This window comes from Peromyscus californicus, unplaced genomic scaffold (genome assembly GCF_007827085.1).
Source record: "Peromyscus californicus insignis strain IS unplaced genomic scaffold, ASM782708v3 Scaffold_7__1_contigs__length_154581171, whole genome shotgun sequence".
NCBI classification, from domain to species: domain Eukaryota; kingdom Metazoa; phylum Chordata; class Mammalia; order Rodentia; family Cricetidae; genus Peromyscus; species Peromyscus californicus.
In genome coordinates, this window is record NW_026294595.1 from 139091027 (window position 1) to 139161329 (window position 70303).

The following is a 70303-nucleotide window of genomic DNA, read 5'->3' on the forward strand; positions in this document are numbered from 1 at the left end:
GGGAGAAAACACATCTCAAGGGCAAAACTCCACCCTTTGGAGACTCTAATCTTCAAAAGATCCAAATTGATTTAAAGGAGAATAGCCCAAGAACAAACAGATTCTTGCTCCTCCAAGGCAACTGCCTAAAAAAGAGTTTGCTGAGGTCCAGCACCCCAAAACTGATCCAAGGATGTCAGTCTACATTTCAAGCTGGTGGCAAAGCTTGGCAGGATTGTCCACATGGTATTGGTTTTGAAGACACTAAAGAGGCAAGATTGAGGAGCCATAGAATCCTGCTCAATCATTCAGAGAGAAGGTGGATCAGGCAATGTGTTGCAGGGCTGGAGGCCCTGAGTTGCCATTGTTTGCAGTGGAAGCCTAAGGTACAACGGAAACCCTAGGATATTGAAGATACCTGGATCATGGAACATCTGTCAAGTAGAGCTGTGGGCATGGAGTTGAGCCAACCCAAGAGACAGTCTAGTGTGTTACCAGTGGCAGAGCTGGTGGGTAGGGTTATCCAAAACCTTTGGAGCCTACCCAATTTCATCATGAGTTCCAGATGTTAGACTGGGCAGGGTTTAGTCTTCTCCATGATGGATTTGGGGTTTGCTTTGGTCTAGTTGTTCTTTGCCATCCCCAAGTTCTTCCATTTTGGAATGGAGATGTTTCTTCTGTGCCATTAAATGGTGGAAGTCTGTAATTTGTTTTTTATTTTATAGGTGCTCACAGTTAAGAGACTTGGACTTTTAAATTGTTGGAATGGTTGATGAATATAAGGACTTTGTATATTTGACTGAAAGCATTTTTCATGAGCTTATGAAATCCAGAGGTGGAGAATTATGGTTTAAAAGTGGTGTGTTTTGTTGTCAAGTTGACAAGAACTCCAGTGATACCAGTGATAATTTGACAGGATCAGGACTTGCTCCCTGCACACCTGGAAGGGATTATTTGGCCTCTGGGCATATATATCAGGGATTATCTTGATTAGGTTAATTGATTTGGGAAGACCTGACTTAAATGTGGGTGGGGCCATTGCCTGGGTGATGTACTGTATATGATGGAGAAAGTGAGTAAAAAATCTCCATTACCTCGTTTCTTGACTATGGATGTAACCTGATCAGCTGCTTCCAACTTCTACTGCCTTGATTTCCAACATGAGGGATGAAACATCGAACTGTGAGCCAAAATGAACCTTTTCTCTTTTTAGTTGCTTCTATTGGAACACTTTATCTCAACAGGAAAAGTGACCAAGACATCCCTCTGTTCTTTCCATTCACATGCTAAGGAAGGTAGGCCACAAATCCCACTACCTCTCTCTCTCATATTTATTTCCTCATCCTCTTGTCCTCTACATCCCAGATCATATGCAACAAAGTCATAGACAACATGAATTCTACTTCATGTCAATAAAGTTGATGTGATGCAAGATTGGCCACTAAGAAAGAAAGACATTGGTGGGTGTAAAAAGCACTTTCTAGACAACCTCTGGAAAGACTTTAGGATGCAAGTCTCAGCTTGGCTCTATGCATCAATCCCATATCCATTCCCAAGGTACTTGGTATGTCAGCAATCTGGTACTGGACCCAAGTCTGATTGAAAGCCAGTACTTAGGAGATGAGTAGGAAACGTAGGAAAGAAATCACTTTATTCAAGGATCAGCACCCTGAGAGATGGAGGAGGGTTGTTGTCACCAGAGCAAGACTGTGTTAGAGAGCTCAGAAATATGAACAAGTTGTTATCGATAGAAAAGGAGGTTGTGGGTCAATGGGCAGAAAGGCTACATGCTGGCCAGGGTTTTCATTTTCTTCTCATTGCCTAAAATACACTTGAAATGATTCATAGGCAATGCCCATGATTCTTTAGACAAACATATTATTTCCCTGAAAGCTAAGCATCATTCTAGTTTTAAGTAAAGAGCTGGATTAGCAAATACTTGCCGTGTGCCTTGATATTATCTGAAGATCATTATATGTACCAGATAGAGAAAAACTAAAAAGATTACAACTTAGAGACATTGTAGGACCAGTGTTTATTTAGTTTGGCTCCAGCAATTATTGTCTGAGTCACTCACTCCAAAGTTTTGTTCAGAACTTACAACATTGGGCAAGGGGAGAAAAAAAAGAATGAATTAATAACTTTACACGTGGCAACTTGTAATGGAGGACCCGTCAAAACTAGAGATGTGTAAGACACTGTTTTACAATATTGTAAATATTTTTAAATACTTTACAATATTGTAAATATTATTTTACAATATTATCATTACTGCTGTCACAAGACTGTAACTGCAGTGAAAAGCAGAGATTGAGGCAGAATTCATAAATCAATTCACAAAATATCCATTTCAACGCTTCTCTAGAGCCCAGAGACAAGGACATTAAAAACAGCACAGCCCAGACCCCTTGGAGCTCGGGGGACTGTGATTTGGGCTTTCCTGCTAAATTACACTCGCACAGTCTCGGGCCAAAGCAAAGACAGAAGGAAACAGAGTGAAGGCTCATTGGCAGCTGCACACCATGGCAGAGGTGGCAGAGCTCTGCTGCCAGCAACTCCCTGAATTAAGGCCAAGGCACAAGACTCTGGTGTAAGAAAAATTTACAGCACTGTTGACACTTTCCTCTTCTAGCCCTTTGAACAATCTTATACAATACTTAATCCTGATAATAAACCACCTTTTTATTCTAACTGAGCCATTTTTGCCAGCCACCATGGTGCACACTTTTAATCCCAGCACTCAAGATAGAGAGGCAGACAGATCTCTGTGAATCCTAGGCCAGCCTGGTCTACATAGGGGGTTCCAAGCTTGTCTAAGATCAATTAGCCAGTTGATGGCAGAGATGAATGAAGTTCAAACCCAATATTCTTTAGGATGTGGCCTCCTGCTCCCCAATTCCAGTAGCCTCCTCCCTCAGGACCCTGACCACAGGGAATGTCAAACAAAATCCTATGTGTTTCTGTTTTCACTCTGTCGGTGAAAGAGTTGTTTCCACATGAAACTGTAACGATGACCTGTGACACCCAACACTGTACAGTTGAGTCCAACAGTCGATACTGAGGACTCACAAATGTTCAAAGCCTGGGGATGAGACACCAAGGCCACACAAGGCCTGTACTTGGGAACAGAGCAAACAACTGTGGCTGCAGGAAGCAGTGTTCACAATTTCAAGTGTGGAACAGCCTAGTGTGGTGGCACACTCCTTTTATCCCAGCACTCTGAAGGCAGACTCAGGAGGGTCTCTGTTGTGGGATGTCCTTCTGTTCATTGTGAATATGTGTTGCTCCCATTGGTTACTAAATAAAGCTGCTTTGGTCTATGGCAAGGCAGGATAAGAGCCAGGCAGGAAATCCAAGCAGAGATACAGGAGACGAGGGTGGAGTTGAAGGAGACGCCATCCAGCCACCCAAGGAACAAGATGCCAGCAGACTGGTAACACCACAGCTATGTGTCAAAATATAGATTAATAGAAATGGGTTAAGTTAAGATGTAATAGCTAGCTAGCAATAAGCCTGACTCATAGACCAAACAGTTTGTAATTAATATTAAGCCTCTGAGTGATTATTTTATAAAAATGACTGTTACCCCGGCGGGACCAAGAAACTTCAGTCTACAGATCTCTGTGAATTTGGGGCCAGCTTGGTCTACATAGCAAGCTCCAGGACATCCAGGACTATATAGAGAGACCCTGTGCCAGAGAGAGAGAGGGAGGAGAGAGAGAGAGAGAGAGAGAGAGAGAGAGAGAGAGAGAGAGAGAGAGAGAGAGATGCTCCCTAGTGCCCATGGGAGAATGTGATTGACTTCTCTGAATAATTTCCCCAGGTGTCAGGGATAACTGGAAACCAGACCTGGCCCTTTGATCAGCAGGCTATTTACCTGGGGGTACAGGGACATTGTCTATGAGAGTGTGGTGGAAAGGAAAAGAAATTTTGAGATTAGAAAAGTCAGATCTAGAGGTTAATAGCACTGACTTCTCTTCCAAAGGACCTGGGTTCCATGTCCAGCACCCACATGGCAGCTCACAACCATCTGTAACCCCATCTGGTGCACAGACATACATGCAAGCGAAACACTCATACACACAAAACAAATTTTTAAAAAAGAAAGAAAAGTCCAGGTCCCCCCGACCTTATCAGATGTCAAGTCAATGTATAATATTGAATCTGAATTTTATGTGTTGTACTATTAGAGAAATAATCGGCCTTCCCAGTGAGAAATCACTCTGCACACTTAGCAACTAATCAAGGGGGAAGCTGTCTGGTAACAGTGCACGTCCACCTCTGGCTAATGCCCGAGGAAGAGCCGGCCACAAATAGAAGCCTTGACTAACTTACATACACCTTGGGCTTATGTATTCCACATGCACTGTCATCCTTACATTTCTTTCAGGTCCTGGGCCCGGTTCACACTTTAAACAACTAAAACAGAGACAGGAGTCTCAAGTCTGGCTGCTTGGGCAGACAGGAGACTTACTCAGCAAGTTATTGTCAGAACTGTTTCTTCAGTACAGCAGTGCTGTTCTTGTTGAATAGTTGTTACCGAGGGTCATCTTGCCCACCTGGCAGAACTACATTTATTCTAAGAGCACAGGGGACTTGATAGCAGACTAGGACTGGATGGTTGTGACTCTGTGTTGCCCCCTTGAGCTGTCCTTTAGAGACATGTTCTTTGATGTGAGGATGAAACTAATGACTGGTTGTGAGTCAGGATTGTCTCCTTCTGTTATGGGAATGGAGCCTCACTGGAGGTCAATCTTGATGAATAAACAGTAGCAGAAGCTTTCTTAGCAACTCTAAACTTTAATTATGGCACAAATGTATCTTTCCCACAGTTTCTAACTACCCTGGTTGGTACACCACCTATCTCCCACTCACATTGGTGGCAATACTCCTTTAACCAAATTCTTTGGGTAACTTAATATTTCCTATGCAAGTTTTTTAGTGAATTCTTTATAACATCAGTTTTGATACTTCAAGATTCTCTGCATCAGTACCAAGGCATATTGGGAAAAACATGAGATGATGGGAGTTGGCTCAGCAGTTAGGAGCACCTGTTCCTCTTGGAGAAGACTCTGGTTCAATTCCCAGCACCCATAGGGTAATTAACAACAATCTGTAACTCCAGCCCCGAGGAATCTGATGCCCTCTTCTGACCTCCCAAGGGCAAAATTCTCATACACATTTTAAAGATGATAAATCTTGTTTAATTTTTTTTAAAGAAGAGATGATGAGAGGCTGGAGAGATGGCTCAACAGTTAAGAGCACTGGCTGCTCTTCCAGAGGTCCTGAGTTCAATTCCCAGCAACCACATGGTGGCTCACAACCATCTATAGTGGGATCTGATACCCTCTTCTGGTATAAAGTTGTCCATGCAGACAGAGCACTCATATACATAAAATAAATTTAAAAATCTTTAAAAAAAAAAAAGAGAGAGAGAGATGATGAAAGAAATAGTTAAAAACAGAAGTGTCATCTGGGCAGTGGTGGCCCATGCCTTCGATCCCAGCACTTGGGAGGCAGAGACAGAAGGATCTCTGTGAGTTCAAGGCCAGCCTGGTCTACAGAGCAAGATCCAGAACAGGCACCAAAACTACACAGAGAAACTCTGTCTCAGGGGAAAAAAAAAAAAATAGAAGTGTCAGGCAGATTTCTCCCCAGTGTGAATAGGCAGGTGACTTCCTACTGATTACCAGGCCACCAGAGGTGGGGGTGAGTTGCGTGAAGTCAGCCACTCCGGGACTCTTCACAGTAGAAACACATGCCTTTCCTTACATGGCCTCCAAGTACTGGAAGTCACTTTGGCAATGGCCCTTCTTCTCCTGTTTATTTAGGGGTTTGGCATCACAAACTGCCCTCTGGTGCTTCCGGGTCCTCAATAACAAAAGGCCACCGAGCATCCTCAGCGCTGTGCTCTTGCCCCACCACTTCCTCCTGGTCCTCAATAACAAAAGGCCACCGAGCATCCTCAGCGCTGTGCTCTTGCCCCACCACTTCCTCCTGTTGATGTAACGCAGCTTGAGGATTGCCATCAAGAAAAAGCAATCTCCTCATTAGCCAATGTTGAGCTTCCCCTGGTAATGCAACCCACAACTGTGGTCATTTTCTGGCTTCTTGCTTCTAGGCAATGCCATCGACTTATAACCAGTGCCAAATATCTTGGTGTATAGGTGACAAGTTATTTGTTTTGCTCCACGCTTAATCTGGGGGTTTGATGCAATCACTCACATCTTTTCCCCATCATTTCTATAAACATTCCTCCTTCTAGAAGTCTAGATTTGCATCCTCTTATTTTTCCCACATTCACCTGTTCTTGATTCATACCCACTTGGTTTATGGTATGACCTCTTATTCCTTTTTTGTGGAGTTAGTCCTTCTAGCCCCTTAAGTGTTGTAAAATTACTATGATTTTTTTACAGTTAGGCTGTTAGCAACTTGTCTTGAGTCTCCTCGTTGTTAAAGTTTATTGGCTGTCCTCTCAAGTGCTTAATCTAAATGTCTTTTCTAAGTCTGGACACTCCTAATCCTCACTTACCTCTATTGACTTAAAAACTTAAAGTAGTAGTATAACAATTACTCAAGTTATACTGAGGTCCACATGCATTTTCAGAAACATAAATCTCCCATGTCACAACAAACAGAACAGATTACCATGGGAACCACTCATGCCAGCTGGCTTTTTAAAGCTATGAGGTGTGTCAGTGTGTGAGAAGTGTGTGCCGATAGAACTGCCTCGGGGAGAACAGTGATATGAAAACCGGTCTCACCACAGCTGATCACTTGTGCATCTTTCTCAAAACTAAAACTTTCTCAAAAAATAAAGCTACTAGGGGCTGGAGAGATGGCTCAGTGGCTCAAGCATTGGCTGCTCTTCCAGAAGACCAGGGTTCAGTTCCCCACACCCACATAGTGATTTACAACCATCTGTAATTCTAACCCCCTGGAATCCAACACCCTCTCTTGATTGGCATCTCAGAGATCTGAACACTAGGGACCTTGTCGTCTTATCCAGGTATTACTCCATTCTGAGCCTCAACGTCCCTATATAAACAAAGACTGCTGTTGACTTAGCCAAGGACGACACCTCTCCCAGCACTGACATCCCTGGGCACTCCTGGGAATGCTTTCTGTGCTCCCTAAGCCAGTCAGGGCTGCCAACCTGCCAGTGATCCCTGGTCTGTACCACCCAGCTCCAGGCACGCTTCTTGGAGGACAGGAAGGCTTCTTCTGAAATAGGGCCATTATAGCCATCTTTGGTCCCTCTTGGCTCTAAGGTCCTGTCCCTCTGCCAGAGCTTCTGTTTTTAGGATATACTTTTACTTTTAATATGTGTGCATCTGTGTGAGATATGGGCACATGAGAGTGCAGTGCCTGTAGAGTCCAGAAGAGGGTGTCAACCCCTAGAATGGGGTTGCAGGCAATTGTGGGTCACCCAATATGGGTGCTGGGAACCAAGCCTTGATCCTCTGCAAAAGCAGTTCAGTCTTAACTGCTGAGCCATCTCTAAAGATGCCCTAAAATTAGGAGCTTTATCAATTTTTCCCTCTGTATTCCCAACAACCTAGTACACACCAGTGTGCAGTACTTACTCAGTGACTGAGGATGTGAGTTCCCAGGAATACAAAGGCCCACTCAGGTTTGGTTCTTTGTTGTTGTTATTGTTCCTTAGCTACAAGAGACAGGACTGACACCCAGTATTCAATAAACATTAAAGGTAGAAAATGTGTGGGACGAATAGATGGTGAGAGGATGAACGCACCCAGAGAAGAGCCATCCCTCCTCTCCGTCTCTGCTCATCCCTGGAGCCACTAGATTCTGTCCCAAAGTTTACGGCTTTCCTAGTTCTTGATTAGAGAGAGTCTTTTTTAAATGCCAACTTGGGGGCTGGAGAGATGGCTCAGCGGTTGTTCTTAAAGAGGAGCTAGGTTTGATTCCCAGCACCCACATGGGAGCTCACAACCATTCATAACTCCAGTTCCATGGAATCCAGTGCCTTCTTCTGACCTCCTTGGACACCAGGCACAGACATGAGGTGTGAGCAAAACATGCATACACATAAAATAAATTAAAATAATTAAATCTTTTTTTATTTCAGTGGCAACCTATGAGAGGAGGGAAGGGATCAGCAGGAGTGGGATTGGACATGAGAAGGTCATCGAAGGCAAATATGAGCAAAATGTATTTTATATAAATGTATGAACTGTCATGATGGAATCATTTTGGTGTTTAATTAATACACGCTAATAAAACATTAATGCTATTTTGCACTAAGTTGGGCTGTGAGATTGGTAGATTCCTCCAACTGAAGTCAAAAGTTAATGACAAGGATCATTGAGATGCTTCAGTGGGTAAAGGCACTTAATGCCAAGCCTGATGACTTGCATTTGATCCCTGGGTGATGGCCACAGTGAAAACACTTCTGCTAAGCCCAGTGAGAAAGATAATAAGGAGGTGGGGCAAGCAGTGAAAACCAGAAAGATCAGGTCATTTTGACTCTTTCCACAGAGAAGATACTTTGTGGCCAGCCACTCCCTGTGGGTTTTCCCCTGATTAGGCCATTACTGGTTTTACGTTTTTTGCTTTTGTCCTGCTGCTCAGACTTCCCAGGATATGATCTCTGCAGGCTGGTAAAGGCATGCTTCTCTTCCAAAATGGAATGTCCGCAGTGGTGCTTAAGGTCTCAGAGTGATGGAAACCAGAACCTTGGACAGAGGCAGACAAGGTCCACTTCTATGGGAGAAGATGGGGAACCCATACTCGGAGATCTCAAATGTCTCCCCACCAACAGCCACTCCAGAAACAGTCTGGGATGAAATATACCCGGGCTTTTCCAGAAATCCCTCAAGGTCTTGGGGAAACGTTTCATTTACTAGTCTTTAATGGAGGGAGCCCAAGCCTTTCACAGGAAGCTGATTTTTGGAAGTCCTAGAAGAAGCCTCACTGGAGAGCAAACATCTGGCAGTTAGAGCCAAATTCTGCCCTCATAGAAGACTAGGGACAAGGCAGGGATTCTCTGAAGCATTCAACAGAGAACAAATCATGTTCAATGCTTTGGTAAGAATGATGGGCCTCAACAAAATGCACAGATTAAAATGTACTATTGGATAAGTGTTGACAAGCATATGCACACATACACTCATTGTCCCAACAAAATACAGAGTATTTCCATTCCCTCGTGTCATTTCCCTCTGTGTTCCCTTGTAATCAGTTTTATGGTCCCAGTCCTAGCATTGGCTTGCTTTTTTCCTCTATAGATTCATTTTGTCGCTTCTAAAATTTCAGATACATAGAATCACATTTTATATAAACTTTTATATGCAGTTCCTTTACTCAACATGTCATTGAGCCTAATTCATGTTGCCTGTATTGAAAGAATGTTAATTTTAGTCAAAAGAATGTTCCTTTTAATCCTAAGTAATATTCTACCATGTATATATACCATTCTTCATTGAAGAACACATGAATTGTTCCTGCTTTGGATATTCTGAAAAGAGATTTAATAAAAATCTGTCTATGTCCTTGACCACATAAACCTAAGAGATGAGTTGCTGGCCATAGAGTAGGCACATATTTAACTTTATTATAAACTATCAAATGTTTCCAAAGTAATTGTACAATATTGCACCATATGCATAGTATGGTGACCGTATTGTATCAGCTGTGTGGAAGAGTTCCAGGAATTGGACATGGTGGCACTGATAATTCCAGCACTAGAGAGGCTGAGACAGGAGGATCATGAGTTTAAGGCCATCCTACTACATACCAAGGCTCGCTTGCAGGGCTCAGGAAACGCCTCCGTTTACTTGCCTCACATGTGTAAGGCTCTGGATTTCATCTCCACAACTACATAGAAAGAAATGCTCACTTTTCCACATTCTCAAAAGCATTTCATATTGTTACATCTTAAACACTCTAGTGGGTATGGAGTGATAGCTTGTTGTGTATTAAATTTATGTTTTCTGGTGATTAATGATATTGAGTATCTTCTCTTGTAGTTATTGACCTTTCCTAGATGGTCCTTGGCCAATTTTGAGGTAGGTGTGTGTGTGTCTGTCTGTGTCTTGTCTTCATATGATTGATTTGTAGGCGTTCTTCATATATTGTTACTGTAAGTACATACTTTGTCAGACACAAGCAGCCACTGTCACATGCACGTACTATGAACGTTTTCTCCAGGACCCAGGGTCGGACTTTCACTTTCTCACCAGCTTATTTGAGGTACGGAAGTTTTAAACCTAGAATTGTTTTCAAAGCACCATTGCAGCTTGAAAAACATCAGCTTCTGGCTCTGTCCCTCTCTCTGGTACAGAAAGGACAGGCTCTGTCACCATGCCAAGTTGGGGTCCAGTTCTGGATGTCTTCATCACATTTGGTCCTCACAGTATGCTTACAAACTAGGTCTTGTTAAGGTTCATTTCATAGATGAGAAAAGGGATGCAGGGATATGTCTGAGACCATAATCCAGAGGAGAGGTAACTCAGACCTGGAGGACAGGCAAAGGCTCTGCATCTACCTCTAGTGTCAAAGGGAAGGACACTGGGAAGGTATGCCTGTGGTCTCCCTGGGGCAGATAACAGAGGACTGCACCTGCACTGGTTGCCCAATAAAACACCAGTGAAAACAGTGTGCATCCAAGCCTGGTCCTGCTCTGAGAAGTCTCAAAGGTCTTCAGATCATTGTGAGACTCCAGGGGAAACAACAGACTGCTCATCAGTGAGCATATGGTATACAACATCAGTCTTCATTTAATTTAGAAAAAAAAGTGAGTGGAAACCCTTTCATACCCAGATACGAGAGAGAGAGAAAACTTCCATATTGCTCTGCTTGAGTATTTCCCGAAGTTATTTTGAGCTACTGTGCAGTGATGCGCCATCCAGTGAAAGTGTGGCCTCAGCCCTCTCGGCCAGTCTCTCACTACTGAGTGGCTACACCACCTCCAGTCTTCCCTGCTGTGAGCAATGCTGATGTGAATATTCTCCCCACCACACACAAATATTTTCTGTGTTGTATGTATTCCATTAGCCTTTATTTCCTGAGGCAGATGTATTCAGAAATGAAGAGATTGAAGTTTATTTTTTTATTTTTGGGTTTTTTTGTTTGTTTGTTGTTGTTGTTATTGTTCGTTTTTCATGACAAGGTTTCTCTGTGTAGCCCTGGCTGTCCTGGAACTTGCTCTATAGACCAGGCTGGCCTTGAACTCAGAGATCCACCTGCCTCTGCTTCTGGGAATTAAATGCATTCTTAACGCTTATGGCAAAGAAAATACAGTAATAAGAACTCTCTCATCTGTATGTCTGAAAAAGACTTAGCATCATTCTCAATGACTAACTGGATTTTCTGTGTACATTTATGGCAGGAAGGGCAGAGGACAGGCTCCAGGCCTCATACCTGAGGTTGAGAACACTGGCCAAGTAGCTACTCCCTAAATAAGTTCTTAGATGTACATGACACATTTAGCTGTCTCTCCAGTGGTGGTGAGAACACTGGGCTTGATCTACACCGGCCTTGAGTCCAGGTCCTACTCTGTCCCTTGCCAGTTGTGTCCCATTTTCCCACCTCCCTTTCATGCATCTGCAGATTAGAGACAACCATGCCTGTAGACATTCTTTTTTTTTTTTTTTTTTTTTTTTGGTTTTTCAAGACAGGGTTTCTCTGTGTAGCTTTGCGCCTTTCCTGGGACTCACTTGGTAGCCCAGGCTGGCCTCGAACTCACAGAGATCCACCTGGCTCTGCCTCCTGAGTGCTGGGATTAAAGGCGTGCGCCACCACCTCCCGGCTGCGCCACCACTGCCCGGCACCTGTGGACATTCTTATCATCCGTGAAGACAGAATGACACCTCGGTTTGTCCTTGCTATTTTAGAACTGCACACTCCTGCTTAACGGTTGTGTTCTCTGTGCTCAGTTGGTGAACTTGGTTCCTAGAATGTAAACCCCCGAGGAAGCCGAGAAGTGGAAAACTCAACTCTATACCCAGAGCTGATGCCAACAAGGGCTCAACAGTGCCTGCTCCAAGAACAGACATTTCACAAGCCCGAGCTTAACTCTTCGACTCTTTCTTTCCTTGGTCGGCAGAGCTCAGAGCCCAGCCCTCTCCCACACCACCTGGGATGCCCCTCCCGTAGAGTAAGTATTCCCGTGGTATTAGAAGGAGTCTTGTACTGGACCTCAAACTCCTCCTAATATTTGTTCCTTAACCCCAGTACCATCTACCTCAAGTTTTCCAGTTACCTCTTGTAATGGCACTTTCACCACCCTGGTCTGCCTCTCAAAATCCTAAAACCCCCTTTCAAGCATGAAAAACACTATATGAACCTCATATAATGAATTGCCTAGAAAACACCTGACTTATACTCCCCAAAATTATCAAAGTCAGGCCAGAGAGGTAGCTCGGTGAATGAAGACTTGATGACTTAACTGGCGTGGTGATGCATACCTTTAATCCTAGAACTCAGGAGGCAGAGGCTAGTGGATCTCTGTGAATTTGAGGCCAGCCTGACCTATAGCGTCAGTTCCAGGACAGGCAGGGTTACATAGAGAGGCCTTGTCCCAAACAAACAAACAAAGACTTGATGACTTGTGTTTAATCCCTGGAACTCACACAATGGATGGAGAGAATGGATCCAATGGATTCCTAAAAATTGTCCTCTGGCCTCTACCTGTGCACCCTGGCATATAAATCCCCTCACAGACACACACAATAAGTAAGTAAATGTAATTTTTTTAATTTTTTAATGAGCAAGGCTATCAGAAAAAAAAGAAGGTCTTAGAACAGTCTGGAAGAGTCTAAGGCGACTTGAGGAGAAGCCCTGGGGAGTATTGTGTGATATTTTAATTGTGTTCTGACAAATAAAGCTTGCTTGGAGTCAGAGGGCAGAGCTAGCCTCTAGCTGACCATGAGGTTTGTTGACAGAGAGGAAACAGGAAGTAGTAAGGCGGGGCTGAGAGAGGATCTCGGCCCTTTTAGAGGAAGGAACACTAGCAGTAGGAAGTGACTGGTGGCTGCTCCCTGCTTCTCTGATCTTTCAGGTTCTTACCCCACTATTTGGCTCCCAATTTTCTTATTGTTGAAGATTAACTAGATTAATGCTTCAGGGTAGACTTGCATGATATCGGGGGGGAAAAATAGGGAAATGTGAAAGAAATGTGGACTGGGGCAGTAACAATGCGTCCGTGTGGCACATACGTCGTGGTGAACGCACACAAAGAGAGAGGCGCAGACAAGGACAAAGCGCTGACTCATTCCACATCTCCAAAAGCATTCTGTACATCCAAAACTATTCCTTAACAACAAAATGTTTAATTAATGTGTGTGCGTGTCTGTCTGCATGTGTGTCTGTGCACTGTATACATGCAGTGCTGGAGGCAGCCAGAAGAGGGCATCAGATCAGGAACTACTGGAACTGGAGTTACAGCTGGTTGTGAGCTGCCATGCGGGTGCTGGGAACGGAACTCTAGGCTTCCGGAAGAGCAGCCGGTGCTCTTACCTGCTGAGCTGTCTCTCCAGTTCCCTAACACATTTTCAAGTTTATCTCTACAGTTCAATGTCCTAGCCAGGGGCAGGGAGGGTGTTACTTGTTTACAGCAAAACTGCCCCCCAGAGGTACAAGAGAGGGGTTGGCAGGAGGGAAGGGGGAAATGGTGAAATTATATAATAGTCTCGACAAATAAACAATTATTAAAAAACAACACCACCCATGCTCACCAAGCATGGGGGTTAATCCCAGCATTCACGAGGCAGACGCAGTTGGATCTCTGTAAGCCAGGGCTCAGTCTAGTCTGCAAAGGAGTTCCAGGTCAAGTGGAGCTAAAAATTGAGACTCTGTCTCATAAAAACCTCCTCTCTGTATATATATTATAGCTCTCCATATATTGCATATATCATATAAAACTATATATCACATATACCCTCCCCATATAAAATATCATATATGTCACATACAATATATTATATATTATCTCTGTCTATACTGTATGTGATATATATAATCATGCTTTATGTATTTATACACACACACACACTCACAAACACACACATACACACACACATGCACGTATATACTCTCTAATCTTACCCTCCCACCCTCTCTCTTTCTTTTCTTTTTTTTTTTTTTTTTTTTTAGGTTTTTCGAGACAGGGTTTCTCTGTGTAGCTTTGCGCCTTTCCTGGAACTCACTCTGTAGCCCAGGCTGGCCTCGAACTCACAGAGATCCGCTTGCCTCTGCCTCCCGAGTGCTGGGATTAAAGGCGTGCGCCACCGCCGCCCGGCCCTCTCTCTTTCTTATGCCTATTCCAATCAGCTCATAGAACTACCAACTTCACATCACTCCACTATGTCCTTGTCAAAATTACTACTGACTTCCAGGTTGCTGAATACAACTCTCAGTTGCCCTCATTAGTCACCCACTCTTCCTTGATCTAGTTCCTTCACAGTTGTTGCTAGGACACCATAATGTCATGGTTTGACCCCTTCCTCTCCAATCTCCAGTTGCTCTTCAGATTTTTCTCCCTAAGTTCTCTTCTCCTCCCCAGCCTCTGAATCCAGGTGAGTAAGGAAGACTAGCCTAGGTTTGCGCCTTCCTGAGCCACACGCATTTCCTTCCGTTCTGATCTCATCCAGTATCGGGGTTCTCTGCATCAGCAACACAGTGGTGGTTTGCTTGTTTCTCTGGTCTCTCTCCTAACTTCCAGCTCACAAATCCAACTGACTTCTGATTTCTCAAGTTTAATGCTTCCTACATGCCTCCAGCTTAGTATTTCTAAAACTGAATTCCTGGTCTCACCTGCCCAAACTGCTTTACCTATTCCTGTCTCCAGTGATGACATCATCCTTGAGTCATTCAGACCAAAATCTTGACGTCATCTGACTCATTGCCTTTCAAATACCATGTGTAATCCACTGGGAACCCCAAATTAGAGTACCCTTAAATGTGACTGTGAAATTGAATTTGAAGCACCTGTAATTTCCCAAATTAAATGATTTGCCAAATGGAGGTGAGAACTTCTGCCTTCACATCCATTTCTTTTTTTGTTTGTTTGTTTGGTTGGTTGGTTGGTTGGTTTTTGGTTTTTGTTTTTCGAAACAGGGTTTCTCTGTGTAGCTTTGCGCCTTTCCTGGAACTCACTCTGTAGCCCAGGCTGGCCTTGAACTCACAAAGATCTGCCTGCTTCTGCCTCCCGACTGCTGGGATTAAAGGCTTGTGCCACCACTGCCCGGTCACATCCATTTCTTAATATTAACATCCAGCACAGCCTGGCCCACAGCCCTTTCCAGGCACATGTGCAGACCATTATTCTCGAACCCACTGGACTTCCAGCTCCCTGCCACCTAACTCCTACTTCCTATACTCATTCACTTAAGATCTCCTCTCCCACTGCCACCAGGGCACATCTTTAATCCCAGCACTTGAGGCAGAGGCAGGTGGATCTCTGTGACTTTGAGGCCAGCCTGGTCTACAGAGAGAGTTCCGGGACAGCCAGGGCTACACAGAGAAACCCTGTCTCAAAAAAACAAAAAAGATCCTTCTTCCTTGCTGTGATTTCCTCCCCACTCACAAAATGTACCTCTTCTAATTTACTTTGTCTCTGAATCAGGAGGTGCATCCAGCTTCCTCCTTTGTCCCAGATTGCATGTTAAAGCTGGTCAAGTTTTTTCGACTCTTTCCCAGGTCTCAGGAAATCTCCCTGTAAGACTCCATAAAGCTGGGGAAAGTGGTGCTTGCTTGTCTGTGATCCCAGCACTCAGGATACAGAGACAGAAGGAGGGCAAGCTCCAACTGAGCCAGAGCAAAACCTTGTCAGAAAGAAAGTCTAAGCCCTGGGACTCACACGGTGGAAGGAAAGCATGGATTCAATGCATTCCCACAAATTATCCCTCTACCTGTGCGCCCTGGCATACATGTGCTCACACAATCCCTTCCTTCCTCCCCTCCTTCCTTCCTTTCTTTCTTTCCTTTCTCCCTTTCTTTCTTTCTTTCCTTTCGGACAGAGGCCCCTCAAGTTCCTGGCCTCTTTTCTAGTCTGCTGCCATCACTGGCACAGCACGAAGTGATGAGTTCAGTGCTAACTTTATCCCTTCTCAGATGTGCAATGCGGGGATGTTGTAACATCTACTCTGTGAGCCAATTTTGAGATTATCGACGATGACGGATGTCAAGGGCCTGGCACACAGCAAGCACGCAAGTGATTGTTGCTGTCATCCCTGTTATTACTCCCATCCTGTGGACAGGGCTCCGCATGCATGCTCTAATTGAATCCCTGCATTCAGGCTTGAGATGTGCAAAGGGGACGTGCCGTCATTGTCTTACAGAGAAGTTAAAGTTCAAAGGGATCGCGAGTCGTTTCTTTTTTCCTAACATCATACAGCTAAAAGAAAAAAGTGGCGGGGAAGTGATGCAAACTCGGGCAGTTCTGGCCTTCAGACTTGTTCATGTTGTGAGACATGTGTCCTCCTTGAAATTACTTAAAACACAAGTTGGGAAAACATACAGCAGACACAAGGCCTCTAGAGAGTAATATAGAAATGCAATAAAATCTTATAAAATGTCTTCATAAAATGGTTGGAATTAGAGCCGGGCGGTGGTGGCACACGCCTTTAATCCCAGCACTCGGGAGGCAGAGCCAAGCGGATCTCTGTGAGTTCGAGGCCAGCCTGGGCTACAGAGTGAGTTCCAGGACAGCCTCCAAAACTACACAGAGAAACCTTGTCTCGAAAAATTTTTAAAAAAGGTTGGAATTATGAAGATTGAAATAGTATTATGTATCCTTGGACTATAAAAATACAGATAGTGTTTCTTGTTAATTTTACAAGTTTTATTTCTGTGGTCTGGAGACCACCTCTTTCCAGATTGCAGAACATAAGAAAGTGCAATGGGTATATAAAACATCGGAAGTCAGATCAGTGAGCCTGTGATTCCTCTGTTTCCCTCCAGGAGACATGGGGGTCCGTTAGGGTAAATGTGACATTTCCTGGAGGAGGAGGGATGTGAATAGTCTCTGCTGGAGAACGAAATTGGGGTCTTGATCGGTTTTTATTGATCAGTGTTGGTGTCCAATTCACCTCGTGTATTGAAAGGGTGACATCTGTTAATATCTGTCATTTCCTTTCTGCCTTGTCACTTGACATGTGACTCGAGATCACGGGGGTTCTATTTCTCCAGGTACTCACATCCAGAGCCCAGGTGCAGGGTCTTTAAGAGCAACACAAGTATGTTCTGGATAGTAGGTTTTTTAATTGCTAAGTGTTTTTAATGTGAGCATTACTGGTTAAAGATGGCAAAATTGCCAATAATAGCCCTCCCCTCCATGTCTTTCCCTGAAAGCCACAGCACGCTAATGAAAGTTAGAAAGAAATTTCAACCCTGAATCACAAATTCATTTTTGAACATGGAATTGGACGGTAACAGAGAAAATGAAATCCATCACATGGAGACAACAGAAGCCAAAGCGGCCCCGCCCAGAACCTCGCACACAGTAGGAGCTCAGGGGGCATTACTCACAAAGGCTCATTTTCTTTGAGCAGGGGGACTACAAAGTTTGAGTCAAGGTAGAAAGGAAGGCATGAGTGAAGGTCTTTGTCGAGATAGGGAGGGAGGAGGAAGGGACACAGTCCAGGCCAACGTCATGGAGTCGGACACTGGGGTAGGATCAGCTGACGGATCCATAGGTCATTTAAGGACCAGCTCCTCACTCTAACTAGATCCTCCTGCCCCTTCATACCCGAGCCTCCTGTTCAAACCATCTCCTTAGACCTCCGTCCAAGGCTGCAGAAGGCATGTGCCTGAGCCTTGGCTCCGACAAAGGCCCCATTCTCTCTGGCTGACTACAGCTGGAGCCCATGTGGGCAGCCCATGTATGGCTGGGAGCCAGGAGGCCTCAGTCTAGCCCAGCAGTGGCAGTGAGCTGACATTAAACTTGAGCAAGGCTCCCTCCACTCTGAAGCCTTGCATTTCCCTTCGGTGAAACAGCAGAGACCGCACCGTCCTATCCTTCCCGGGGGTGGCATGCGGCTCTGCTGAGCTGTGATTGATGGGAAACTTCCTTGTGACTCACCGTAAACACCAGCCGCTGTGACTGTTGCTGCCATCACCATCATCATGGCTATCCTTTGATTCACACGCTGGCTGTCTTCCCCTCCCTTCTCCTCCTGCCCTTCTGGAATGTGACGTCAAAGAACAGAAGGTTCCCAGCACCCGTGCCCGCCCTTCCCACCTCCTCTCTCTCCTCTAAGATATCCAGCCTTTCGGCATCTGAGACTGAGTCAAGACCCCTCACTTTCACCCCAGTTCTAACAACTCCCCCTTTCCAACCTCACTGATGACGCAGGGAGAGCCCTGGACATCAAGCGTGAAAGGTTTGGGACACCTGTCTTCCCCTCTCTCACCCCAGTTTCTTCCTCTGACCATGAAAGTGAAGGAGCTAACGTCACAGTGTTCCCTTGAGAACCACATGAGATCCCGTAGGGATCCCGTCCCTGCAAACAAGGCAGGCCCAGGACGCTCATGAGGCCTTGGCTGTCTGAAATCCCTCCGTCGTTTATTCTCTTTGGATCACCCATTGCTCTCTCCCTTCCTGCCTCCTCTTCAGCTTCTGTTTTGTTTTTTGAGACAGGGTTTCTTGTGTGTAGCCCTGACTATCCTGGCTCTGTAGACCAGGCTAGCCTTGAACTCACTGATATCTTCCTGTCTCTGCCTCCCGATTGTGGAATTAAAGGTGTGTGCCACCACCCATCTGACTCCTCTTAAACTGTAAATGCTCCTAGGAAATTGGAACGCATGCCATCAGCCCCACAAGTTAACAGGCTGTACCTCCCATTCCAAAGTGAAATGACAAAGACCAACACTGAGAAAGTGTGTATGGTTAGGGGAAAACGGACCAGGCATGAAGGCTAGTTCCATCTTAGAGTCGCCTGTGACTTCCTCCCTGGCCCACTGACCTCGCCACCATTCTAAAACCTTTGCTATTAAATGGAAGGGCCATCATCAGCCCAGGCGCCAGATGCCAGGGTCTTCCTCCTACCGGGGCTCCTAGTTACAGCTCTAAAGCAGAGCTTCAGGCGCCCTCCTGTGGCCACGAGGGAGATTGCAGAAGTAAAGAGCTGTTGAGAAAAGAAGTGGAGAGGTTGTTCTGGTTCTGTCGGGAAAAGAGGAAAGGATCTAGCTTCTGTTCCAGCCTCATACCCCCTCAAGTCTTCTGTCTGGCCCTGCTGTTTCCCCCTGTGTGCTCTTCGACAAGAATCTCTGTCTTCTAGGATTCACCTTCTTTAACTTAAACTTGAGGGATTGGGCAGGGTGAGAGCTCAGGCCAGGTCCTATCCCCAGCATGCTTAGTTTATCTGATCATGGTATCTAAACAAGACCCAGATCACCCCATCTACTGTGCCCAGCTGCTCCTGACCCACATAGCAATCACAGAAAATACAGCCATGTGGTTTAAGGTTCGGTTCAAAGTTCTCCTCTACCTCTCCTTCTACCTGGCACGTCCTCTTTCTGTAGAGTTAGTATACACAAGTGGACTTCGCTCCCCTCCGCACTGAGCTCCCCCAGCTCAAGGGCTTTTCTCCCTCTCCACCCAGCCTAGCAGGGCGCCAAGTACAAGAGCACCCTCTCTGAAATCAGTCAGCCTGGCTTCAGCCCTGTATGGTAGCAGAGTTGTGTTCCCCTCAACACCTTCCACATACGAATCCTGGGAACCTGTGGATAAATCGATGACACTGCGGGACAAAGGAGACTTCTATAGGTGTGTTGAAGTAGAAGCATATCTGCGATTGTCAAAGTCACAGCAATACAATCACACGCAGAGATGGGAGTGCCAAGATCAGAGGGATGTGAGATCCTGAGCCAAGGAATTTGGGAGGCCTCTGGAAGCTAAAAAAGAAAGCAGACCTCTCCAAAAGGCATGCTCACCTGCCGGGTACCCGTCTTGGACTTCCGATTTCGGGAGTGTAAAACAAGGACCTCTTGCTTTCAAGGCCCTCCCTTTGTTATAGCAGCAACAGGGAACCGATAACCTGAGCCCAGCCTCTCAGTAGACACGCGACTCTGGGAAACTGACTGCATGCCTCTGTTTCTTCATGCGCAAAATGGGAGTGATGGAAGCAATAACTATTTTTAAGATTTATTTTTACATTTATTTATTTATCAGGGGTGTGGGTGTGGGGGTCAGAGGACAGGCTGCAGGAATTGGTTCTCTCCCTTTACCATGTGGGTCCTGAGAAATGAACTCAGATTGTCAGGCTTGATGGGCAAACGAGCTTGCCAGCTGGGCCATCTTGCCATCTAAGATAATAATCATCTCACAAGGTTGTCTGGATAAAAGAGGATACAATGGCAATGCTTGGAAATCACTTAAAACCATGTCCAAGACAGAACATGTTACCTATTCCAATAAGAATAGTTGCCAATTACCATTAACTAAGGGCCTAAAATACATTTGGGCACGATGGCAGGTGCCTTGGCATAAATTCTAACCACAGCAACCCTGTCGGGGGTAACAATTCCTATCCTAGCTTTAACGGTGGCTAAAGCAAACCCAGAGGAATTGACCTGAAACCGAAAACATTTTAAGCTTTAGTTTTCCGCGTGTCCCTGAGAAGTTTGTGTTCCTTGTCGGTAGAAGGGCTTGTGTTGCTTTGCTTTGTTTCTGGTGGGGGGAGGGGGGCTGGCAGAGGGAGAGCCACAGACTCAGGCGTGCCACTGAATGCCAGAGGCAGACACAATCCAGGTGAAGCACATTCACACACACACACACACACACACACACACACACACACACACACACCACACACACACACACACACACACACACACACACACACACACACACACACACACACACACACACACACACTGAATGTTCCTCACCAACTCCCCAGCCAGGTCCCAAGAGGCCTTTGAGCCACATTTTTGGCGCCAGGAGACAGGAACAGCCCGAGAACGAAGTGCTGAAGGATGGGGGACTCAGACTTGCTCAGACCCAAGGGTTCTCGGGGCACCCCCTCCTTCCCCGCGTCCTGCATAACGGGCCATCTGTTCTGGGCTGAATAAACAAGGCACGGGAAGCGGCGGCCGGCCCCCTGCCCCCAGCCCCAGTATGGCACAATGCGCCTTTCTCCGGGAGGACGCCGTCCGGGCGCCTGCGGGCGCCTGCGAGCGCGCTGCATCTCAACTCCCCTCCCCCTGGCGGCGCAGCAATAGCCCCAAACCGACCCACTGGAAACCGGTGTAGGCTTGTTTTTTTGTTTGTTTTTTTTTTTAGAAAAAGAAAACAAAAAAAGAAATCCAACAAAGAACTGGGCGCAGCACGTGGCGAGGGCGTGCGAGTGTAGCGTGCCTTCCCCACCAGGACCTCCCCATCCCCTCGCCCCCCCAAATCTGGCTTCTGGTCCAGGCGAGGCCAGCTCGAAGGCAGCGCTGGGGGCCCGCCAGCGCCCCCTCCCGGACGATCCATGCCGCGGGGCACGGGTGTTCAGACGGCACGCGACCTTCACTTCCGGCTAGCCAGCTGGTTCTCCAGCTCCTCCAGGCGCTCTGTCAGCTGGGCCAGTGAGCAGTTAAGGAAGATCTGGGCTCAGAAATTTTTTTTACCTGCCCTGCAGCCGGAGCCTCCAGCCCCAAAGGATATGGTTCTGCGTCAAGCTCTCGAGCGCCCCCAGCGTGCGGCCCTGGAACTCCACCAGGCTTTCGCATTCGCAGGGACTCCGAAGCTCTGTCCCTGCGCCAATGCCCTCCTCTGCAAGTAGAGCACCAAGAATCAAGGATATGAGGAGCCAAAGGAAGCCCATTGGGCTGTGGCCTTGACCTTCTGATACACCTCTACCAAGTCGATGATTGAGTATGTACAGGCTTTGGATTTAGACCCGGCCTGAGCCCCAGCCGAGGAGCCCCGAAATCCTGGGAAAACTCAACCCTCTAAGCCTCAATCCCTGCCATCTATAGAGTGGATATAGGGAAAGAAGCTATCCACTGGTGGTTGGGAGGATTAGACGATTTGTGTATGTGTACACAATCTGAAACTCCAGTGTTTACTGAGATAACCAGGGAACTTGCTAGAATCCAGATTCTGATTCAGAATGAGGATCTGTATTTTCAATAAGGTCCTAAAGCATGTTGATACTGAAGACCATGGATTTCACTTTGATTAGAAAGAATCCAGAGTGACAAACACTCTCCAAATGAGACATAGCAAACAACGGAAGTGTTCTGTATCTGTCGCGCCCGATTCAGTAGCCACCTGGAGCTAGTTAGCCCTTGAAATGTGGCGGGTGCAACTGAAGAACTCAGTTTTTATTTTGCTTCATTGCGATCTGTTGTATTTCATTATACACATGTAGCAACTGAATGCCATATTGACACAATATCTAAAACGATGCCAGGCACAAGTCAACCCTGTGTTGTGTATTTTAAGCAAACCAGCATTCTCAAACTGTGGTCTGTGGACACGCAGATAAGCATGGCCTGAGAATATGTCATAAAGACAAATAATCCAACCCTATCCTGGACCTACTGAGTCAGGGTGAAGCCCAACAATATTTGATTCCATTGATTCTGAAGAAAATAGTGTTTAAATTATGGGTCCACATTTACCGCCACAAGTATTTCAGCATCTGACAGTGGGGTGCAGTTAAATGTGGTTGCCTGTGTTCTCTTAACAGCACATAAAATAATGGTGAATCTTACCAGAGATAGCGTCACTATAAGTCCATGCCATTCTGGGTTTTTTTTTTTATTATGTGTATGTATGATATGTGTGTGAGAGAGAGTGTGGGTGCATACCGCAGCACTCCTGTAGAAATAGAAAACAGCTTTTGGGAGTCGGCTCTTTCCTTCCACCTCGTTGAGGCAGGCTCTCTCGTTGTTTTTGCCTCCCTACCTATGTCCAGGCTAGCTAGCCTAAAGCTGGCAGGTTCTCCCCCGTCTCCCTGACCCATCTTGCTGCAGGGGTGCTGGGTACAGATGTGAGCTATCACATCTGGCCTTTGTGAACGTGTTCCAGGACCGAACTCAGGTCATCGGACTTGCATGGCAACTGTTTTTACCTGCTGTGCCATGTCGTCACCTGCCCCCATTTTTAATATTACAGGTAATAAAGTAGTTGACAGAATTCTTGGCATCGGCCTCCGTATAGAGTTACCATTACGAGTCAAACTCCCATACCTGGCAAACTACTTTGTGTCCTATTACTTGATGGCCTCAATAACACTCTCAGAAAGGATCGCCTCTGACTTTAGAATTGTAGAAACAGAGGGTCACAGAAGGAAGAGGATCAGCCTAGGCTATCACCACAGTCATCCAATGAAGAGCCTTAACCAGAGAGCCCCAGCTTGCCTCAGAAACCTAAAGCTGAGGTAACCTTGAGCATCCTCCCTCTTACAGAAGAGGGGAAGGTCAGGAGGAGGGACTTATCCAGAGTCCACGGGAGGTGACAGAGTCAGGACAGGAAGGGCCCTAAAGCCCAGTGCTTCCAAAACACCTTAGTTAATCATTAGAGTTGAGAGTGGAGCAGGAAGGACATTCAGCTGCAGATTCTCCGCTCTGGGCACAGCCCTGCCAACCTAACTCCACCGGCAGTGCCTGACACACTGGAAGAAGAATCCCATCTTGGGTCTGTGTTAGAATCTAAAGACCCTGTGGTCAAAATCAAGAACCTCAAGAAACTCTGTCCACTATTAGGTCCAGCTGCCCCCCACCCACGGGCACATCTGGGTCAGTTTCCCCCCAGCTGAACACCAGATGCATTAGAGAGATTGCATTTATGGTCTACGTCCCCCAGAAAGCACAAGCCACTGTGTTAAAACCCAGTCCTGTCATTTTGCCAAATCCATAAAATTGAATTCCAACAAGTTGGAGGGTTATAGATGGTTCCACTTATATATGCTAAATTTGACTTGCTTTTTAAAGTTTTCTCCAGGGCTGGAGAGATGGCTCAGTGGTTAAGAGCGCTGGCTGCTCTTCCAGGGAACCTGGGTTCAATGCCCAGCACCCACCTGGTGGTTCACAACCGTGTGTAACTTCAGTCCCAGGTAATCCAACCCCCACTTCTGGCTTCCACAAGCACCAGGCACATACATACATAAAAACATACATGCAGGCAAAAGACGCACATAAAATACAATAAAAAATAAAATGACATTTTCTCAAATTATTCCAAACACTACTAATTTGAGCAACAAACCCCGTGCTTCCTTGACTCCGATGCGCGCCCAAAGCTCTTGAGGGTCTGATTCATCGTCTGATTCATTTCTGACAAGCTACAGTAAAGAGACAGGCCTGCGCTGGTCCAGGCTTTAAACAACCAGCTCTGTGTAGAGAGCTGTAACTGTGAAGGGTGTGGGAAGTGCTGAGGACAGGATATCCGTCAGAGGCCAGAGACCAGAAGCCCCAGGAGAGATGCGCTCACCTGGGCAAATGCTGCCTTTGAGATTCTCCAGCAGGTGAGTCATGGTGCTAAAGTCCGGAGAGTAGGACACGTGCAGCTCCGATGGTTCGGATGCGATCTCACGCAGCTCTTCCTCCACCGCCTTCCCCACGCCCACAGCATACATGACGATGCCTATGGGGCCCAGACACTCAAGAGAAAACTGCTCCCCAGCCTCCACTCCAAGCCCACCCAAGCCCATCCCTTGCCGAACCTACCTTCCTCTTTGGCGCGAGCTGCCCACACCGAAATGTCGTCCTGAGAGCGGCCATCTGTGAACACCAAGCCCACACGAGGTACGTTGAGGTCACGAGGCCGTGCACCCTGTGCCTCTGAGAAGCTGTGCTCTACCATGTGACGCAGTGCGAGCCCAGTCATGGTGCCACGCTCCATGTACTCCACAGCGAGGACTGCCTGTTTCACCTCAGCGGCGGTGCCATAGCGGCCCAGAGGGAACTCCGTGCGCACCCGGCTGGAGAACTGCACCAGCCCGATGCGTGTGCCCTCGGGGGACACGTCCAGGAAGTCCACGATCTGGTTCACGAAGCGCTTCACCAGCTCGAAGTTCTGTGGACGCACACTCTTGGAGCCATCCACCAGGAGAACAAGATCCACGTGGCCCTCCCGGCACCCTGCGAAGGAGAAGGCTTGGATGGAGGGGGTCAGGTCCTTGACCAGGAGAGTCACATACTCATCTAATTATTCATTGCCAGTATTTATTATATAATGCATACCAGTTACATGTCCTGCCTGTATATGCCCAGTGGTGTGCTCAATCCCCACTACCATGGTTACACCATCCTCTTTTTTTATGATAACCTTTGATGGTTTAGTGCTTAGCACTAACCAAACGCTCAGTTAAAAAGCATTTTTTAAATAACCAACAGAAACAATACCACCACAGCTATCATTCATTGATGACCTAGTACATATCAGTCACAAGTCTAAGCATCATATTAGTATTAATAACAATGACAAAACACCACTTACTGATGTTTACCATGTGTCAGACACTGATGTATACACTTTATACATTCTCTCCTTGAGTGTTAGCCCCATTCTCTATAAACTGGGATTCTAAAGGACAAAGTAATTTGCTTCCATAGTTAGTAGTGGCAGAGCCAAGACTGGAAGCCTGGATTAGCTAAACCGCAAACTTCTGGACCCAATCACTACAACATTGCCTCCTTTGTTCTGAACCTAGAGATTCGGAAGTACCAGAACGGGGTTCAACGACAAAGAAAACATAATCTTGACCCATGAGATCAGGACGGAATGTAACAAGGCAGGCATGCCTGCCATCCGCTGCAGTAGGAAACTGCACTGTGAGGGGGCATAAGGGAGACCAAGAGAGGAATAAATCATTTTACCTGGAGTGGTTGAGGAAGGCTGCGTGAAGGTGGTGTGGTTCAATATGGTCTTTGATTTGGACTGAATAACCATGTAATTCAAAACTCATAAACCAGAACACTTTCTCCTAATGTGATCGAACATCTTTGGGAGGAAACTGGGGTTAGACACATACATGAGGGTCGGAGCCTTCAGGAATGGAATTAATGTTCTTTCAAGAGTTTCTAGAATGCCTGCTTCTTCCATCCACCCATCAAGGGAGAACACAAAAAGAAAACTATCGTACATGAGCCATGAAGCAGAATCTCACGGGACACTGTATCTGCCAGCATCTTGGTCTTAGCCTTTCCCAGAGCTGAGAAATAAACATTTAAGACACTGTTGTGGTTTAGATATGGTTTGTGCCCAAGGGTCCATGTGTTAGAAGCTTGGTCCCCAGTGTGACAGGGCGGAGAGGTGATTAAGACCCACGAAGTCCTTTCTGTTGCTGTGACAAGAATACCTGACATAAGTAACTTAAGGGTGAAAGATTTGTTTTAGCTCACAACTTCAGAGATTTCAGTCCATGTCTGTCTAGCTCCATTGCTTTTGCCCCGGGTGATGCCGAATATCATGAAGCAGAAGAAGGGTGGAGGAAAGTGACGCCCTTCATTATAAAAGGAAACAGACAGACAGGAAGGGAGCCAGAGCAAAACACTCCTCAAACAGGACATGGTGGCACATACCTGTAAACTCAGCACTTAGGAGACTGAGATAAGATTTCTGTGAGTATGAGTTCAACCTTTGGTACTTACTGAGTTCAAGGCCAGCCTGGAATACTCATCTAAACCCCACTCTTCAGGAGCTGAGGATGTAGCTCCATCGGTAGAGTTCTTGCCTAGCATGTACCAAGTCCTGAGTTAAATACCTAATACTTGGAGGCAGGAGAATTAGGAAGTTCAAGGTCATTATCAGTTACATAGCTAGTACATGGCCAGCTTATGCTGCATGAAATGGTATCTGAAAGAAAGAAAGAAAGAAAGAAAGAAAGAAAGAAAGAAAGAAAGAAAGAAAGAAAGAAAGAGAAAAAGAAAGGAAGGAAGGAAGAAAAAGAAAGAGAAAAAAAGAAAGGGAGGGAGGGAGAGAGGAAGGAGGGAGGAAGGAAGGAAGGAAGGAAGGAAGGAAGGAAGGAAGGGAAGAAAGAAAGAAAGAAAGAAAGAAAGAAAGAAAGAAAGAAAGAAAGAAAGAAAGAATTCTCAAAAGACACACACACCTAGTGACCCACTTCCCCCAGCTGAGGCCCATCTTCTACAGTTTCACCTCCCAACAGCCCAAAAAATCTACTCCCATATTTAATCTGTGCTTGGATTAATCAATTAATAAAGGCAAACCCCCTGTGATCCAATCACTTCCAAGAAGCCCAGGCTCTGAACATTTTTGCATGAAGGACCAAGCCTTTGATACATGATCCTTGAGAGGGAGCACTTTATATCCAGACCATAACAGGCCTTCTGGGAGATAATTAGGTCACAGAGCGCCACCCTAGGAAGAAATGAATGCCTGTATCAAAGAATGGAGTAGGTCTCAAGAGACAAGATTAATGACCCTGCCAGTGAATAGTTACAAAGGATGGCCACCCCCTGTATTTGATCCCTTGCACACACACTCTTGGCTCTCAAGGGCTCTTGTCATGTGGCAGTCACCAACACTGAGATGTTGAGACTGTGCTCTCAGATCTACAGATTGTGTGTCACATAAGCTCCGTTCTTTGTAAGTCACTCAGCTTCCGGCTTTGAGCTTTTTCATTGTAGTGACACACAACAGTACCATGACATACTAACCTGAATGGATTAATGCAGTCTTGAACGCTGACTAGGACTTTGCCAAGGCAAGAAGGGACATTCTAGAAGGCTGATAGAAGCATGTACAAAGGAATGGGAGCTGGGAAGCTCACGACACATTCGGGAAGGGACAGGCCAGTGTGACTAAAAGGTTCAAGTGTGGCAAGAGATGGGCTAAAGAGCTGGCTAAAGCTGGGTGGTAATGAGCTTAAGTGATAGTTTCAAAATTGACCTCAGCCCACAACGAAAAATGAGAATAATAATATATTATGGTGCATTTCACATTCTTACATGTAACTAAACTTCTGCTTCGTGAAGCAATACTTAACTTTCCTAAATTCAGGAAACTATTTTCTCTTCTTTCCCTTAAATGCTGATTGTAACCCACTAATTTGGTTTCATTATCCATTAATGTGGTTGTGCCCAGCACTGGAAAAACTCAAGGGAAAGACATTTGATCTTTATTCTGTAGACACTGGTGAGCCACAAAAGGATTTTGAGTGAAGGAGAAATATGGTTAGATACAGATTTTGAAATCAGTCTTGGCAGCAAGGTAGAGGACTGGTTGGAACAGACCCTGGGCACAAGGTTCATCCCCCAGCATGCGAACAGCCACACCACATCTTTGGGGCTGTAACAAGGGCATTGAGGAGGTTCAGATTGTAGGCAATGGAGCAAGAGCATTCCCTCTGCCTATAACTCACGGTCACAGCTCTTGCCATCAGCCTGAAGTCGCCTCCCCTCAGGACACAGGCAGCGGAAGGAAAGACCCTCACTCACACACTGGAACTCACAGCCATGATCGACGCCATTGCAGAAGTCCCTGACTTAAAGGAGACACCAGATAGGATGAGTCAGGTTAGACCCCAGCACCCAGAATCCCTTACTATTCTCTGCAAATATGAGAGACCCCTCCTCACCCCGACAGCTCCTCCCGTCAGGCAGCAGGTCATGGCCCTCTCTGCAGCGGCATTGTGGCCCCACGATGGTGTTCACACATTCGTGCTGGCAGCTATGATTTCCAAAGCTGCAGTAGTCGATCGCTGAAGGAAGGAAGAAATAGCAAGATATCACCTCTGGGTGTAGCCCATCAGGGGCCACAGTCTAGGATGCTCACAGGGGTGGGTGAGCAGGGTTTACGTACCCCTGCAGCTCCTCTGGTCCTGCTGGAGTGTAAAGCCAGCTCGACAATGACAGAAATAGGAGTCCAGGGAATTGACACAGATGTGTTCGCAACCATGGGTTCCTTCAGCACAGAGGTCCATGGCTGGGAAGAAGATGGGATCAGCCTTCGATAAGGGCTGTATTTCACAGCATAGCCACACAGCCCTCTGAGGGGCTCTTTAACAAAACCTGGGCCTGAGGACCAGGGAGACAGCTCAGTCTGTAAAGTGTCTGCTGCACAAGCATGAGAACCTGAGTTTGGATCCCTGGCATCGATATGAACTGGGTGTGGTGGCTGTAACCCTAGCCCTGAGATGGGCAGAGACAGGCAAATCTCCAGAGGCCACCGCTTACCGTACTAGCTGACTGGTGAGCTCTAGACTCAGTGAGAGGACTGGTCTCAAAAAAATAAAGTGGAGCTGGAGGGGGGGCGGTGGTGCATGTTTTTAATCTCAGCACTCAAGAGGCAGAGGCAGCAGAGCTCTGTGAGTTCAAGGCCAGCCTGGTCTACAGAGAGAGTTCTAGGACAGCTAGGGCTACACAGAGAAACCCTGTCTAAGAAAAAGAAGAAGAAGAAGAAGAAGAAGAAGAAGAAGAAGAAGAAGAAGAAGAAGAAGAAGAAGAAGAAGAAGAAGAAGAAGAAAGAGAGGAGAAAAGAAATAAATAAACAAATAAATAAATAAATAAATAAAGTGGAGTGTTCCAGGAGATGGCTCCATGGGTAACACAACATTTGCCTCACAAATCTATGACCTGAGTTCAAAACCCATTTAAAGGTGAACGAAGAGAATCAAGTCCACAGAGTTGTCCTCTGACCTCCACATGTAGCGATGAGGTGGGGAGTGGTTACTTGACATTGACCTCTGACTCCCATAGACATTTGCATACACATAAGCACACCACATTTTTTTAATTTAAAAAAAAAGTGTTAACACCCATGCCTTGCCCCTACCCCAAAGTTCATAATTAATTAGTCTGGTGTGCTACCCAGACATTTGTAGACTTCTTTCTACAGGGTCCGGTGACATTTCCGATTTAAATCTTGGACACACCCCGGAGCCAAAGGGCCCTCTGCCGAGTCCGGCATGTGAAGGCGCAGGATCTTCGCCTATCCAACTATTCTCTCTCTGTAAAATGGAAACCCAGTAGGAAAAAGCAATTGCTGCTTCCTACTTCTTTCTGAAGAGGCAGGAGGGAGATCTGCTGCTGGATGGATTACTTTGATGGTTTGGATATGCAAAGACGGCCTAGATCTGAACTGGGGGAAGTTGTGAAAATTTGGGATTCCTGGAAAAGGGACTGCAGTGGAGAGGGTGGAGGAAATGTCTCAAATAGAATGAAGTTTCACAGCCCTGTGGGCTAAAGACAGCAATGGGGAATCCCGGTAGTAGGATGATTGAGGGCTTCCAGGAACAAGGGCATCTAGTCACAATTACAAGTAATGTTGTTTTTCTTTGTATGTTTGGCTTTTACATTCCTCATATCCCTGCCCACTTCCACCTTTAACAAAATGAACACGTGTACACATACATAGGAAAGCAGCGCCTTCTGTGCACACATGTGTAAACCAAAGACTGTAACAAGGTGGCCACGTGGGACTGAGAATTTGAGAAAAGATCATAAGTAAAAAGAATGCAGCAAGGTGAGGCATGGTGGGGTGTATCCGTTATCTCCGTACTCTGAAGGTTAAGGCAGGAGGGTCATTAATTTGAGGCCAGAATGAGACACACAACAAGAAAGTAAGGGAGAGGCAGGAGAGACAGAAGAAGAGATGAGGGGAGGGGTGGAGAGGGGAGGAGAGGAAAAGGGGAAAGACAAAGGAGAAAGGGGAAGGGAAGTGAACAGAAACCCAGAGCAAGCTATAGCTACCAGAATGTATTTTCCAGGTACCTTAGGAAAACAATGTCCATAGTAATCAAATGAGGGTACATATAGAACTTTTTAAGTTTGACTGTTGAATATTTATTTGTGTGTGTGTGTGTGTGTGTGTGTGTGTGTGTGTGTGTGTGTACTGGTGTGCACAACTGTATGTGCACTCAGATCAGAAAAGGTATTGGATGTCTTCCTTGTCACTATCCACCTATTCCTTTGAGGCAACATCTCTCCCTGGACCTGGAGCTCCAGTTTTCTTGCCTGTGCTGGAAATCAGCAAGCACCAGGGATCTTCCTGTCTCTGCCCACCTCAGAGCTGGAGTTATAGGCATTTGCCAGATACCTGTCTGGTTCCAGAGTGCTGAGATCCAAATTCCAGTCTTCATGATTGTGTAGCAAATGCTCTTAACCACTGAGCCATTTCTCCAGTCCCCTGAAGCCTTTTCAAGTTTCTAAACACCAGAAGCCCCAGGTAGTATCTGGGTTATTAGGATCACATGACCTCTTTTTCCAGATTGCGAAGCTAAAATTGTGGAGCTAGTTTCTGTGAATGTATAGAAGGCTCCTAACACAAGGTCTGATACAATTAGCACTCTGTGTGTGGTAGAAAACACAGTCACAGAAATACACTCACCAAAATATGCTCACCAAAAAGAAGAGCCCATATATTCATATATGTTTTTTTTAAGCCATATACTCACCAAAAAGAAAAACCCAATCATCTAAGCAAGGCATCACACATCATAGCTTTTCAGATTATTATAGTTAAAGAAAAAACAAATTTGCAGAGAGGAGGCTCCACAGAGAGAGTTGAGATACAGAATGAAGGACATCCAGGGTGGAGAGTGGAGAGGGCCACCCAACTGAAGATATCCCAGTGGTGTCTAAGAAACAGAAACTGGAAAGGGGGCAGGAGGGGGGGCTGGGAGGAGACAGAAGAAACAAGTCTGGTGGATTGGAGCCAGGTAGGAGACCGTGCCCAACGGAGGAGAAAGGGTACAAAACCCACATTTAACCGTCTCGGGTCAAGACTCCTAGCTCTGGTCCACCAAAGGCTTGTGTGGCCCTAAGTAATATTCCCTCTTTCTATGGTTTGTAAGGTGAAGGGGGTGTGCTTCTACTTCCAAAGGACTTGCTAAAATCTTGCTGTGATGCTGGGAAGCCCAAGAAGGTTCAGGAACAATGAGACTGCAGGACGGAGACAGTGCTCACCCACACAGTTCTTGTTATCCGGTGCTAGCCTGTAGCCAGAGTTGCAGGTGCAGTAGAAGGTTCCTGGAGCATTGACACACTGGTGTTGACAACCATGGCCCCACTCAGCACACAGGTCCTTCCCTGAGGACACACAAGGAAAGAAAGAATCAGCAGAGAGCAGAGGGGCAGACCTGTCCAAGGAGAGGGCTCAATGGTAGGATAGGGGTAGGGTCTGAAGCAAATACCCAAGGATGGACTTAGGTAGGATATGGATTTGGTTCTTTGAGAGGGCCAGTCCAGGTGAGAGGGTTAGGGGAAGACGAACGAGACTTAAGCAGTCCCTTTGAATAGTCTCAGAAAAGGATCCGCCCTGTATGAAGAGGGCAGGGCTAGAATAGGACCACACAGAGGTCGGGATGTGCAGGAGGACGGAGCGGTACTAAATCACGGTAGATGGAGTAACTCAACGTGAGAGTGAGTGCAAAGCTAGCCCAGCATGCCTGTTATCTCAGCGTTTAGGAGGTGCATTCAAGAAGATCAGGAATTCAAGGTCAGCCTCAGCTACAAACTGATTCCAAGGCCAATCTAGGTGACAAGAAATTTTGTCCTTGTTGTTGTCTCCCCCGCCCCCACCACAAAAGTAACTGAGGGAGTTCTCAGAGCTTTTGTAAATGGGGTGCGTGGGGGGGAGGGGAGCTTAGAGTGGGAGGAACTACACTCTGGTGGGCGGAGCATGATTCCTGATAGACAACACTCTCAATTTTGAGGGTTAGTGATTCTGTGTGTCTGTTTCTTTGTTTGAGACAAGGTTTCTCTGCATAACAGCTCTGGCTGTCCTGGAGCTCACTCTATAGACCAGGCTGGCCTCGAACTCACAGAGATCCCCCTGCCTCTGCCTCCTGGGTGCTGGGATTAAAGACGTGTGCCAACACTGTCCAGAGGTGATTCTTGTTTAAAAGACGTTTGGTGTTGGAGTTTGACATTTAGCTTGTGACACACACGCAAGGTACATAGCTAGTCCCTGATCCAGCACAACTGGCCGCTGAGTGTTGTGGGACCAAACCTCAAATGTGATACACCGCTACTGTAGCTGGAGGGCGGAGTAAAGCTCCGAGCCACCCGGATAAAGAGGGATTGTCTGTAACGATGCAAACTAGAAAGTAGCATCTGCAAAGCCGGAGATCAAGGAGATCGACCGCAGCTCTAACTCACCACACAGCCGGCCCTGGAACTGCAGGCCAAACTCCTGGATGAGATCAAAGGACTCCACCAAGAAGACGTGCTGGTCCAGCGGCGGCGAAGCCATGGCGCGTAGAGAGCCCACGTCGGCTCGCTGCACCCCCACCGCATAGATCTCAATGCCGCGGGCACGCGCCTGCGCGGCCACTTCGGCCACTCGGTCTTGAGGTCGCCCGTCGGTCACGATGACCAAGACCCGCGGCACTCGCTCCTCCGGCGGGCGCGCGCCTTCGGCCTCGCTGAAGGCCACGTTCATGGCATACTGGATCGCCAGTCCGGTCATGGTGCCCTGTGCCAGCGGCACCACGGCGCGGATGGCGCGCTCCATGTCCTCGCGGCGCGAGAAGGCGCCCAGGGGAAACACGCTCTGCACTTGGCTAGAATACTGGATCACACCAACGCGCGTGGCGTTCAGCCCCACGTCCAAGCTACGGAGGAGGCCCACTAGAAACTGACGCATGGTCTCGAACTCGAAAGGACGCACGCTGCGGGAGCTATCAATCACGAACACCAAATCCAGTGGCCCAGTATAGCACCTAGGACCTGCAGGGAGATGGGAAAGGACTCTCTCAGGTCAACTAAAGCTGACCTCTCAGGAAAAGCCAGAAAAAAAAAATGCTGTTATGTGAAAGAAACAGCGCCCAGCATATTAGCCTAACAAACATGGCTTGAGTACAGTCACTCATCCATCGTTGGCAGGGAGGGGGGCGGGTACCTGACCCAGGAAATCGCACAAGTTCCTTGCATACAGCTCTGGGGGCGGTTCTGAGTCTGCATTATATATTGAGGAGTAGGCAAAGAAATGTCCCAATCTCCAGTGCCTACATGGACCAGCCAGATACCATGAATGAATGAACTGGTTTGATTATGCCTAAGACACCACAAGTCCTTCTATCCCCGCTAACATGGGTTGTCCCAGCAACATATTGTCATATACCAAGTGACCTTGGACATTTAGCAGGTCCTTTCAGTTTTATTTATTTTCCAAGGAAATTCTCAAACAGGGGTTTTATGTGGAATCTCCTGATTTTTCCATGTTTTCCATATGCTTCAATAAAATGCAACACCAGATGATCCGTTCTGCATGAACCCAAAACTATGCCACACACTGCAGGTGGGAAGCCCAAATCCAGCCCAGAGTGTCCCAAAGCCCTTGCTTTCCCTTCTCCAGCAGTGCTGGCTCCCCGTGGATGAAGGAACTGTTTCTGCCCCCTCCTCCCATGATGAGGGCTGGGCCCCAGCTCACCTGCAGACTGGAGCTGGCTTTCCCAGGGCTGGAGAAAGAACAGCAGGGGCAGCAGCCAGCAAAGAAGGCCTCTCATGGTGCTTGTAGGATGAAGACCCAAAGTGTCACAGCCTGGAGGCAATAAAGCAACAGTTTCCACCTCTCTCTTATTCCAGGGGGTGTGCACTTTGCTTCCTTGTATGTTAAAAACGTCTTGCAGGCATGGTTGAACACTCAGGAGGCAAAGGCAGGCAGATCTCTGTGAGTTCAGGGCCAGCCTGGTCTACATAGCCAGTTCCAGGCCAGCCAGAGCTACATAGTGAGACCCTGCCTCGAAACAAAAGTCATATAATCATTTTTTAATGTCACCATTCTGGAATTGATGAAATTCACAGAAGAGTCTTAGTAGAAAATGACATTTTGCAGAACTACAGGACACCAAGTAAACAAAGAGTAGACAAAAACATACAATTCAAAAGGGGATAAACGCCTTTATAAAAAGATGTTTTACATGGACTTTTTTTGTTGTGTGTGCATGCACACACTACGACACACACGTGTGGAGGTCAAAGGGCAGTTCGCTGAAGTCGGCTCTCTCCTTCCATTGTGCAGGTCCCAGGATTAGGTGGTACTGAACTCCGGCGGTCAGTCTTGACAGTAACCATCTTTACCCATGAGCTACCCTGCTGGTCCCCAAAAGAAGCCTTTTCTAAATACCAACCAGGTACAGCGTTAAATGCGCTCATTCCATGTGGCATTAACTCTCTACCCAGTTCTGACACTCACGGCTGTTGCTGGCCTGGTTGTACCTATTCAGAAATAGAGGCTTAAAAAAACTAAATCCTGCTGGCCAACCTCTGGTAGCAAGCAGGAAAGTGGCCACACCGTGATCTAATCCTGTCTGTCTGGCCTGTGAGTCAGCCAAGGTGCCCCATACTCTCTTCTTCTGCAGAGAAAAGCTATTCCCCACCTCCTCCCCCACCCCCTGAGAAGAGCAGCCCTTTGGGTTCTAGGGTCTCCTGGTAAGCCAGTGAGTGGGCCATGAACAAGGACCCCCTCAACGTCTTTGTTACCTGCCTGCTCTTAGGAGAGGCCGCCAGGGGGCGCCTTCCGGGTCTGGCTTCTACAGCCGTGGGAAGCCCACATCCGCCCAGCAGGTGTCCCTGCCCAGAGCAAACAGGCGGCTGGGGAGCCCCGGGACCTTGAAGATAAGGCTTGGATGAAATATATCCAGTGCGAGCGTTGAAGGCAGAGGTGTGGAGGGTACCGAAGACAGTGGTACTAGCCGTGCCCAGAGGGCAGCGAGAGAGAGGCTGGGGCCTCGACCAGCGGCCATGGACCCCATGGGGACAACAGGTGAGCTTTCACCCTCCTGCGCGAGGATCCCTGAGAACGACGAAGGACATGGACACACACATACACACACACACACACACACACACACACACACACACACACACACACACTGTACGAATGGAAAATTTGGGGCCCAATAAGGTTGCCAGCTGGGCTCCAGGCACAGAACTAAACCTAGGCTCCTCTCTCTTCCTCCAGAGCCCCTGGTTCTCTGGCACCTAAGAGTCACTAAGCCTTTCTTCCGTTCCCTACCCCACCCCCACACGGCACGTTGAGCCTGCTCTATCCATTTTTCTGTCGCTGGTTCTTGGCAGAGCAGGCCAGCGCCCCCTAACCCACCGCCGCCCCGCCCCCTACTTCCTTGAATGGGCCCATTCTGAGCAAGGCTGGTGTGTGTCTCTGGCTCCAGACTGCCTTCCCATCCGGGATTCTTCTCCCTTCTGGCTTTCCAGGCAGGGTAGGAGAACAAAAATCCCTCTGGCAGGGCCTGTCGTGGTAGGGTGACTGAGCTAGCAAGATGTGCCAGCCGCTTGCTGGGGGAGGTAGGAGGTAGGGGGTGCCTTTTCTAGAGTGGGCCATAGCATTTGGGGTTGCCGTCTGAGTAAAGGTCCAGGGGACCTTTGAGACTCAGTGTTGGCTCTTGACTATGGTCCCTCTTAGCCTGCTCTTGGCCTAAGTCAACACGCACTCACTAAAACCTCACCTGCACCCCAGGAATCTTAGAAAGTCAAAGTAGCTATCGTCTCAACTTCAACTTTCCAAACCTGCCGTTCCCCTAGAGGAAAGTCGGTCCAGAGAGGGCAAAGGGAGTCATCACTGGAGGGCTTACTTTGAAATGGTGGCCCCCACCGCTGGACTGACACTGGACCCCAGTTCTCCTAGATCTAAAGAGTCAATCCTTACTTTGAAGAGGAAGTTTCTCCGGTGCCCTTAGGGTAGGAAACTTGAATTTCCAAGGAAAGGGGAGGTCTACGGGGTCAAGAGTTGACCAGGAATGGTCACTTTGGGAAGGTGCCAGAACCTAGAGGGAGGAGATTAGAGAAGGAGGGCCTGTGTGTAGTCGGCCTTGCTGGATGGGCATCGGAAAAGGCACTACTGCAGGTCATGTGTGGGCACGTAGGCAGTTAAGCACTGTCCCCCTACGGGCTTTTCCACCGGCTTCCCTGCAGACCCCTCGGTGCCCCCGGGCCCTTTGACTCACCTGAGCCTGCGGGACAGCTCAGAGGCGCGGCTACAGAGCGACGGGCCAAGCCTCCTGGGGAGTTGGACCAGGTAACGGCGTGGGCAGCTTGCCCTAGGTGGGGACTGCCAGACAGCTAGAGCGAGGCGAGGCGGCAGCTGCATTTAACCTGGGGCGGGCGGGTGGGGAGGGGGAGCGCGGGCTGCGACCCCTCCCACTGGCAGGGAGCGATCTCCCCCTTCCTCTGAGCTCCCGGGCCGGGAAAGAGCGGCGCCCCCTTGTCCTGCTACTCTCGGAGCTGCAGGCGCGAGCTGCGGGGCCGGAATTCGGCTACAGCTGGAGTCGGGTGGCGACACTCCCGGCAGCCGGAATGCTCTGGAATCCTACACGAGACACTTCCCAGAGGAGAGCCCCAAGAGGCGGAGCGGTCCTGGCAGCCGCCTTGGCTTGGCTGGGCTTCGGAGGACGCGCCCGGTTCTTGCCCTCCGCTGTCCCTTCCAGGAGTGATGAAAGGCCGGGATTTGGCCCTTCTAAGGGAGTAAAAGGACTCAAAAGGACAGCCTCGGAGTTCTTAGCTCTCTCCAGGGCCCAACCTGCTAATTTCCCAAATATCTCCCACCATGCTCCGTTTAATTGTGTAAACTTTGTGAGAACCCATCCTCACCGGCTAAACTCTCAGACTGACAAGCAACAGATCCCGGAGAGCTGAAGTAGCTCACTCTACAAGGCCAATGTCCTAATTCCCTGCATTCAAAGAAGGGAAAATCCCCGTAGCAATAAGCCAGGGTGTTGTTTGGGCATTAGAAAGACTCAGATCCATCCCCATCCTGCTAACGAGGCTTGAGACCTCCTCATTCACATTTACACTGGTCGGCTTGCTGGAATTGAGATTGTGCCCTGGACCTGGGGCCGGCAAAGGCTGTTTCCTCTTGTGTATTCTCCTGGGGTGAAGGCTTAATTACCATTCCCACAAAGCCCACCTCCATCTGAAGACCAAATGTAGGGCTTTTAAAGGCAGCCAGGAAGCCACCCACACAGTGCAGCACCTGGGTGATCCTGGCGGGCTCTGTACAGGCTTCATGGAGCACAACTATTTAGCCCATGACCCAAGTCCTCCCCTTTGCCTAACATTTCTTCCCAGAGCCCTTGGGGAATGTTAATCAAGCCCAGTCTTCCACTTCAGCTTTGTGCTGATTCAACTCTTGACTCTCCTTCCTGTGGCTGGGTGGCCCATTGCCATTCCTAGGTCACCCCCAGAGCATGCCACCATCCTGAGGGAAGGTGTGCGGACGTGCCTGCAGCAAAGATGTGAGCAGACTGTGTGGATCCTGCATGCCAAGGTGGCTCAGAAATCCTATGGAAATGAGAAGCGGTAGGTGACATTACATCCACTCCCAGGTCTCCACAGCCTTCAGTCCTATGCACCCTTCCAAACCTCCCACCACTTAGCTGCTTTTACATCTTGAAGGCCTCAAGGCTGACACCTCAGCTATTGGCCAACCAGGGTTCTGCTCCTCAGCAGAACAATAGACACCATCTGGGATCTACAGCGGAACTTCACAGGGACTCTCAGATTCCCACATCCCCGCTCACTATCCATTCATTCAGTTCCTTACTAATTGTCACCGCGGGGCACGAAGCATCCAGCTGCACAAGATTGACACCCAGCATCTTCGCTGAGTGTGGGAGAGGCAGTTACTCCCCACAAATCAGCAAACAAGAAACTTCAGATCATGAGGAGAGCTACAAGGAAAACAGAGCAGGGTCACCTAGTAGAAACCAAAGGGGGATAGCTTAGCTTGAAGGGTCAAGGAGGTCAAAGGGCTCTTTAGGAAGTGACATCATCAGAACTGAGGTACCAATACTGAAATAGAGCCAGACATGAAAACAATCTCCAGGAAGCATTCCAACAAAAGGGACAGAAAATGCAAGGACCTCAAGTCTACTAGTCCTGTAAGAGGATAAGAGAGGAGAGAGAGAAGAGAGGAGAAAAGAGAAGAGAGAGAGAGAGAGAGAGAGAGAGAGAGAGAGAGAGAGAGAGAGAGAGAGAGACTGGACAGAGGAGGGGATGTTACAGGAAATAAACAGGAGAAGCAAAAAGTGTTCAAGTCGTGTGAAGACTTGGGATTTTAAACCACTAAAAGATTCTAATAGAGGACTATCATAATTTTACGAATGTTTTCATATAATATTGTTTAATTTTAATTTAATAATATTAATTTCAAATAATATTGTTTATTTTTATATATTTGGGGGTAATGAGACAGATTCTGACTTTATAGCTCAGACTGCACTTGAACCCACAGTAATTCTCCTGCCTCAGGCCCCATCCCCTCCAGTGCCCAGTGCCTGGATTAGGATTTCAGACATAAGCCACCACACCCAATTTAGTTTAACTGGTTTTTAGAAAGATTTACTTATCTACATATTTTATGTATATAGGTGCTCTGTCTACGAGCATGCCTGCACACCAGAAGAGGGCATCAGATCCCATTACAGGTGGTTGAGCCACCATGTGGATGCTGAGAATTGAACTCAGGACCTCTGGAAGAGCAGCCAGTGCTCCTAACCTCTGAGCCGGCTCTCCTGCCCCTTGATTGTTATTTTCACTGCTGTTATTGTTGTTGTTACTCTGTGTGTGTGTGTGTGTGTGTGTGTGTGTGTGTGTGTGTGTGCGCGCGCGCGTGTGTGCGTGCGCGCGCGCCACAACTCATGTGGAGGTCAGAGGATAACGTTGTGTAGCTGGTTCTCTTCTTCCACTTTTCAGTGGGTTCGGGGGGTTGAACTCAGATTCTCAGGTTTACCCTGGCAAGCGTTTTATCTGCCGAGCCAGCTGTTACTTAGGAAGTAATCTGGTTGCTGTGTGAAAAACAAGTTCCAAGAGAGGCAGTCACAAGGGAGAGACAGTCGGAAGGCCGAGAGTGGGGAAGGCAAGAGGCAGCGGCTAGGACCAAGGTGGAGGTGGAGGAAGCCACTGGATTCCAGATATGTTTTGAAGATGGAGTGGGCAGGACTTACCGATGGATTTAATAAGCCAAAGAATGTTCTGTGTTAACGAGATTCACTCAATTAGGAGAGGAGAGGGAATTGTGATTCTTTGGGTTTATGTCTCTTTGAGACACTTTCAAGACAGTGAAAATGATGTATCCAGTTCTCTGCGTGTTTCCAGGTTCTTCTGCCCTCCGCCCTGTGTCTACCTCGCCGGTCCTGGCTGGAGGGTGAAACCAGTGCAAGACCAAGGTGAGAGCTAGCGCGCTCAGGGACTGTTCTCTGCCGGACGGACAAACTAATTCAGCAGTTGCAGGCGCAATCTCGTTGCTCCCTCTGGCGGCAAGAACTAAGTTTGACTGGCACCTGAGTCTCCCCAATCCCTCCAGGGTTAATTCCCGTCCTTTTCTAGCCCACCAATCTGTGGAGACCGGGCCCACCGTCTGCGGTTACATGGGACTGGACGGAGCGTCCAGCAGCACTCCCGAGACGCAGAAGTTGAATTTCGAAGAGCAGCCGGACTCAAGGGTGAGACTGCATGAAGGAGCATCCAATTCCTGCCCCCAGCCCTGCCTCTTGTTTGCAAAGGACTCCCCAAGTCCTCTCCAGAAGCCAAGAGACTGGAGGGGAGGCCAGAGAGTGGGTTCTGATCCAGAGCCTAGCTAGTGCGGCTTCTTGTCATCTCTGATGGGATGGATGTCATAGCTGCGGAAGGTTGGCGCAGCCGCTGGCAGAGAGTTGAGATAAAACGGATTCCATCCCCATGAGTCCCGTAGGAATTTGGTTGTGCTAAGACCCTGTACATCTCCGACGCCGACAAGAGGAAGCACTTCCGGCTAGTGCTGCGGCTTGTGCTGCGAGGAGGCCGGGAGCTGGGCACCTTTCACAGTCGCCTCATCAAGGTGATCTCCAAGCCCTCACAGAAGAAGCAGTCGCTGAAAAACACAGACCGTGAGACGGGGTGGAGTGGGAGGGTGCAATTCAAATCCAGAGCTGTATAAGAGGGAAGAGGGTGCAGGGGTGGAGTCAGGGTGAGAGGTGGAGTCTGAGTAGAAAAAAGGGAGGAGTCCGGGTGAGTGGCTGGCCAAAACCAAGAAAAAAGTCACCCACATACGGAGATTCCCCACGGGATACAGGAAAGAGACCAGACAATCAGATTTGAGGACGGCACTGCGGGACTCAGAACAGATAAAAGCTGTAGCCAGGTGCCAAACCCGGGGCCGATTAAAAATGACCTTAAGGAAGTTGGGTCCCAGATCCAAGCAGTGTTCTGGTTGGCTCTTGGTATTCAGGAAAAGTGGATGGCGTGGTGACATAGTGTGATGGCTAAGAGTGCCGAATCTGGCGGTCTGGGTTTGAACCCGGGCCTGAAGTTTGCTAGCTGTGTGGTCTTTGGCAGGCTGATCCCTTAGCCGGCAATAGGAGAATCAACTGAGTGGATACATATATTTAGAAAAGTAAAGGTCAAGGAGATGGCTGGGGGGGGGGGGCGGTAAAAGCACCAGAATCTGAGTTTGGGGCCCCATAAAAGCTGAACATATGTGGCTGCAGGCACCAGTGACCCCAGCACTGAGCAAGGAGGGTCAGGCAGATCCTCCTCCAGCTCTCTGGCCAGGAAGTTCCAGAAAAACGGTGAACTCACAATCCAGTGAGAGCCTGTGTCTCAGAAAATAAGGTGAAGAGTAATAGAAGATTGTACCTAGGGTAAACCTCATGCATGCACACACTCATGCACATGCACACACATACAAAAAAAGAGAAGGAAGGAAGGAAGGGAGGAAGGAAGGAAGGAAGGAAAGAAGGAAGGATGTATTGCATAATAAATTCAATGGAAGGGGCCTGGACTAGGTACAAATGGCATGCCATCCGTCCATCCAGCATTAAGAGCAGAGGAAGGCACTCTGTCCAGAGCCTTATCCCCAACTGGTCTAAGTCCAGTGAGAAAATAAAGCTGGGTCTCTGAGCACCTGCCATGGGCTGGAAAACACTCTGAGCTCTAGAAAAGTTCCTCTGCTCTCATACCATGTGGTCTTCGCTCAGCAGCCAGCTGTCTACACAGCTCCTACCTGCTTCATGCTTCCCCACCCCAAAAGCCTCCTTAACTCAGGCTTCACCACATGGTGTTAGCATTGGATATGTATATCCTCCAGACCATGAACTCATACAGAGCAAAGCTGGAACCAGTTCACACCATTAGCACCCGGCACAGTACCTACCCCAAAGCAGGTCCTGAGTGACTTGATGAACTCAGTTCACTGAACTGAAGGATGTCCAGTCGCACCAGGGAGCTGGCAAGGTCAGAAGCCAAACGGAGCAGACCCTAGCTAAATGGCTGCAAAATACAGATACCACATCGTGTCCAGGCCAGCGGGCATATTAGCCAGGGTGTCACAAAGGACAGGAGATCATCAGGGCAGACTGAGGGACCACATGAGGCCAGGGCACTGATTCCACTCCCCTCACAGTGTGCATCTCCTCGGGCTCAAAGGTCTCCCTTTTCAACCGCCTGCGCTCCCAGACAGTGTCCACACGCTACCTCTCTGTGGAAGATGGAGCCTTTGTGGCCAGCGCAAGACAGTGGGCTGCCTTCACACTCCACCTGGGTAATCACGTGAGCAGGTGCGGGCTGGGGGCTCCATGTGTGTTAGCATAGTTAATCAACACTTCAGGAAGGTAAACAGGTGTGACAGCCTTGGGGAGGAGGACTAAGGCTTGCCCCTGACCTCAGTGGGTCAATGACTAGCCCAACTATTCTGATCCCAGTGGCTATGCCCTTTAGGTGGCCCAGGGAGCACACCTTTGTGGAGATGACCACAGATTACTTATCCAGGATTAGAATCTTAGTCTTCGCTTCTTCCATCGTGGCAAGCAGCGGTGTGATATAAAGCCAGAGGTGAAGACGCAGGGTTTGGGGCAGAAGTTCTGAAGCCTTTGCTCTTTTCTTTCATCTCCAGCTGATGAGCGCTGTTCCCAAGGGGACTTCCCACCTCAAGAAGGTTACATCCGCTATGGCTCCCTGGTGCAGCTTGTCTGTACGGTCACGGGCGTCACACTGCCTCCTATGGTATGAAAAGGGACTTTGTATCCACACGGGTAACCACAGATCAGTACAGAAGTGTGGCCACTGTGGGCAGGGCTGGAGGGTGAAGCCTGCAGGCCTAAAGACACCTACTCTCTCTTAGTGTTTAATGGGAGTGTGGCTGTGACCTCATGGCAATCAGAGCAGAACTGCCTGGCTGGGAGAGCGGCCAGCCTCTGGGGCACCCCTGCACCTTGCCACCCCTCTTCCTGACACCCTTCTGCTGCAGATCATCCGCAAAGTAGCCAAGCAGTGTGCCCTCCTTGACGTGGACGAACCCATATCCCAGCTACACAAGTGCGCATTCCAGTTTCCAGGTGATACTCCAGGAGGGGGTGGCACCTACTTATGCCTTGCCACAGAGAAGGTGGTGCAATTCCAGGTGAGAGGTGGAAGCTACCGAGCATGCTGGAAAGAATACAGAGGGCCGTAAGATAGAAGAGCTTGTCTACAAAAGCTGCTGCTTCTTAAGTAATAGTGCCGTCCATGGTAGATTAGAGTCACAGAAGGTAGAAAAACAATGCAATTACTGTTAGTAAATAATACTCCTTCCCAAGGACTTTTAAATGTTGCAATATGAAATTGTAGAATATATGAACTGGAGAGATAGCTCAGTAGTTAAGAGAACTTGTTGCTCTTCCAGAGGATCCAGGTTCAAATCCCAGCACCCACATGGTAGGCCATAACTTAGCAACCACCTGTAACTCCAGCTCTAGGGGATCTGACACCTTTTTCTGACCTCTGAAGGTCACACACATATGGCACACACTCACATATACATAAATAAAAAGAAAAATGTTGCAGAATATAAATAAAATCATAGTAGGAAATAGTATTATTACTGAACAAAGTTATAGGATGTCAAGGCACAAAATCATACAGTGTGGAAAACAATAATTATTAAGTAATATTTCTCCCCAAAAATATTACTCTGGAATGTTAGTAGATAGAATCATAAAATATAGAAAACAATAATTATAGCCAGGTGGCGCACGCCTTTAATCCCAGCACTCAGGAGGCAGAGGCAGGCGGATCTCTGTGAGTTCAACCCAGCCTGGTCTCTGGAGCTAGTTCCAGGACAGCCAAGGCTACACAGAGAAACCCTTCTTGAAAAAAACGAAAAGAAAAGAAAAGAAAGACTTAAGAAAACTAGTTTAGGGGCATGGGGGTGCACGCCTATAATCCCAGCCTTGGGAGTAGGGGGCAGAGGCAGGCAGATCTCTGAGTTCAAAGCCAGCCTGGTCTACAGAGTGAGTTCCAGGACAGCCAGGGCTACACAGAGAAATCCTGTCTCGAAGAAGAAGAAGAAGAAGAAGAAGAAGAAGAAGAAGAAGAAGAAGAAGAAGAAGAAGAAGAAGAAGAAGAAGAAGAAGAAGAAGAAGAAGAAAGGAAGGAAGAAAGAAAAGAAAACTAGTTTATTAGAAACTAAACTGGTTCAAATATTTTAGTTTACTAAGTGATGGAATGTTAAACTCTTGGGGATGGGAAAATGGGTAGTTGGTAAAGTGCCTGCTGTGCCAACTCTGGCACCTGAATTCGATACCCTAGAACTCACATCTATTTTTAAAAATTGAGCATGATGGCTCCTACCTGTAATCCCAGCACCTGGGAGGCAGAGACAGGAGAATCCCGGGGCTTTCCTTAGCCAGTCTAACCAAATGAGCCAACTTCAAGTTCAGTGAGAAACTGTCTCAAAAATAAAGTGGAGAGCAAGCAATGGCCACCTCCGACCTCCATACCGGTACACACACACACACACACACACACACACACACACACACACACACACACGTCTATACACGCATAATAACTACACAGTACAAATAAAAAATACTGTTTTAAAAAGAATGAGTTTGGCTATACATCACACACAGTGTGGGGGCTCACCCAAGTTCCCTGGGGCAGATACGCCAGAAAGCTTAGAAGGGAAACGTGGTGAGGCTGGACCACTAGCAAAGCTTCAGCTCCATCCTTTGGACTTCTTGCTAGGCTTCCCTGTGTCCCAAGGAGGCTAACAGGGCACTGCTCAACGACAGCTCTTGCTGGACCATCATTGGCACCGAGTCGGTGGAGTTCTCCTTCAGCACCAGCCTGGCCTGTACTAGGGAACCTGTCACTCCAGTGCCCCTCATCAGCACTCTGGAGGTAAACTGCATGCAGGGTGGTGTGCAGCAGCCAGCCTGCCGGCTCTGGGAATGGGGGTTGGGGGTGGCTATCGGAGGAAGGACGGGAGGATCCTTCTACTCTCCCTACACACACACACACACACACACACACACACACACACACACACACACACACACTCCCCAGTCACCTACATCTGGTCCCATCCGCCCCTAGCTGAGCGGCGGTGGTGATGTAGCCACGCTGGAGCTGCACGGAGAGAATTTCCACGCTGGGCTCAAGGTGTGGTTTGGAGATGTGGAGGCGGAAACCATGTACAGGTACCGATGGGGCGGAGGGTAGGGGGGTGGGTGGGCGCAGCTTGGTCCCAAGGACCAGAGGCTGGAATGTTTGTCCATCTTATCCTCCATGCCCCACCCGCAGGAGCCCGCGGTCCTTGGTGTGCGTGGTGCCAGACGTGGCGGCCTTCGGCAGCGACTGGCGTTGGCTGCGCACTCCCATCACCGTGCCCGTGAGCCTGCTGCGTGCAGATGCGCTCTTCTACCCCAGCGCCTTCTCTTTCACCTACACCCCGGAATACACCGCGCGGCTGCCCAACGCGCACGAGCCCGCCCCTGATGCAGATGCGCTGCTTGAGAGCATTCACCACGAGTTCACGCGCACCAACTTCCACCTCTTCTGCCCCAGCTAGGCACCGCCACCTGTGACAGATGCCCACCCGCAGCTGTCCCTGGAAGGGGGTGGATGTATATTCGACTTCCTTGTCCCATTACTATGACAGGGCAAGAGGGAGGGAGATTTCTCACCTGTCCTCAGACATATGGGAACTGTCAATCATGAGTGATGTTCTAATGTCTTCATGGCGTGGGCTGTTTCCTGTTTGTTGTTGTTGTTTGTTTGTTTTTTTTGTTTTTGTAACCTTGCAGATCCATCCTTTCATCTTTGTCTCTTTCTGGCTCTTCTTCCTGTGTCTTTGACAGACTCTGAGGATCCAAACCCAGGGGATTTGACCTTCAGACATCTGTGTCCCCACTTGAAAACAAGTCATACGAAGTACAGCTAGCATGTCTTGGATGCTGATCCTATCTGGGGTCCCTCTTAGAGCTAGGCATCTCTTGGCTACACATCCTATGGCACCCTCACCTAGGTTTGATCTCTGGTCCACATTAGCAGTCAGGCAGAGGCCTAGGACAGATGTCAGGTTTTGCCTTTTTCATTGTACCACGGCCACTTCTCCTTCAGGCCCAATAGGAAGCAGCCTGCAGATAAAGAGCGATCTATATTTCAGGTATAGAGAATGAGAATGCACTGCAGCAGGGGGTGAGGGGGATGGGGGGCTGATGGATGCTTCCCAGGTTCTGTCCAAGTCAGAGTCTGATGGAACAGGTACCTTTATGACTCTGTAGGGAAGAAATGTTATTCGAGGCAGCAGATAACTTAAGCCTAGGGACCATCTGAAAACCCTGGAAGCCAGCAACTAGCTATGCCCCCCATACCAAGAAGAAGATAACGCAGACTCAGAGGCAAGCATAGAGCCTCTTCAGACCAAAACTTCAGACCAAAGGCAGACAGAAGTTATGGGACAACTGAGAAATAATGGAACTGAGAAATGGGCCTCTGAGCATGGGGCCCATGGCCAGAACTACAGACTCTCTCTGGTCAGCCTTTGCTTTTCCTTCCCACTCTGTGATTATATGAAAAAGGAAATTGGGTAGGATCCTGGCTTGGGCTGTGAAAACCAAAGACATAGAAACAATGGTTGTCAGTCTCTGGTCTTGCCTGGTAGGGAGAACTGATTTGAAATATGGGCTCAGTCTCTGGCCATACCACCCTGAACATGCTAGATCTTATCTGAAATGTGGGTTCAAAGCTCTAATGATCTGGAACTTTCCTTAACCCTTGGAGGAAGAGCTCATTTCCTGTAAGCCTCCCCACCCCCAAATGTGGAAAGTCCCATAAGAAAGCAGTAAGATTTGTTGATGCCGGGTGGTGGTGGTGGGGGCGGCGGCGGCGGCGGCAGCGCCGCACGCCTTTAGTCCCATCTCTCGGGAAGCAGAGGCAGGCAGATCTCTATGAGTTTGAGGCCAGCCTGGTCTACAGAGTGAGTTCCAGGACACCCAGGGCTACACAGAGAAATCCTGTCTTGAAAAAAGAAAGAAGGAAGGGAGGAAGAAAGGAAGGAAGGAAGGAAGGAAGGAGAGGAGAGGAGAGGAGAGGAGAGGAGAGGAAAGGAAAGGAAAGGAAAGGAAAAAAGAGAGACTCCATAGAGTCTTCACTGATTTCTTTTCCTTTTTTTTTTTTCTTTCTTTTCTTTTTTGGTCTTCACTGATTTCTGTCTACTATCAACAAGCTGAAATTCACCATGAAAGACAAGGAGGAAGAAACTTGCTCAAAGCCCATGTGGCTCCTGACAGTGACTCTTGGCTAAGAAATACAGGGCACATTTTCGATGAGCTCTATCCCCAGCATCAGTACCTGCCCAGACTTTGTGTCACTATCCCATGAGAGTCCAGAGTGTACCAAGAGGGGAACTGGGCGCCAGGGCCATTCAGTTGCCCCCTAGGCTTTCTCTGCTGTGCCCCAAGGCCAGACATGCAGCCACCTAGAAGTCTGACATCAGAGCTTTGGCTCCGCCCTGTTTTGAGTTCCAGCTGCCAGGCAGATCTTGGAGGTACCCCTTGACTGGAGTCTGCATCATCTGACATGAAAGCTTTCCCTGCCCATCCCCTTCACAGCGCTGGATCTTCTGTCTCCTTCTCCAGCAGGCAATCCCATCATCAAAGGCTTGGGGACCCTATCACTTCTTCCACAGCAAAATCTCCCCCTCCCCTTTCCTCTGCTCTGCCTTCCAGATTCATGAAAATGCCATAGGAATTCTCAATTTCCCAGTGTGAAATGAAAATCCATGAGCCCCCTAAATTCAATTTTTTTTACTTTTTTAAAATTTTATTTATTTTTCTATTATCAGCTTTATACAGTACAAATTCTTATTTTAGTAGTGAAATGTTTCACTGAGGCTTGCCCAGTAATTGAGTAAAACCAAAACTTATTATAAGCCACAGTCATCCTAGGGTCCCCCCTGCCATATAGCCTCCCTGGTTCTGTGGGTTGTAGTCTGATTGTTCTTTGCTTTATATCTAGAATCCACTTATGAGTGAGTACATACCATGTTTGTCCTTCTGGGTTTGGATTACCTCACTCAGGATGATATTTTCTAGTTCCATCCATTTGCCTGCAAATTTCATGCTGTCATTGTTTTTCTCTGCTGAGTAGTACTCCATTGTGTATATGTACCACATTTTCTTAATCCATTCTTCAGTTGACGGGCATCTAGGTTGTTTCCAGGTTCTGGTTATTACAAATAGTGCTGCTATGAACATAGTTGAGCATGTATCTTTGTGGTATGATTGAGCATTCCTTGGGTATATGCCCAAGAGTGGTATGGCTGGGTCTTGAGGTAGATCGATTCCCAGTTTTCTGAGAAACCACCATACTGATTTCCACAATGGTTGTACAAGTTTGCACTCCCACCAACAGTGGAGGAGTGTTCCCTTTGCTCCGCATCCTCTCCAACATTGACTGTCATTAGTGTTTTTGATCATAGCCATTCTGACAGGTATAAGGTGGTATCTCAGAGTCGTTTTGATTTGCATCAAATCTTATTAGTAATTTCAAGACAGAGACAGGAGATGATGAACCCAGCGCCACTCACGAAGCCAGCCCTAGCCACAGGCTCTCATCTTACATTCTACCAAGTTGCCTCCTGTGTTGGGTTGTCCCCTCTAGGCTGTGAGGTTCGTATGGAAATAGGATTATCATCTATTTGTTTGTTTGTTTATCGCCTTCTAACACCATGCCTTGCACAATAAGCTGGGCTCCATGTTTAAGGTACTGCATTGCATTGCCAGATAATGGCTTGCAAATGTGAAGAAAAACCACCAGGTGGCACTGTTCCCCTCACAAACACAAAGTGTGCTGTAAAACGTGATTGGATCCTTCAAGATAACCTTTTTCATGTCTTTGGGGTTCTCTGGAAGTTTACACGCTCAGTTTTACACATCTCCAAGAAATTTACAAAGTCTCTAAAGGCCACTTGTGAGTCTGCTTACTTCGCTAGACTCAGCTAAGATAGTTGTAAAAATTAGCTGTCCTTAGTAGACCTGGTGGCAAATGCATTTAGTCCCAACACTCCTGAGGTAGAGGCAGGCAGATCTCTGTGAGCTCAAGGTCAGCCTGGGCTACATAGTGAATTTCAGGACTGTCAGGGCTACATAGAGCAACTCTGTTTCAATATATATATAGCTTTCCAGACAACACCACAGATCAATTAGATTGAGAGCTCTGTGCCCAGGGGATTAGACATAAAAGCAAAATGAAGCTGGGTGGTGGTGGCACACGCCTTTAATCCCAGCACTCGGGAGACAGAGGCACGTGGATCTCTGTGAGTTCAAGGCTAGTCTGGGCTACAGAGTGAGTTCCAGGATAGGCTCCAAAACTACACAGAGAAACCCTGTCTCGAAAAACCAAAACCAAAACCAAAAAAAAAAAAAAAAAAGCAAAATGTAGATGTTTCCTTACATGCTAAATTAGTTCATAAATCATGTGTGCAAACGAGCCCTGGCTGCAGTGTTGAGATGTCTGATGGAAAGAAGGCTCAGGTTTGCTTTACCATGCTGGGGTAGCTGCCCCAGATCAGGGACAGACCTGAGTGCTTCAGGTGGGAGCTCTGGCACCTGACTAGGCTGAGAGAGGCCAGTTCTTGGAGTCAACATCTGTATTGTTAACAAACCTCCTGTGTGGCTCTAACAAAAAGTTAGAAGTTGGGAATGACTACCTTAGTACATATTCTCCCCTCTTTGTAGAAGGGTAAACTGAGGCTACAAGACAGGAGGTTAAGCTCACAGCAGGTCCATGGCAGAGCCTGTCCTGGATTGGAGTCCTACCCTCCTAACACACAGTCTGGGGCTCCGAGGTTCTCCTAACTGTCCTGTCACACTAGGCCACAGGAGGACCGTGCATGTTGCAGATAAGACAGAGTGGGAGGATGTGAACCAAAAGGCAGGAGAGGATGGACGTCTGTTCCCCAAATCCCAGTTTCCCATCTCTCACAAGGTCTGAAGTCGCACCACTGATGAAATAGTCTCCCCATTTAAAGACTGGCCCTGGGCTGCTTCTCTGGCTTTTGTTTCTCTTCAATTGGGTTCCCTGCAAAGAGAAATTAGTTAAAACAACAGCGTGGTGCAATTCTCAGACATTCCCCTCCCTGGGGAGGATGTGGATGGCTGAGATCATAGACCATGAAGATGTCAAGGAAGAAAAAAATGGGAAGTGAAACCAGCGTGTCTACACGTTTTGTCAAGGGCCAATCCTAATCTCTCTCTCTCTCTCTCTCTCTCTCTCTCTCTCTCTCTCTCTCTCTCTCTCTCTCTCTCTCTCTCTGTTCCAGACCCCACCCCAAGGACAAAGTAAGGTGGTGGTGGTACAGTAATACTTTCAGTGGGTGAAGTGGCAGACACCTGTGGCATCTGGCTGCTTGCTGTAGGGTTTGGGGTAGGGGTGCAAGCAAAGTTCAAAGTTCAGGGGAAGGCAGAGCCTTGTGACCAAGTTCTTCATGAATGAACCCTAGCTAAAGAGTATTTTAGCAGGGTGCTGGGGATGGAGCTCAGTTGGCAGAGTAGAGTGCTTGCCTAGCCTGCACAAAAGTGCATAAAGCAAGCACGGTGGTACGTGCCTGTAACCACGAGGTACAATCAGAATCAGGAGTAGTGGATATTCAAGGTGGCCAGGCAGTGGTGGCACGCACCTTTAATCCCAGCACTCAGAAAGCAGAGGCGGGAGGATCTCCGTGAGCTTGAAGCCAGCCTGGTCTACAGAGGGAGTTCCAGGAGAGCCAGAACTACACAATAAAATCCTTCTCAAAAAAGCAAAGAAGACAAACAAACAAAAAAAGAAATTCAGGGTCATCTTCTTGGTACATTGCTGTGAATATCGCTCTGTATAAATAAAGTGCTGATTGGCCAGAAGCCAGGCAGGAAGTATAGGCAGGACAAGCAGAGAAGAGAATTCTGGGAACAGGAAGGCTGAGTCAGGAGCCGCTGCCAGCCGCCACCATGAGTAAGATACTGGTAAGCCACGAGCCACGTGGCAAAGTATAGATTAATAGAAATGGGTTAATTTAAGCTGTAAGAACAGTTAGCAAGAAGCCTGCCATGGCCATACAGTTTGTAAATAATATAAGTCTCTGTGTGTTTACTTGGTTGGGTCTGAGCGCTGCGGGACTGGCGGGTGAGAGAGATTTGTCCTGACCATGGGCTAGGTAGGACCAGGAAAACTATAGCAACAGTACATAGTGAGTTCAAGGCTAGGCTGAGCTAAGTGATACCCTGTCAAAATAAAGGGAGGCAGGAGAAGTAAGGAGAAGCCCATCCCCACCAAGTTCATCCTTGAGCCCCTTCTCCTTTTTTTTTTTTTTTTTTTTTTTTGGTTTTTCGAGACAGGGTTTCTCTGTGTAGCTTTTTGCCTCTCCTGGAACTCACTCGGTAGCCCAGGCTGGCCTCGAACTCACAAAGATCCTCCTGGCTCTGCCTCCCGAGTGCTGGGATTAAAGGCGTGCGCCACCACCGCCCGGCGAGCCCCTTCTCTTTAACCTTGGCTGTTAGTCTGCTGAGGTATGCTGCCCACAGTCATGCCCAGGTGCACATACATTGTATTATTTAATGTGTACTTGTATTTGCAGTCTCTCTTCACACTCCCACCCACATACATTTTCAGAGGTGTCATAAGGTGATGAAAAGCAGTTCCAATCGAGGCTGGATCCAGTAAAAGGAGGAGATCCTGGAGTCAAATCTATTTGTGTCAACTGTGTGAGTTTGGCAAGCTCAAGTTACTTAAGATCTCCAGCCTTAGTTTCCCATTCTGTAAATGGGAATGGCAGCATTTGTTTCATGAAATAATGTAGGTGAAGGCCTTTCGACAGGACCTGGCCCACAGCGACCGCCTCCTCTGGGCTAGCTGTTGTTACTGCTCTTAGTTGAGGTTTTTGTTGTTGTTGTTGTCGTTGTTCTGTTTGTTTTGTTTTGTTTTGGGGGTGGGAAGGGGTACAGAGACAGAGTCTCACTATAGCCCTGACTGGCCTGGAACCCATGGAGACACCGCCCCCCACTCAATCTCTGTCTCTCTAGTGCTGGGATTAAAGGCCTGGGCCACCATGCTTGGCCAACACAAGCACCTTTCAAAGGGGAGAATATTATCCTGTTTGAAGGATGGGGAAATCAGTAGCCCACAGGAGGTAAGTGACCTTTCTGTACCGGCTTTCTGTTGCATAACAAATAACCACAAAAGTTTCAGGTTACAACAATACGCACACATTGTTTGGCGTTTCCATGGAGTCCAAACCCAGCTGCCCAGCTTAGCTGTCTGCTCAGGGTCTCCTATGGCTATAATCAAGGTCTCTTCCAGGCAATAGTCATGTTCTATGCTCACGTGATTATTGGCAAGGTTAATTTCTTGGAGCTGTCGAACTCCTGGTACCTTGCTTTGTTGAGACCAACTGAGTCAGCTCACCCAGGACAATCTCTCTCTTTGCTAACTCATGAATCAACTAATTGGAGACATTAATACATCTGCAAAATCCTTTTTCCCATGCTATCTAATGTAACCTGTTATAAACCCAGTGGCATCCTACATAATTTACAGGTCCTACACCCATCACGAGAAGAGAATTAGGGGCCTGGGAAGATGGCTCAGTGGTTAAGAGAACCAGTTTCTCTTGCAGAGGACCTCTGTTCCATTCCCAGTACCCACTTCAGATAGCTCCTGATTGCCTGTAACTCCAGTTCTGGGGGACATGATGTCTCAGGACTTTGAGGGGACTAACACTCTCAGGACTTTGAGGGTACTAACACTCATGTACACATACTCACACAAGGTCTCCCACACATACCCATAACTTAAAATAATAAAATAGGAGGCTGGAGAGATGGTTTAGTGGTTAAGAGCACTGGCTGCTCTTCTTTGCCAAAGGACCATGGTTCAGTTCCCAGCACCCATGTGGCAGCCCACAACTGTCTGTAACTTCAGTTCCAGGGGATCTGGCACCTTCACACAGATATACCAAATATGTAGGCAAAACACCAATGCAAGCCGGGCGGTGGTGGCACACGCCTTTAATCCCAGCACTCGGGAGGCAGAGCCAGGCGGATCTCTGTGAGTTCGAGGCCAGCCTGGGCTACCAAATGAGTCCCAGGAAAGGCGCAAAGCTACACAGAGAAACCCTGTCTCGAAAAACCAAAAAAAAAAAACAAAAACAAAACAAAACAAAAAACACCAATGCACATGAGACAACTTTTCTTTTAATTATAAGATAATAAAGATTTGAAAGAGAGAGAGAAGGAATTTATAAAATGTGCCTATGTCATGAAGGAGGGAAAAACTCTTGGGGCCATCTTGGACTTCTGCCTACTCCCCAGAGCTTCATAGCAAATATCAATATGGGAATATCTGTTCGACATGTAAGCTTTTCCATGCCTCATGACAGAAATGTCCAGTGGAGGGGTCAGTGCTCCAAGAGTTTCTGGAGATTGGCAAACTGTAAGTTAAGAATAGTACAATAGGGGGCTGGAGAGATGGCTCAGCGGTTAAGAGCAGTGATTGTTCTTCCAGAGGTCCTGAGTTCAATTCCCAGTAACCACATGGTGGCTCACAGCCATCTGTAATGAGATATGGTGTCCTCTTCTGACCTGCAGACATACATACAGACAGAGCACTGTATACATAATAAATCTTTTTTTTTTTTTTAAAAAGAATAGTACAGCCGGGCGGTGGTGGCGCACGCCTTTAATCCCAGCACTCGGGAGGCAGAGCCAGGCGGATCTCTGTGAGTTCGAGGCCAGCCTGGGCTACCAAGTGAGTCCCAGGAAAGGCGCAAAGCTACACAGAGAAACCCTGTCTCGAAAAACCAAAAAAAAAAAAAAAAAAAAAAAAAAAAAAAAAAAAAAAAAAGAATAGTACAATACTATATTCCTAGTTCAATTCTCAGAAATAATGTACCAATCAGTATAAGCTTACCAGAGAAATACCCCAGTATAAAACAGAGGTAATGAAGGATGTGGTCACCAACCTGCAAGATGGTTTCTATTTTGGTTTGGACATGAAATGCCCACTTCCCTAAGGCTTAGGTTTTCTTTTGTTGTTTTGGTTTTGTTGGGTCCCCCCTGCCACACACACACACCCTTTGGTTTTTTGAGGCAGGGTTTTTGTGTCAAAATAGATTTGCCTGTCCTTGAACTCACTCTGTAGATCAGGCCTGCCTGGAACTCACAGAGATCCGCCTGCCTCTGCCTCCTGATTGCGGGGGATTAAAGGTGCCACCACCACCAGGCTAAGGCTTATGTTTTAAAGGCTTGATTGCCAAGTTTTTGGGAAGTGACTGAATCCTGAGGCCTCTGACCTAATCAGAGGATTAACCCCTTAGTGGATTTATAATATAGCACTACTGGGAAATGGTAAACCGTAGAGGCGGGGCCTACTTTGAGGAAGTAGGTCACTGGCGGTGTGCCCTGAAAGGCTGTACTTGTCCCTGACCCCTTGTCTCTGAGTACTGGACACCGTGAGGTGAGCAACTTGCTCCAGCATGCCCTGACTCCATGGTTTGTCTCATCATAGACCCAGAAACACAGAGCCAGGTAAGAGCAGACTGCCTCACGTCAAAATAAATCCTTGCTCCCTGTGCCTCCCAGGTGTTTTGCTAGTTGTGAAAGTGTGACTAACAGTTTCCAGGAGTGAGTGAGTCTTGACCCTCCTGGCATTCCTGCCTTTGTACACTTTACTGTGGTAGTCAACAGGACCGACCCGTCTGCATGACTAATGAGACGCCAGGAAAGGGAGAGTGCGTGTGACTCCCACAGCCAGGACGTAAAAGGCCTTGTAGCTCCTACCTGGCTCTCTTGGATCACTGACTCTGGGAATCCAGCTGCTATGTCGTGAGGACGCACATTTCTATATTAATCCGTGAAGTGAGCAACTGAGGCCTCTTGCCAACAGCTAGAGCCAAGTTTCCAGGCATGTGAACACACCCTGTTGGAAATAGATCCTCCTGCCCAGCCAGGTTTTCAGATGACTACACCGTAGCCCAGGTCTGCATGGCAACTTTCTGAGATCCGACCCTACCTCTAGAATTATCCACCTCAGCTGCTCCCGAGTTTCTGACTCACAGAAACCATGAGAGGTATTTGTCATCCTAAGCCCCGAAGTCTAAGAAGAATGTTACATAGTAACAGATAACTAATACTTCTGGAGCTAATATCTTACTAAAGGGATGGTACTTGTGTTGGGAGTGCCACTCAAGAACACAGTTGACCTCTGGCTTTTCCTCCACAGGCTGTAGGAAAGTAAGGGAACCGCTGATGGAAACTGAGGTCCCAAAGTGGAGGTGTCAACCTCCACTTCAACACGGAAATTCTTGAACAGTGCACATACTGTGTCCACACCATCCTGTTCAGGAGCCACATGTAGCTACATGTAGCCAATGCGCACTTAGAAAGAGGTTTTGCAATTCAATTTGTATTTTTAAAGAGCCACAGCCGCCTGCAGCTACTGTGCTGAATGAGCAGATCTATCAGATGAGAGTGCATGCTACTGGAAAAGTAATGTGTTATAAGGTCTCTAGAAAGATGTGAGACCCCAGCTACTGCTTCAGAGGAGACTGAGGGTTGAGCATCCCCCAGTGAAGAGACTATGGGCACATGACCCTCTGAAAGGCACTGTGGTTATGAGTTGACTCCAGAGGCTCACTACATGAGTTCAAATCCCACCTCTGCCACTGGTAAACTGTAGATTTGGACAAGTTATTTAACCTTAGATATTCAGTTTTCCCATTTCTAACAACTGTTTCATGCTGTTGTGGATAATTAATGGGTCCAAATGTGAAACATCTGAATGGGTTCCTGTGTTGTATATGATGCGAGAGTCCAGCAGGGTGACTACTTGGGGCCTTTCTTCCCACTGGGCCGCATGTTGGTGCCAAGTCCAAACCACCGTCAACAGCCCTCAAACTGAGGCTCCACTCTGTGGAGACAAGCTAGGAGCAGGTTGTCGTCTTGGTGAAAGGTTCCCTACCACTTCTAAGACTTGTCAGGTTCCTGAGTGTGTCAACTACGTCAGGGCCTGCAGAGACCAGGCAAGTGACATCAAGGAAATAAGGCAGAAAGACAAGGCATTTCCTCTTACCCACTCAACTTGTCGTAGACAAAGTGTAACTTTCTTCAATCCCTAAGCCGAGTTATTTGGACTTTTGTGAGAAGCATCATGTTTTCTACACATAATGACTCGTTCGAGGGTTTTTTACTATTTTGATTTACTTTTAGTATTATGTGTGTGCATCCTCCACAGTAAACATGAATAGGTGGGAGATTTTGGTGTCCCAGCAGGCACTCCCAGGTAACCACACAGAGACAATATTAATCATAAATGATTGGCTAATAGCTTAGGCTTGTTTTTAGCTAGCTCTTATAACTTAAATTAACCCATTTTTATTAATCTATGAGACTCATTTACCTCATGTATGTACTTTCCATCCTGCTCACTCTGCATCTGTCTCCTTGAGACTCTCGTGACTCCCTGACCCACCCTTCTTCCCAGCATTCTCTCTGCCCTGAAAATCCTAACCATCAGCCAATCAGTTTTTTACTAACAATGAGAGCAACACATCTTCACAGTGTGCAAAAGGATTTTGTACACAGCATTTCTTCCTTTGTCTAATTAAAGAGGAAAGTTTTAACTTTAACATAGTAAAATTAATGTAACAAAAACAGTTATCAAGTAATTAGTTACAATATCCAGTCTATTTGTATTTGACAAAATTAGAGAAAATATTCTATTATTTATCTTATCTTTGTGAGTCTAAAGTTTTATATCTAATTTACCTTTTATCGTAACTAAGGATTAAACTTTAAGTCTAATTATTTAAGTCTTTAACTCCTTCAAAGATCCAGAAGGATGTAATGCTACCTAATGACAGGGACATCTGGCTGCCTGAACAGTCATTCAGTGTTCTTTTATAAGATATAGGAATGATAGGGATGTTAAAGTTAAAACTTTCCTTTTTATTTAGACCAAAAGGGAAAACGTGAAATATTCCTTTACACATATGAATGTATGTCACTATGGTTGGTTTAATAAAGAAGCTGACTGGCCAACAGCTAGGCAGGATAAGGTTAAATGGGAGAACCAGACTAAGAGGACAGAGCTCGAGAAGATGAGATGAACTTGCCTTATTGTAAAGAGGTACTGCCATGTGGCAGAGCGTAAAAAGAAATACGGGTTAATTTAAAATGTAAGAACTAGTTAGTAACAAGCCTAAGCTATTGGCTGAGCACTTATAATTAATAAGTCTTTGTGTGGTTATTTGGGGACTGGCAGGACAGAAAAGTCCACCCACACACCTAAAGGTCAGAGGACAACTGAGTTGGTTCTCTCCTTCCATGGTGAAGTCTAGGAATCACACTCAGGTACTCAGACTTACTTGACGAAGTGTTCTTATCCTCAGAGTAATCTCAAAGGCCTCAGGGATTCCTGTGTTTGTTTTTAAGCCTGATGTTGCTTAATTAAAACCTGGGGAGAGACAGGATGTTCTGTCCAGACCGTCAGGGTGCATTTTCTGGCATCTTTCCTCCCTCTTACTGTTTCCCATCTATCCTTATGTCTGGCACCTGAAAGATCTCTCGAGCTTCACTGAGTTCAAGGGGCACACTCCAAAAGGAATGACTTGTCACAACCTTTAAAATGACACCGGGCGTGGTGAAACTTGCCTTTAATCCCAACACTTGGGAGTCCAGTGGAACTGAGTTCGAGCCAGCCTGGTCTACAGAGTGAGTTCCAGGACAGTCAGGGCTACACAGAGACACCCCATCTTGAAAAGGCAAAAATAAAATTAAATGACCAGCTGACAATCTAGAAAGTACCAGGTTTTATTATCTTTTTATCAAAAAAAAAAATCAGTAACAGACAACGGAGGTGGGGGGGGGGTACAGAAAAGGTGCAGGCACCAAGGCTAGAAGAGGACCCAGCCAGCTGGGACCCTGCACTGAGGTGCTGATGGGACTTACAGGCACAGGTATGGTTGAGGGAACACGATCTCCCCAAGCCACACGATCTCCCCAACCCACACACACCCTGGACTTTGTAAGCCGCTCTGTAAGAGGGAGAGTCCCAGACAACAGGACTCACTGGAACCTCATCGCCCTCCTCCTGGTCCCCTTCCCTTGCCCCGGGAGACAAGCAAAGCCGAGTGGTGACCTGCTAAGCCAGCTTAAATCTCTTAGCAGTGTGCCCAGTGGATGGTGACTGAGCACTCAAATTGCGGCCAGTGCAACTGAGGAATGGATTTCTAACCGTGTGGTCTGAACTGACCTGATTTATCCAACCACACGAGGTCACTGTCATCTAGAGAGCCTGGAGAAAACAGACCAAGGAACCCTGCTGCTGGGCCCCTAGCAGAAGGCAGAGGGTTAGAGTCAGCTACCCTCAACCACTCCAGCTCAACCACAAGAAGGCACCAGGAACAGGGCAAGAGAAGGGTAAAAGGCTACTCAGTCACACAAAACTTCACTCACGCAGCCACCCAGCCAACATGAAACTGGTAATACCATTCTATGTCCTAAAAAAATATATTCATCTATTCTTCTAGAGCCAAAAAAGGGTAATATATTACAAGAACACATACTCAAATATCCCACTTATCCCCTACGTTATATTCTGGAATCTACTATAACATTATAGCTACTTCTTAAGACAAAGCAACTTCAGAAAGGGCCAAGGTCATCAACAAGAGGGCAGAGTGTTTTTAAAAAATGGTGGGGGACAGTAAAGATAAAAAGGAAGATGAAGAAGCAGCCCTGTCTGAAGCTATAAATAGTAACAAAAAATTAATAAAAATCATTATCTCCAACTCTTCTCTCATTTCAAAAAGCAAACAGAACAACATAAAAACCATGACACACAAACTCTGCTGGGACAATGGAAATGTTCCACATAGAACATTTGCACACCCCACACTCTTAGCCCAGGCACAGACACTTACATAAAGGAGTGAACCCCTTTTAAAAAATTAATTTTACCCATCTTCTACAAATGCATTTCAGCACTTCACCCCACCCTCCCCAGATTAAAAAAAAAAAAAAAAAAAAAGTGAGTTCCAAAAGTCACTGGAAAGAGCCTAGGTGTACCACAGACTCTGTAGTGTGAACCACGCGTGGGTGGACACATCATGGTGCAGAGGATTCTAGCTTCTTGTCCGAGCTCCTGACAGATGGACAGGATATACAGCATGTGGAAGGCAGCCAGCTCAGTTTCCAGAGTCAAGGGCAGTCATGGATGAGGCACACTCAGCACAGGCCCTAAACTGGCCCTAGATTCTATTCTGGAAATTTGAAGGGCGGGGAGGGGGGAACAACCCAATCCCAGGCTTGCCTTTAGAAAAGGCTATTTTAAAACCCTTTTTTTCTGCCAGGGCAACCGAGACACACACCCCCACCCCCCCAAAATCCAAGTGAGGCAGCACAGTAGAAGATGATCTCTCTTCTGACACCAGGAAGGTACCAGAGACACTGACAAGTCAGTATTAAGGTGCCCTCCCTCTACTATAATGCCCACCGTCCAGTCCTTTGACTCCCCTCCTCCCCATTAAGTCCAAGCAGCACTCATGGGAAGCTTCATGCGTAGAACTCGTTGGTGGGGGCTTTTTTGTAGATGGGTTTCTTGCCCAAGTCATAACTGCCTTCATCCTTCTTCTTCATGCGGTACACCAGCAGCAGGATCAGGAAAACGGCGAAGAGGATGCCCACCACGCCGCCCACAATCAGAGCTGGAGGAAGAGAGTAAGAGGTGAAGGTGAGGTGGTCCTTGGGACCTCAGGGTCCATGTGCTCTTCTACCAGTCACCATAACCACCCCATCATACCAAGGGAGATGATATCATACCAGCCTTGACCTTCATGACTTCCATGACAGGATGACTAAGTAGTTAAGACCACAGCTAAAACGGACCACAAAGCAAAACCACTATTTCATCCCACAACTGGCCTAGTCCAAAGCTCGGGCTCTTTCTAAACATCACACTCTCTCTCCAGCAACAAGGGCTTAGCATTAGGCCAGGAACAAGGAAAATGGAGGCTGCGTGCAACTCACAGACATTTCCATCCTTACCACGGGGTACTCTATCTTTCTCTGTGTGCACAGGTCCCACCTAGACCCATACGTCCCCAGACAGGCGTCATCGTCTACAAACATGCAGAACACACTAATGTCCACACCGTTACATCACAAATAATTACTTATTATCACGGTTTGTGTTCCTGTGTCTTACGGTGATGACTTCCACTGGTTTCTCCTTGAACCTCAAACCTTCCCCACCTACTAGTAGTGTACCTGCTGAGGCAAGCTTCTTCACCCTGTCTCGTCTCCCTCTCTCGTTTCAATATGGAAAAAGAACCTATCTCATATTTTTCCCTACAGACTAAAATAAATTAATCTACTTAAAGCACTTAGAGTGGGGCTTAATGGTGCGTGCGCTCAAGCTTCCTGAGTTGTAAACCTCTGGTTTTCTTGTGTTCCCCATCTCACTGAACTTGACCTGCGCAACTGTTAAGTCCAGCTCACTGAAGAACACGTAGCGGGGGGCAGGCAGAGGTAGACTTCATCTCCACCTGGGTAAGCATCTGTCCATCCACCATGCCAGGTGGCCTGAATGACTCATTTCTGTTTGTCGGGAGCAGGAGTGGCTGACAGAATCCTTCCTGTGGCAGACTGAATCCCCTAATTCGGTTTTACCCAGGCTAAGAAGATTAAACACACACACACACACACACACACACACACACACACACACACACATTACAAACCTACACACAGAATGGAGCAGAGCAGCCAGAAGAACCAAGAAGAATTTCTTCTAAAAAGAGAGAGCGAGAGCGCGTGCTAGCTGCCGGGGTATCAGACAGAACACAGGCACTATCAGGCAGCCGCCTCCTTCCTGTCTCCAGCTGCTCCTTTCTCTCCAGTAACTCCACTCCTCCTTCGGGTGCTTGGTCTGTGCTGGGAAACCCCCGCAGGAGCAAGGCCCTGCCACAGGTTCAGAAGCCAGCTGTGCCCCGGGTCCAAACATCAGGCCCACCAGGAGTCCCTGACTCTGTGACCTGGACAAGTTATTCAGGTGTCCACTCCAGGTTGCTGGAGGGGCTCATGGGGCGCACAGGAACCGTGTGACAGACACATTTAACAGAACTCCTGCGTGTTATCTAAAAGCTGCTGGAACAGGGCACTGAGTCTCTGCTGCCCTTCAGTGGCGAGGCCACAGGGGCTAGAGAAATGGATCTTTTCTAGAAAAGATCTTACACTGGCGTGACCCTGATGTGGAAGAGGAAAGGGGTGGCCTGGCATTAGTTCTTCTCCTACTCTGTGAACCAGAGCGGGACCTAAGTCTCCTCACAAGTAAGAAACCACGGCTTGACCATCAGTGGTTTTCGAAGTTTTCTTGAGGAAAAAAACCCTACTGAACTGATCTCAAACTCCGAAGATGTAAATAAAACCTGCAGCTAGCAGGTCTAAAATATGCTAAGAGTGAAACTCTGTGGTTGAGGGGAGAGAGGGCAGTTCTTTCCCCAGAGCTCGAAATTTCTAAGGTCTAACAGTTTCTGACAGACACCATCACACAGACTAGTGAAGAAAAAGCAGAATGTTGACAGGAGACCAGAGGCAGGGCTGTGCTGTGACCCAAGTCACCCGGGTGGTCCTCAAGACAAGGCCAGTGAGAGCCTGAGCAGGTGAAGGAGGGGAGAGGACAATGCCATGTGGGCACACGGCTCAGCTGGTTCCCAGGAAACAGGAATTACTACCTACCATGGGCCGGCTGCATCAACACCTCCTCACCAGCCAGTCCGCCCAGACTGCCTGCTCTCTGCAGTTTGCTCCCTTCCTGACAACCTGGTGTGGAGACGCCCCACCCCCCATCTTGAGCTGCCAGAACCAGAGCAGCACTACCCCCCAACGGACGGTCCCCAGCCAGGCTTCGCACAGCCCCACCTAAGGCCTCATGCAGGGCAGCAGCGCATTCCCTGTCTAGGGTCTCTCAAGCCAAAATGTCCTGATTCTGTGTAAAGATAAAGATATCTCGTGTCCTAACTACTAAGGAGGTGTCATCATTCCCGTTTGACGGAGGAGTAAATGGAGGTAGACCCTACTCCATTCCAAAGCATGCTGGCCAAGGTCAAGAGATAGGAAGGTGAAAGGGGAGCCAATCTCATTGCCCAGGGCCCCCAGGCTTTCAAGGGAAATTAACCGTTAAATAATTAACTCCGGATGCCTGTCAGGAGAAAGGCTCTGAAAAATACCTGAGGGGCTTAAAGAAACAATTCCTCTTCTAGTCTTTAGAAGCCTTTGATATGTATCGATTCTCCCTCCCATCCTCCCCTGAAGGGAGATAAAGCCCTCAGATGCCCCAAGGTGAACTAAAGGGCTAAAGGACGTCTCTGTTCACCCTGGAGAAGGAACAGGAAAGAGCCTTACCTGCCAGGACCTCGGTTCTCTCAAAAATGTTGCCATCCTGAGCAGTGCTGGACATGGACACTTTGTTGGATATATCACTGTCCACTTCGGAGGGTGAGACCCTTTTGGGAATGACTTCATTCTCCTCCAGCTCCTTGGGTTCTGAGGGGACAGGGATCCCAGGCTGTGCCCTCTCAGGAATGTGGTTATTTAGAGGCACCTGAAAGGGAGGGAGGGAGGGGAAGAAACACTGAGCACATCTGAAGAGGAGGAAGTAGATGGAAGGGAACCCAAGGGGGGGGGGGGTGACATCCACCCCAAATGGGAAACGAACGTGGTGGGGGCACTATCACACATTTCAGCAGGCACGTGCTACAGTAACCACTACAAGTGATGTGGCAATGCCCACTTGCCTTTCAGGAAGGCAACTTTTGCACCTGGAACTCTCTCCTAAGGCAGAGGGTGTGTGTCAAGCACACTTGATGCTTGGAGCGGTTTACTTTTAGGACACCAAAATTTATTGACAACTATTTCATCAATAGGAGTCACAGGAGCCGGGCGGCGGTGGCGCACGCCTTTAATCCCAGCACTCGGGAGGCAGAGCCAGAAGGATCTCTGTGAGTTCGAGACCAGCCTGGTCTACAGAGCGAGATCCTGGAAACATGCAAAGCTTCACAGAGAAACCCTGTCTCGGGGGGAAAAAAAAGAGGAATAGAATGCAGCCTGTAAAAATAACCCGCAACCACGATAAATGATGCAGGAAAACAGGCCGAGTTTTTTTTTTTGTTTTTTGTTTTCTGTGCCCTCAGGACTTCATAGCGCCCCGAGGGCACAGAAATGCACGTGTAATCTGCAAACCGAGCTGGCAAACAGCTGCCCAGGCACGAGAAGGAGGCTGGGTGGACACTGATCGTTTTCTCCAAAATGAGCCCAGAGCCCCAGTAAAAAACCTTCTTAAAAAATGGAGTCGGCTGCTGTTATTTACTCCCAGGGCTGTGTGTTCTGCCCCTCTCAGTGTGCTGTGGAGGAGCAAAGGGCGAGAAACTTACCAAGGGCTGAATCACTTCAGGGAAGGTCCTAGTCTCCTCCGTGCCATCTGCAAGGTTAGAGGAACAGCTGTGTGAACGGGAGGTCCGTCGTGTACAGGGACTGACTCATTCAGCTAGTGGAGTCCTACCTCCCAAGCCCCCCAAGTCAACTGCAGTCACCTCTTCTGAAACACGAGACTCCTGGGACACCTGACTCTTTCTCGGCAGTAATGAATGTACGCTGGTGGTACACAAAGCTTCCTTCGGGCTTCAAACCCTTACTAGGTAACGTACGGATCCGGATACAACAGAAATATCTGGGAACTGGTTAGAAATTCAGAATGTCCCTGGGTAAGTGGCGCATTTCTGAAATCCCAGAACAGCATAAACTGGGAATACAGGATTGGGAGTCCAAAACTATCCTGGGCCACACTCTAAGAGGAAACTCAAAGGTAGAGCACTTGGTGCAAGGCCCTAGGCTCCATCTCTCTCTGGGAAGACTGACCAGCCTAAGGCCAAATTAACTAGAATTTACATTTGAACACGCTCCCAGGAAATTAACCTTTAGGAAGGAAACAGTTCATTTTAATACTAAATACTACACAGTGCAACATAAAATTAACTACGGGAGGCAAAGAGCTAGCTTCTCTGCTGCAACCCTTTGTAAGCAGTCCTAGAACATAAATGGGTATCACAGTACACACGGCAAAATGTACTTCTGAAAATACGGAGTTACCCAGTGCTTGGTAAATTCAGTCCGCAACACTGTTTCACAATCCTCCAACACTTGTTTTACATACCAAGAAACCCAGGTTCTGGAGGAAGGCAATGCTGGAATTCTGGACTACGTTATGTGACGCCAAAGCTTAAAACTTGGAATTAGTGACACGTCCCTGAACAGGAAAGGGGCACTTCTCAGCAACTGTCTGATACAGAGGCCAGAAAGCCGATGAAAGCCCTGGCACCTGGTATGTCCCCAGAAAACCTCCGTGCCTTTCTTTCGATCTCATCCGAAGCGGAGTCTCCGGCCGGCTCCCCTCTCTGCATCTCAGCCCACACAGCCCACACAGGCGCCTCCTACTCCACCAACTTGTGAGCCAGTACTTTTCCTTTCCAAAGGGAGAAAAACACTCTGGGTCTTTCCCCACGCTCCCTCTATCCTCCCGCAGAGAAAGGAGCCTAATGGACAGGTTCAGGCCCGTGCCTGCAAACTCAAGAGGAATGAATTCTAAGTTGTTTACAACTTACCCCGGAGACCCCGGGGGTGGGAAAATGTTACTTTTGTTTCCCTTTTTGAAGTAGAGAAGGAGGCGCTGTAGGAAAGTCTCCACTTAAATACACATCTCTCACAGTTGAGGCCACAATTCCCTGAAGCCCAGGTTCCCAGCCTGCCCAAGCACACCCCCATACCCAGATCTCCAGAGCCCGACTGCTCATCAAACTCGAGGCCCCCGGCATCTTCGTCATCAGGGAGGGCTCCAGAGAAGTATCTGCTTTCCATGAGGTCCTGGGGGGCTCTGACCTCAGTCTCTCGAATCTAGGAAGAAAGGTGAAATATTATCCCAAAGCTCCATCTCCTCCCTCTGGACACTCAGGAGGCTGGGATCCCCACCCCACCCCAACCCCACCCCCGACACTCAGGTGGCTGAGTCCCCCCCCCCCCCCAAGCAAAGTGAACATTCAGGCACTAGCCTGGTTACAGAGCTGCATCAGAAGCCCTAGGTCCTGTTCCCCATTTGATATGTAACCTTACCAAGTCTCCGTACCATTCTGGGTTAATAAAAATATTTCAAGTAACAACGAAGTTAATATTTCTAGGCATCATTTACTGAGTCACCTGCAACATCTCAGCTGTTTATAATAACTGTTAACTCGTTTTATAACTAAAGACGCTGGGCACTAAAAGCTTTGAACCAGTCTTTCTTGGTGGCACCAGTGACAGGGAGGAGGGAGGAGGCATGCAGGGCCACCTGACCTCAGGGCCAGAGGTTCCCACGCACACAGGCAGGCCCAGGATACTACAGCCTAGAGTCCTATGACAGAAGCTGATTTCCACATGGAAGGCTACTGGCTCTGGACCTGCCTAGTCAAGGGACACATTCCCCAACTGAGTCACACTGGGCTGAGACACAGGGCAGGCTCACTCACACCCCAAGACAGCCACAGAGCACAGCTCAGACCTGGTGACTCAAAGGCACACACACTCTTGAATCCATCTCTTGTGCCAGCACTGAGCAGGACACAAAGACATAGATCCTTGCTCCCCCAGACCATGTCACCCATCCTATAGAGACCCAGCTGGCCAGAGTCTAAGGTCCCACCAAACAACTTCTGAAAGGCAAACATTTAAGAAGTCCCCACTTCAACACCACTTTTTCTGGCCCCTCCCCCACCCGTCTCCTAGGCCAGCTGGGTATTAAACAAAGCTTCTTCTGGGGCATAGTGTACAATGAGGTGCCCACTGCCCTTCCGCTAGCCTCTGGACTCAGGCTACTGTTCCTGTAAACAACAACCAGGTACAAGGGTCACTGTTCTACTCCTACAAAGCATTCTCTCCGCCAGTGGGCAGGACCACAGGGGATGAGGCTCTACGTAGAAGTTCAGAATAAAAACTAGACTTTCAGGCCGGGGGAGGCACTTTTCTCTTTTACAGAATTCAAACCAGAAACAAGGCTGTGATAACCCTAAGGTCACACACAGAATTAGTCACACACGGCTTAAGGCTAGACAGTGGCCAGGTCTGTTTCTGACAGCCCCAGGCTGTCCTTCACCCAACCGAGGCCACAGTGACACACAGGATAGTGAAAAGAAATGCTGGTCTCTCCCTAACACCCCAGACTGAGTGGCAGGAGAGGACAGGAGAGCAGCTTGGAGAACAGGCTCCTCCTTCACTCTCTCTCCCACAGGCTTCCGGGGAGAGGGGGCAGAAGCTGACTGTGCCCTCTATCCACCCCCGTGGTCAGGAAACTAGATTCTGGGAAGGGAGCTGAGAGGAAGTTGGGGAGGCATCGCTTTCTCCCCAGGGTGGGGAAATCAATGCAGAGTGCTTGGTACGCCGCGTGGGAGTGGGGAGCCAGCAGGGGTTAAGCCCTGCTTAGGAATGACTTCATGACTCCGGAATCAGGAGCTGTGGGGCTGCTGGTACTGGAATTCCAGCCCCCGCACGGGACCCGTGCCTGTGGCTTTGGTTTGGCAGCGCAGCAAGAGGGCTTCTCCGTGGTTGTACAAATGCCCTAGATGTCAGGCAGGCAAGGTCCCAGCCTCCCACACCCTTCGCTACCAATTCCCCAGGGCTCAAAATCCGAACCGGCAAGACCTCCATTGCTTACAGTGTACTAGGTCTTAACACGCACACAGCTGGGATGACGTAGACCCTTTTGGCAGGGGTGGAAACCAAGGCTGGGAAAGGCAAATTATTTCTCTAAGGTCACACGAGCAGAAAGTGACCAACGAGACCAGCAGTCAAGCATGGGATCACCTGGGCTTTTAGCCCCAGATGCAGGAACACATTTGTACTTAGGGCTACCAGCCTGCCCTAGGCTAGATAGAAACACTAAGTGGGTGTGTCTAATCCAGCTAGGGGTGGGGGCAAGAGGAGATGGGGGAAAGGCAGGACACAGAAGCAGGGAGGCTGATGGTGATACTTTGACCACGAAAGCCTGAAAGACTGGTCACGGGATGTTAAAGTTCAAACTCCTCAGGACAAACGCTGAGGTTCTCAGCCTGGGGCTTAGATCCCAGCACAGGTCTCCGGTCTGGAGACCTTCCCTACCCCACCTCACCCCTAGGAAGGCACCTTGGAATGTTAACTCATACACCGAACCTCCTTAATATGTGAAAGTGTTCCGGGGTGTTTCAAAACAACCCAGCAGATTGGAGATAAGCACATTCATTGGCTTTTATAGTAATTACTTTAACCTTCCATTAGAAAAATGAGGACCAAGAAAGAAGGCTGTAATGATCTGACATTGGTAAAACTGGGGCTGAAACCAAGATTTATTTCTCGTTCAGCCAGCCCCCTTTGGAACAGCTGGTATCCCCAATCCCCTACCGCTGCATTTTGAGACTTACTAGACAGACAGATAGCCTTGGCTGAACTGACACTTGTTATGGAGACCAGGGTGGCCTCTGCCTCTCCGGCGCTGGGATTAAAGGAGTGTGCCACCATGCCCAACGCCCTACCCCTTCACCTTTATGTTAAATTCCAGAGGAAAGAAACCATTAGTCGGAGATCACACAGGGACCCAGGGCCCAGCCAGGATCAGCCCCTTTGCCCCAGATGTTGGGAAGCTCTTCAGAGGCAGTCTTAAAGACGGGAGAGCTAACCTCTTCAACACTTCAGAGCCTTTTGGGACAGGTGAAGGGACATGAGAAATTCAGCCTCCTGGAGCTCGGAAGATATCCTCTCTTGGCCCCTTTCTAGATCTTCCTCTGCTCACAATCTCTAACAAGAGGAAAAACTCTCAAGTGGACAGCAGCAATTAGGGCCTAGATGTCAAGACAGAACCAAACCCAACAGGATTGCAAGCAATGGTTTGTTTGTTGGTTTGTTTGTAAGGCTGGGAAGGTACCAGGAGTCTTTCCTTCCCCGACTCTCTTTTCAAACAAGATCCATTCAGTAGTCTGAGGTGGCTTTCAAAGGCCAGGCCACCCATCAGGCAGACCCAGTCCTGACCAGAGAGGGACTCAGCCCTACTCCTGACTACAGATAGAGTCTGTTTACCTCAGTTCACCCCAACCCTGCCCAGGAACATGCATTCACGTGTATATGCCCACACATGCACCTCCTATGGGTCATCAGGACTCATCTTTGCCCCTTTCACAAACATACAGCAGGAGACAGACTTTAAATAAGGCTGTGGTTCTGAATGCAAAGGCCCTTGCTAGCCCTGTAGCTGGTAGAGACTGGATTCTTCCCCAAGGCATCCAGGGAAAAGAATAGAGGTGGGTACACTTTCATTTTATAGGCAGTAACACCTGCCAACGTAAGGCCACTGAGCCCAACCGTCTCGCTTTATAACCTGAGACAGATTACTGTGCCAAGGTCACCCAAGCAGCTAGCAGCAGAGCTGGGCTTACAACTTAGGTCTCTCAGCTCCCAGGGTGAGGTGGCCTCCCACCCTTTTCCAGAGCCTTGGCTGTCCCCAGATACACAGGCTGTTGCATGAAGCGAGGATTTAAATAAAGGCCACTGATTAGATCCCAAAGCCTTACAATGCCCATCACCCCGGGAAAAGCACGGAGACTGGGGTGAGTACAGAAGCATCCACTATGTATCAGGCGCCCGCTCTGTACAGGCTCGCTGAATCTACTCAACAGTCTACCTGGTCTGCAGGGGAGAAAATAGGTTAACCGAGTCATTCATCCAAGCTCCACAGCTAGAAAGGAACAACGTGGGATTAAGACCCAGGGTCTTTCTCTAGACCATGCCCTAACCATGGCCAGGTTTCTCCCAATCACTCATTACCTCCAGCCTAACCACAGCACACTGGCCAAGCGGGGGCTCCAGGGAACCCCCCCTCCCTGTTCCCTTGCCCAGAAATAAACAAAGGTGAAAGTGATATTGCTTAAACAAAGACGCAGAAACTTGGCTGGAGCACCAGGGAGGAGTCCAGGGTCAGAGTGTGGTTAACTGAACTAATGAGAGCCTCCTCCCTGCCTCCTCCCCAGGGAAAGCAGAGTCAAGGCCACACGTGATCACAGGCTCAGGGAGAGACCATAAAGGTGACTGAAACAAGTACATTTAGGGACACAGGAACACCCTTGGGTGCGAAGCACTGGGCTTTTCTGAGTGGTTCAGCAGCCCCACCAACCCCATTTCCTACAGTGTCAAGAGGCACAACCACTTTTAGAGAGTCTAGGAGTTTATTCTGGCTTTTAAGTCTTCAGCTTCCTCTTTTGTAATCAGGGCTGGTAAGCACCTAGCAGAGTGACGAAAATCCACGGAAATGTATCCACGTGTACAAGCGGCGATCCAGCAGGTGACCTGGTGCATAGCACGTGCTCAATACCTGGTGATCTTTATTAAACCCCACCTGCTTTCCTTCAGGCTAGCGGAGAGAAATGCTCAGCAGGCCAAAGAGGACACTTGCAGATCAAGTGCAGGGCTAAGGAGGCTCTGGCCATCGCATGGGAGATGTTCCTGCAAGCTAGGGAGGGGGGTGACGGCCAGGCAAAGATGCTCGACTGAAAAGTGGGTTTCTGCAGACTCGGGGATGGGTAGAAGCCTGCCCAGTGGAAGCTCTGAGCACCTTCTCATAAGCAAACAGACACAGAGGAAATCTCTATTTTTCCAGGAGTAGAGGAAGGCACTAACCAAAGAAATTCTTCTTGTGACCTCAGTCCTCTATTTCCTGGCTTGCCTTGTGTCCCCCCCCCATCCCCCGCCCAAAAAATCTAGAAGACAAAAGGAAGTCACACTGAATCAATCTTCAGTCTGGTGTCCTGGTACCTGAAAGGGTTAAGCAAAGTCGGAGGGGGTGGGGGTGGATTGAGGGTTCAAATGTCGGCTCTGCCCACTTCAAGGTCAAGTTACTCCGAACACAATCACCCTGTAGAGAGCCAGGCCTGGCACAGTCAGCAGCCAGCTTTTCACCAAGCCCCAGGGCAGCCCATTCCCACAAGAACTCTAGGATCGTGGGGTACCAGGCAGGAATGAAGGGGATTGGTCAGGAGCCTCCAAACAAACTCCTCCCAGGAACCAATCCAGTACCCCCATCTCTAACTAACTAGGTGGTCCTGGGTGGTAGATTCCCCTTT

At 48.0% G+C, this 70303-nt stretch overlaps 3 protein-coding genes across 5 annotated transcripts in view; 1 reads left to right on the top strand and 2 right to left on the bottom strand.

The window, feature by feature from the left end:
* Positions 1-21231: 21231 nt before the first annotated feature.
* Positions 21232-38009, bottom strand: Matn4 (matrilin 4). Of its 2 annotated transcripts, XM_052724463.1 has the most exons (11): positions 36810-38007; positions 34274-34384; positions 33001-33570; positions 31807-31929; positions 28703-28825; positions 28479-28601; positions 28263-28385; positions 24607-25020; positions 24371-24523; positions 21596-21703; positions 21234-21516 (listed from the first exon to the last, which is right to left on the bottom strand). In XM_052724463.1, exons 2-11 carry the CDS (start codon positions 34347-34349, stop codon positions 21458-21460), a joined length of 1872 nt encoding a protein of 623 aa, XP_052580423.1. In that variant the 5' UTR covers positions 34350-34384; positions 36810-38007; the 3' UTR covers positions 21234-21457. The 2 variants fall into 2 exon arrangements, with proteins under 2 accessions (XP_052580424.1, XP_052580423.1); XM_052724464.1 differs by lacking the exon at positions 28703-28825 and having other exon boundaries at positions 21232-21516; positions 36810-38009.
* On the top strand, positions 34397-45835 carry Rbpjl (recombination signal binding protein for immunoglobulin kappa J region like). Of its 2 annotated transcripts, XM_052724465.1 has the most exons (12): positions 34398-35608; positions 36778-36880; positions 38035-38160; positions 39958-40028; positions 40189-40304; positions 40553-40727; positions 42242-42379; positions 42731-42840; positions 43085-43237; positions 44845-45000; positions 45196-45299; positions 45403-45835. In XM_052724465.1, exons 1-12 carry the CDS (start codon positions 35587-35589, stop codon positions 45668-45670), a joined length of 1542 nt encoding a protein of 513 aa, XP_052580425.1. In that variant the 5' UTR covers positions 34398-35586; the 3' UTR covers positions 45671-45835. The 2 variants fall into 2 exon arrangements, with proteins under 2 accessions (XP_052580426.1, XP_052580425.1); XM_052724466.1 differs by lacking the exon at positions 42242-42379 and having other exon boundaries at positions 34397-35608.
* Positions 45836-57920: 12085 nt separating this feature from the next.
* The window catches only part of Sdc4 (syndecan 4), a 19237-nt gene continuing 6854 nt past the window's right edge, over positions 57921-70303 (bottom strand). Inside the window, exons 2-5 of the mRNA XM_052725119.1 lie at positions 64955-65081; positions 63566-63612; positions 62538-62736; positions 57921-59839 (exon numbers count right to left, since the gene is read on the bottom strand). Coding sequence (XP_052581079.1) covers positions 59688-59839; positions 62538-62736; positions 63566-63612; positions 64955-65081 — 525 coding nt within the window. The 3' untranslated portion in view covers positions 57921-59687. The remainder of the gene's footprint in view (positions 59840-62537; positions 62737-63565; positions 63613-64954; positions 65082-70303) is intronic.

What these genes read in the sequence shown, in the direction of transcription:
- Matn4 (XM_052724463.1), bottom strand. Translation starts at nt 34,349, where the DNA reads ATGAGAGGCCTTCTTTGCTGGCTGCTGCCCCTGCTGTTCTTTCTCCAG. An exon ending in GGACCAGAGGAGCTGCAGGG is followed by an intron (nt 28,602 to 28,702) that starts GTACGTAAACCC and finishes TCCTTCCTTCAG; the next exon opens with CGATCGACTACTGCAGCTTT. An exon ending in CAAAGGCAGCATTTGCCCAG is followed by an intron (nt 21,704 to 24,370) that starts GTGAGCGCATCT and finishes CTCTACTTGCAG; the next exon opens with AGGAGGGCATTGGCGCAGGG.
- Rbpjl (XM_052724465.1), top strand. Translation starts at nt 35,587, where the DNA reads ATGGACCCCATGGGGACAACAG. An exon ending in GTCGCTGAAAAACACAGACC is followed by an intron (nt 40,728 to 42,241) that starts GTGAGACGGGGT and finishes CTCCCCTCACAG; the next exon opens with TGTGCATCTCCTCGGGCTCA. An exon ending in AGAAGGTGGTGCAATTCCAG is followed by an intron (nt 43,238 to 44,844) that starts GTGAGAGGTGGA and finishes ACTTCTTGCTAG; the next exon opens with GCTTCCCTGTGTCCCAAGGA.